Source organism: Hipposideros armiger, unplaced genomic scaffold, assembly GCF_001890085.2.
Source record: "Hipposideros armiger isolate ML-2016 unplaced genomic scaffold, ASM189008v1 scaffold_458, whole genome shotgun sequence".
Classification (NCBI taxonomy): domain Eukaryota; kingdom Metazoa; phylum Chordata; class Mammalia; order Chiroptera; family Hipposideridae; genus Hipposideros; species Hipposideros armiger.
In genome coordinates this window covers 1363530-1433240 of record NW_017731808.1, presented here as the reverse complement: position 1 = coordinate 1433240, position 69711 = coordinate 1363530, and the positions used below count along the sequence as shown (strand labels likewise).

Genomic DNA, 69711 nt, shown 5'->3' with positions numbered 1-69711 from the left:
CTGCTTCTATGAGTTCCAGTATTTTAGATTCCACATAGAAGTGAGGTCGTGCAGTATTTGTCTCTCTGTGACGGACTTATGTCACTTAGCATGGTGTCTTCAAGGTCCATCCATGGTGTCACAAATGGCAGAATTTCCTTCTTTTTTAAGGCTGAATAGTATTTCAGTGTGTGTGTGTGTGTGTGTGTGTGTGTGTGTGTGTGTGTGTGTGTGTGTATACCATGTTATTATCTATTCATCCTTCAGTGGACATTTAGGTTGTTTCCATATCTTGACTATTGTGAATAATGCTGAACTGAACATGAAGGTGCAGATAGCTCTTTGAGATCCTGGTTTTATTTCCTTTGGATAAGTATCCAGAAGTGGAATTGCTGGGTCATGTGGTGGTGCTATTTTTAATTTTTGAGGAACCTCCATGCTGTTTTCCATAGCAGCAGCACCAATTTACATTCCCTCCAACAGTGGAAGGGTTATCTTCTCCACTTCCTCAATGACACTTGTTATCTATCTTTTGTCTTTCTAATAATAGCCATTCTGACAGGTGTGTGCTGACATCTCATTGTGGTTTCAACTTGCATTTCCCTGATGATTAGTGAGGCTGAGCACCTTTTCATGTGCCTCCTGGCTATCTGTATGTCTTCTCTGGAGAAATGTTTATTCAGGTCTTTTGCCCAGTTTAAAATCAGGCTATTTGTTTATTTACTTTTTGCTATTCCATGGTATGAGTTCCTTATGTATGTAGGCTATTAACCCTTTACCAGGTACGTGACTTACAGATGTTTTTCCCATGCCTTAGGTTGCATTTTCACTCTGTTGATGGTTTCCTTTGCCGTGAGAATTGGTTTAGTTTGCTGTAATCTCATGTGTTTGTTTTTGCTTTTGTTGCCTACATTTTTAGTGTCACATTAAAAAAATCGTTATTCAGACCATTGTCAAGATGCTTTTTTTCCTGTTTCGTTCTACTAGTTTTACAATTTCAGGTCTTACATTTGTCTCTAATCCATTTGAGTTGGGTTTTGTATATGATGTGAGATAAGGGTCCAATTTCGTTCTTCTGCACGTGGATATCCAATTTTCTGAGCACCATTTATTGAACAGACTCTTCCTCCCCCATTGTGTGTTCTTAGCCCCCTTGTTGAAGATCAGTGGACTTTATATGCCTGGATTTATTTCTGGGCTCTCTATTCTGTTCCATTGGCTTATGTGTCTGTTTTTATGCCAGTTTCAGACTGTTTTGGTTACTTTAGATTTGTAATAAATTTTGAAATCAGAAAGTGTGTTGTCTCCAGCTTTGTTCTTTTTGCTCAAGGTTGCTTTGGCTATGTTGTGTCTTTTGTGTTTCCATATGAATTTTAGAATTGTTATTTGCATTTCTGTAAAGAATGCCATTGAGGTTTTGATAGGGATGGTATCGAATGTGATCACTTGGGGTAATATGGACATTTTAACAACATTAATTCTTCCAGTCCATGAGCACATGATGTCTTCCCCGTTTGCCTGTATCTTCTCAAATTTCCTTCATCAATGGTTTATAATTTTCATTGTACAAATATTTCACCTCTTTGGTAAAGTTTATTCCTAAGCATTTCATTTTTTTTGTTGTTGTTGCTATTGTGAATGGCGTTGTCTTAATTTCCTTTTTGGCTGGTTCATTGTGTATAAAAATAGGATTGGTTTTTGCATGTAGATTTTGTATCCTGCAGCTTGACTGAATTCATTTATTTGTTCTCACAGATTCTGTTGCTGCTATTGTCTATGGTTTTCTACATGTATGATTTTGTCATTTGTAAATAGAGATAATTTTACTTCTTTTTTGATATGGGTGCCTTATATTTCTTTTTCTTGCATAATTGCTCTGGCTAGGACTTCCAGTACTAGATTGAAAAGAAGTGGCAAGAGTGTGTATCCTTGCCTTGTACTATATGCAGCGGTTCTCAACCTTCCTAATGCCGTGACTCCTTAATACAGTTCCTCATGTTGTGGTGACCCCCAACCATAAAATTATTTTTGTTGCTGCTCTATAACTGTAATTTTGCTACTGTTATGAATCGTAATGTAAATATCTTTTTGTTTTCCGATGGTCTTAGGCGACCCCTGTGAAAGGGTCGTTCGACCCCCAAAGGGGTCGCAACCCACAGGTTGAGAACCGCTGTCTTAGAGGGAAAACTTTCTTTTTTCCCCTACTGATTATAGCATTTGCTTTGGGCTTTTCATAGAGGGCCTTTATTGTATTAAGATCCTTCTGTACCTATTTTGTTGAGTGTTTTGATCATAAAAGGGTGTTGAATTTTGTCAAATGTTTTTTCTGCATCTATTGAGATGAACATGTAGTTTTTGGGGTTTTTTCCCCTTTTATTTTATTAGTGTGGTGTATCACATTGATTGATTTGTGTATGTTGAACCATCCTTGACTACTTGGGAAAAATCCCACTTGGTCATGGTGTATGATCCTTTCAATATGCTGCTGAATTTGGTTTTCTAGCATTTTAATGAGGGTTTTTGGATCTGTGTTCATTGGGGATATTGGCCTATTGTTTTCTTTTCTTGTAGTGTCTTTGTCTGGTTTTGGGATCAGGATGATGCTGGCCTCATAAGATGAGTTTGAAAGTGTTCTGTCTTCATTTTTTTGGCAGAGTTTTAGAAGAATTGGTATTAATTCTTTGAATGTTTAATAGAATTCACCTGTGAGCCATCAGGTCCTGGACTTTTCTTTGTTGGGGGATTTCTGATTCCTGGTTCAATCTCCTTATCTGTCATTAGCCTGTTCAGGCTTCCCATTTTATCCTGATTAAGCTTTGGTAGGTTGTATGTTTCTAGGAATTTATCCAGTTCCTCTAGGCTCTTCAGTTTGCTGACATATGATTGCTCATAATAGGCCGTTATGGTCCTTTTTATTTCTGAGGCATCTGTTATAATGTTTCCTCTTTCATTTCAGAGTTTACCTATTTGAGCCCTCTTCCTCTCTTTCTTAGTTAATCTAGCTAAGAGTTTATTGAATTTATCTTTAAAAAAAAAACACCAACTCTTAGTTTTTAAATTTTTTTCTATTTTTTTGGTTACTTATTTATTTCTGCTCTACTCTCTATTATTTCCTTCCTTCTGCTAACATTTGGGCTTAGTTTGTTCTTTTTTTAGTCCCCTGAGGTCTAATCAAGTTAGGTCATACATTTGAGATCTTTCTTCTTCTTTTTCTTAAAGTATATGTTCATCTCTATAAATTCCTCTCTTATTATTGCCGTCACTGCATACCCATACATTTGGGTATGCTGCGTTTGCGTTTGCGTTTGCATTTGTCTTAAGATGATTGTAAAATTCCTTTGGATTCCCTCTCTGACCCAGTTGTTATTCAAGAGTGCGTGTGTAATTCTCATATATTCGTGAGTTTCCCCGTTTTCTTGCTATTATTGATTTCTAGTGTCATCCCCTGTGGTCAGGAAAGATACCTGGATGATTTCAATTTTCTTAAATTTGTTAAGACTTGTTTCATGACCTAACGTATGATCTATCCTGGAGGATGTTCTGCGTGTGCTTGAAAAGATTGTGTATTCTGCTGCTGATGGATAGAAAACTGTGTTTCAGTCATATCCGCTTGGTCCATCGTGCTGTCAAGTCGGCTGTTTCTTTATTGATTTTCTGTCTGGATATTCTATCCAGTATTGTAGCTGGGATATTGAAGTCTCTTATTATTATAGCATTGCTGTCTGTTCCTGCTTTCAGATCTGTTAATGTCTGTTTTATGTATTTAGGTATTCTGATGTTGGATGCATATATATTTATAATTGTTAGATCTTCCTGGTGAGTTGACTTTTTTTTATCATTACATAATGACATTCTTTGTCTCTAAAGAGAGTTTTAGACTTAAAGTCTAGTTTGTCTGATATAAGTATAGCGACACCTGCTTTCTTTCGGTTACCATTTACTTGAAATATCTTTTCCATCCCTTCACTTCCAGCTTATGTGTGTCTTTAACTCTAAAGTGAGTCTCTCATAGACAGACTATCACTAGACCTGGTTTTACAGAGCTATATACAGCCACTACATACTTTTTATACTGGTGAGTTTAATCAATTTATATTTAGGTAATTATTTAAAGTGAGGACTTCCTACCGCCATTTTGTTAATTATTTTCTGTTTGTCTTTTAGTAGCTTTGTCTCTCTCTTCCTCTCTTGTTGTCCTCCTTTGTAATATGATAATTTTTGTAGTGATTTGCTTTGGCTTTGTTTCCTTTATCTTTTGTGTATCTATTATAGGTTTTTTTTTCTTTGTGGCTAGCACAAGGCTTGTATCAAATCTTGTAGTTGTAATCTTTATTTTAATATTCCATTGATAACAACTTTGCTTCAATCACATACAAAACGACTTCCCATCTGCTCCCCCCTCACATGCGCTTTGTGTTCTTGTAAACACAGTTTGCTCCTTTTCATATCCTGTGTCCATTAACACAGCTTCCTATCCTGACCCATATTAGGGTAAAAGTAAGTGCACCTTTACAGTGACACATTAATCTATATATGTCTGTGTATTTACCTTTACCTGTGAGTCTTATGTTTTCCTATGCTTTCCTGTTGCTGTTTAGTGCATTTTAATTTCAATTTGAAGAGCTTCCTTAAGCATTTCTTGTAAGGCAGGTCTAGTGGTGATGAATATGCTCAGTTTTTGTTTGTCTTGGAAAGATTTTATCTCTCCTTCATGTTTAAAGAATAATATTTCTGGGTATTATATTTTTGGTTAGCAGGTTTTTGTCCCTCAGTATTTTGATAATATTGTTCCACTCTGTCCTGGTCTGCTTAGAAACCTGCTGCTAGTCATATGGGGGTTCCTTTGTATGTGACGAGTTGCTTTCTCTTGCTGCTTTCAAAATTCTCTTTATTCTTGACTTTTGACAATTTGATTATAATGTCTCTTTGTGTGGTCTTCTTTGGGTTGATTCTTTTTGGGGACTTTTGAGCTTCATAAAGCTAGATGTTCATTTTTCTCCCAAGATTTGGGGAATTTTCAGCCATTATTTCTTTAACTAAACTTTCTGCCCTTTTCTCTCTTTTTTCCTTCTGGGACTCCCATAATGTGTATATTGGTCCTCTTACTGTGTCACATAAATCCCATAGGCTTTCTTCACCCTTTTTCATTCCTTTTTCTATTTTCTCCTCTGACTGGATAATTTCAAATGGCCTGTCTTCAAGTTTGCAGATTTTTGCTTTTACTTAACGGAGCCTGCTGTTGAAGCTCTCTATTTCACTTTTTATTTTAGTCATTGCATTCTTCAGCCCCAGAGTTTCTTTTTTTTTTTTTTAAATGATTTCTCCGTGTTGAACTTATTTTGTTTATGTACTGTTGTCCTGAGTTCATGGGATTTTGTTCTTTGTAGCTCACTCAGCTTCCTTAAAACAAGTATTTTAAATTCTTTGTCAAGCAGTTCTTAGGTCTCCATTGCTCTGGGGTTGGTTACTGGAGAATCAGTGTGTTCCTTTGGCGGTTTCACGTTTTCTTGATTTTTCATGCGTCTTGTAGACTTGCCTTGATGTCTGTGCACTTGAGGACTGAGTTACGTCCTCCAGATGTTACAGACTGACTTCAGTGGGGAAAGACCCTCACCTACAGATGAGTGTGAGTGCACCTCCTGAGCAAGGTGAGGCGAATCCAGCACTCGCAGATGGGGGAGGGGAGAAGGGGGTTGCAAACAGAGATTCTGGCGTCATAAAAGGCACAGCAGTGTCGTTTCCATGGAACTATGTTATCTGAGGTCAGTGTCTGCCGCGGCTGCAGGTACCCATGGAAGCAGCAGGGTCCCCAGTGGTGAATGCCGTCGGGGTCCTCCTGTTCTTCTTTTACCCACAGGGGTAGGTTGTGGCTAAAGGGCTCTCTCTTTGTGCTGGTCCAGCACACGGGTGCACACTTGGTGACGGCAATGCCTGACTCTGAGGCACGAGAGCATGTGAAGCAGCTGTGGGGCAGGGTTCCAGGGTATGTGCACAGTTGCTGGAGCTGGGCGGTGACCACAGCCCCAGGCGGGGGGCAGGGCACAGTGGTGGTTCTTTTTCTGGGATGGTGCAGTGCAGCTTGTTCTCTCTGGGGAGGTGGGTGGGTTGCAGCAGCATAGACTCCAGGTGGCTCTGCCAGCTGGTTCAGCACGGGCAAAGACTGTGGCGTCCTTGGTATTGAAAGCTGCAGGTGTCCACAGCCATGGGAGGGTTGGAGGTCATGTGAAGGAGATCCCTTTTGGCGCTGAGGTGTGGCAGATGGGGAGATGCAGGTGAAACGTTTGTTATATTTTTCGATGCCGTCGTCCTTGGTGTTTGTGCTCATCTGGGTTTCTGAAGCTTCTTTATTATACTCTGGAGGTCTCCCAGAGTTATTTTCTTCAGTACATAGTTGTTTAGTCATTGTGGGTCTTTTTTGTTTTGTTTTGTTTTTTAGGGGGGATGAGCATTAGGACCTTCTCGCCTGCCATCTGCTGATGTCACCTCACTGATTTCCTCTTAAGTGGGTTATTTTTTACATTAGTCAGTTGTCTGTGTGTGTGTTTAATTAATCGTGATTAGTGTTGCAACTTATTTATTTGGGGACAAACTCCTATTTGTGTGCAGGATGCCCAGGATGCTACTTTTGTTACTTGGGCCAGGAAAGACATACGTAACCGTGGAACTGCTGGAAAATGGATTTTAGTGAAGATTTGCTGTGTTTGTTCCTGTGTTTAAAGTGCAGAGTCTAAGAGTTTGCTGGGAGTTTGTTTGCTTAGAGACTAGCACTACTGAGCTAGAGCCAGATTTCCAGACTCCAATGCAGTTGATAAATTTCTAGAAGTGACATCAACCCAGGCTGCCCCTTTGAAGTGTGTGCCCAGGGACCAGAGAAAGCTGGACCACCGGCACCCACAGTCAGCCGTGGGATCTGTGTGCCCCTAGTGGAGGAGGCCATGTGACCAGTGTCAGAAAGGACCTAGGAAGAAGGGCCTCCCTGCCCCGCTGTGCCAGCCATGCAAGCAATGGGCACAGAGCTGATGCGGAGGGAAGGAGAGACGTTTGAGCAGAGAGGCATCTCCGGAGGGGCTTTCATGACCTGCCCTCAACAAAGTTCATCTAAAGTTTTCAACAAAGAAACATTAAACTCAGATTCCAACCGATAATCCTGTCAAGGTCACACGTTTTTGAAATAAAAACTATAAAACATCATCTTCCGTTAAGGCCCCGTGGTCAGTCTACGGGCCGTGGACCTCAGCCTGGAGCCCACGGCAGCCTGTCCTTCTTCTCGTCTGGCGCCCACGGCTGCTCAAGGCCCCAGCAGCTCGTCCTCTCTGCTGGTGATTGATGGCATGGGTAAGTCAGCTTCCCGGCTGCCGTGTGGCCTGGCCCCTCGGAGGCTAGGACATCAGGGCCTCCTGCACACTGCACTGAGGGGTCCCTGCTGGAACCCTATGGCTGGCTGGGGTGGGGTGGCATAAACACAGGAGCAGCCCGATCACCAGTGTCCCCCGCTGCCAATGTGCAGCTTTGAAGTGGGTCCCGACGGCCGTCTCTGCAGGGCAGCCCTGGCGGCCTGTCATTAGACACATCCGCTCTTGGCAGCACCTACTCATTACAGCCTTATAAATAAGCAGGCACACTCGCCAGCCCCCAGACAACCTTCCCGGGGCCTCCGGTCTTTTCTAAAATCATTTTCCTCAAATTTCATTCTTTGAACAAAGAGCACATTGTTGTGCATATTTGTGTCGTGGCACACATTTGAAAGGTCTAAAGAAGAATGGAGTACATGTTCAGTGAGGTCCCCCTTCCTCTCAGTTCCCCTCCCAGAGACAAGAGTGTGGCCGTCGGGTGTGTATCCCCCACACACAGGCTCCTGCATTGTCTGACCCCCTTTATTCGGAGATGGTGGCACGTGGCATGCTTGCTTACACTTTGGTTTCTCAGGTAATCCAGCATGTCAGGGCCCCATCTCCACTACGAATGGCTGGTAGCAATTGTGGGCAGGTAGGTTGAGTCCAGGAGATTGCTGTTAAAAACGAGCCTGTGGGCTGGCCGAGTGGCTCAGTTGCTTAAGAGTTAGCTTGGGAGTGCGAGCTCTGAGCAACAAGGCCGCTGGTTCGATTCCCACATGGGCCAGTGACGCTGCCACTGGGCTGCCAGCAGATGGTGGGATGAGAGCGCATGCTCCAGACAGCAAGACTGCCTGTTCAGGGCTGGCTGAGTGGCGTGTTGGTTAAGAGCTGGCTTGGGACACCAGCTCTGAGCAGCAGGGGCCCGGTTCGGATCCCACATGAGGGCCAGTGATACTGCGCCCTCTACAGCTAAGATGGTGAACAACAGCTCAACCTGGAGCTGGGCTGCCTTGAGTTGCTGGTGACGGTGTAGGCTGCAGCCCCTGCTGCAATGGGCTGCCATAAGCTACTGTGAGTGGCTGGTAGCCAGCGTGAGTGGCCAGCAGCCGGTGTGAGCTGCCAAGAACCGGAATGAGCAGCTGTCTAGAGGCCAGTGACCGATCTGCCTCAGCCGGGAAGAGCACAATGATAATACCAACATGGGCCAGTGAAGCGACGTCCTCCACAACTAAACTGAAGAACAAAGGACAGCAACTTGTCTGTTCCCCTCCCCCAATTCCCCAATGAAATCTTTAAAAAAAAGACTGTCTGTTTGATAATGGGCTTCACCTGCCTGCAATTAAGACTGAGCTCAGCACCTTGAGCTGAGCTGCCGCCCAGGTGGCTCAGTGGATAGGGCAGCGCTCTTAACAGTGGAGCTGCTGGTTTGACTCCCACATGGGATGGTGGCTGCGCCCACCCACAACTAAGATTGTAACACAGCACCTTGAGCTTAGAGGCCATGAGCTGCCGACAGGCAGCTGGATGGTGGTTGGCGCCCTCCATAACTAAGATGGAAGAAGAACAGCTTGGCTGGTCCCCTTCCCCAATTCCCCAACACTGTTCCCCTCCCCCAATTCCCCATTTAAGAAAAAAATAATAACAAAAACATAAAAATAAATAAATAAATAAATAAATACGAGGCCATAACACAACCCTCGGCCTAATGTCACTGCACGTGTGCGCCCATGGGTCTGCAGGGCCCAGGTGCCTATGCGGGGCATGGCGCTCATGTCTGTATTTGCAGGACGGTGGGGTGGTGGCCTGCAGGTGTGACCACAAGGACTTGCCCTGGCTGCACCTCAGCTGGGCGCTCCCTCACTCAAGGGCGTGTGGCTGCACTGAGGGCCGCAGGTTCGGCAGTCAGGGTCTTGTCAGGAAAACCCGCGGAGGGACTTTAACACCAGAAACCGGCTACCTGGGCGCTGGAAGAGAGAATGGAGCAGGTGGGGCTTCAAGGGAGAGAGATGGGGGGGCGGGGTGCATTCCTGGGGGTCAGGGGCCGCTCCGGGGCCCTGAGCCTGTGCTTCTGGCTGTGACAGCTGCACTGCTACTGGTCCTGGGTGCGCTGACAAGGCGCCGCCTTGAGCAGTGTGGGGATAAGGTCCCAGTGGCCACTGATGCAAACTCGAAGCGGGAAGTGGGTCCTTTCGCCACGTCTTCACTGGCTGTCCCATGGGCAGGGCCGACCGAGAAGCCGTGGCACCAGTTTTTGGGAAGGGAGTTTGCAGTCCCCTGGCTCCTGGGAAGCAGAGCCCAGGCAGTGGGAGAGCAGAGGAGAGCAGAGAGGTGCTGGATGTGCGGCCCAGCGCGGGTAGAACCACTTCTGTCTGGCCACACTGTTGACCTCGGCGTGACTGTGGATGGTCCCATTGGCTCTGGTCCAGCAGGTCAGAGGCCCTGAGGCCACCTGGGTCTGCCCAGTCTGAGCACCCTGCGTCCCCATGCTCCAGTCTCCGTACCCCACCATTCTCATCTCAGATCACCTGTGCTGAGTTGGCCATTCCTTGTTCTGGGACCCTTAGTCAATATCCAGTGAATTTGCCCAAACTGGGCTCTTCTCCAAGATTTGTTTCTGAGAACGGCATGACCATCAAACGCTGTAGCCGGAACCCTCCCAGGCGGCCCCCCTGCAGTCACCGGGATCTCAGAGTCCAAGCTCCTTCATCAGAATACTGTCCCAGAGCAGCCACCTCCCATGACGTCCCCAGAGTTCCACTTTTGGCTCGGTGATCAACTGTCCTGGTTTGCTAGGGACTTTCCTGGTTTCAGCATTAAAAGTCCTGTGTCCCCTCCATCCTGGACAAACAGGAATGGCTGGTCACCTACTGCCAACAGTCCAATTCTCCCCTCAGGACCCCGAGCCACCGAGGCCCCCACGTCTCCGTGCCCCAGCTCAGAGCCTGGCCTGAGGGTGTCTGTCCCATAGCCCCGGAGGCCTCGGACAATCCTGATTTAATGGGATCTATATTCTGGCACCTCCAGGATTGGCATGGATGCTGGGTGGGATGTCAGAAGGCTTATCTGCATGACCACCTGTAATGCGGGTGGGTGGCACTGTTGGCTCTGTCTGGAAAAGGGAGTGTGTGTGTGTGTGTGTGTGTGTGTGTGTGTGTGAGAGAGAGAGAGAGAGAGAGAGAGAGAGAGAGAGAGAGAGAGACAGACAGACAGTGAAACAGAGAAAGAGAGGGGAAGATGGGGGGAAGGGGGAGGGGAAGGGTCGAGAAGTGAGTTTAGCTGTGAAGAGAATCAGCTGGGATTACATCCTGAGGTGACCCAGGTACCTCTAGTATCCAGGACACACCTCGATTCAGCCGTGGCATTCAAGAGGCCAGTTAAAGGACCAGAGAACGCAAATCCTTATTACCATTTGTTCAGGTATTTAAAATCACAGTCATTATGTATGGGACCTTGTTTAGAAATTAGGGCCAGGCACACTTGTGTTCGTCATATCTGACTCATCACATATACACATATTCGTATATGTAATAAAAACAACGGTGCTGGAAATTTTCACGTACAATCAAAAGATACGAGGGTCGGAAGGACCCCCTTGCTCTGAGTCCCCTCAGGACGGCTCAGGGCAGGCTGGTGGCCCTCAGCACACACAGGCTCAGCTGCTGCTTCCGCCTGACCCATTGCTCTCCAGAATATTCTACAGGTCAAGCAGAGGCGTGGAGGAAGGAGCCAGCCGTCCAGGTCTGCATTGGATGAGTCCCAGGAGCTGCTCCAAGCTCTCCTCCCAGCCCCGCCTCAGGGGTCTGTCCTTCAGGACTTGCCCTGTGTGTGTGTGTGACAGCAGGGGCCACACAGCTCACATTCCAAAATAAAGGCGTGTCCGGCCCTCCCCAGGAAGGCCAGAGCGAGTCAGCTGTGCTATGTGGCGCCTGGGGACTTGTCCCAGGCCTTGGTTTTCCCGAGAAGGTCGTGGAGGTCACCCTCTCACCCCTGCTGCATTGGCACACCACATCTGCTTTCATCACGGCCACTGGGTCCTATCGATAGATAGGACAGGCACGGCCAGGTCCTGGCTCAGTCAGCCTTTCCCCAGGGGAGCCCTGTACCCCAGGGGCCCTGGTGGGCGGGGCAGAGGCCCGGGAGCTCCCACAGCCTCTGGGCTCCAGTCAGTGGACATCAGAAGAGGCTGCAGCGTCCGGCTTTGCCAACTGACCCTCCTTGATCTGAAGACGCCAGGCAGCTTCCCCTCAAGCCTTTGCCCAATTCCCTTTAGGGACCAGAAAAAGCTCTGTCTTAGAGAAGGATGCTTTCATCGAAGAAATTGAGCTTTTATTCACGTGTCTGCCAACTGCGTTCTTGCCGAAAGATGTTTCAGACCCCTGTCAGGTTAGCTGGTGGCTCCCAGCAGGTTGTGGCTGAGAGGTGACGGGCTGAAGGAGCCATCAGCAGGGGAAACACTAGGTTAAATGGGTTTCCTGTCCTGGAACATTTGGGGATTTTGCCACACGTCATAGTCTCTGACGGCCTCCTGGACCTTTGGAATGTCCCGGCTGGCTGCCAGCTCCTTGGGCTCATCTGGGAACAGCGACAGGCGGCCCTTGTGGCTTCGGCACCCTCTAGAGGGGTGAGGGCGGATCAGGGCCGCGAATCCCAGCTGCCCCGAGACGAGGGCTTTGGGCGTGAGTGGAAACACGCTGGCAGGGCCCTGAGCACACGCAGGAGACGAGGCCATCCCAGGTCTGGCATGTTCTGGGGCCGCTGTGTTTGGTTCAGCCCCTGGAAACAGCCGGGCACTGCAGCACCGCCGTGTGCTACACGGAGCTGCTTTACAGCGAGCCGTGGCCACCATGTCCTCCGTGTGGTCCTCCTCCAGGCAGCAGGAGCGCAGCTCAAGGATTTGGGAGGCTGCAGAAAACAAAGTCCCCACTCAAGGTAACATAACAAAGGAAGTTTGTTGGGAGCCCTGGGCAGGCGGTCTCACCACCTCCCTGCTCCGCGCCCCCTACTCCTCTCCGGGTGGAGCCGCTGTCTCTCCTCCTGCAGACGGGACTCCTTCAGGGGCCTGGGGAGGGAGGTCCTGCCACAGCACCCTAAGGCCTGTGTGGTGGTCCATCTTAGAGACCCCAGGGGAACAAAGGGAACGACACCCCCTTCTTCCCACATCCAGGGCTGATCCTGGCCGTGCTCCTGGGCGTCCACTCCTGGGCCAGTCCTATTAGCCCTGGGGCGGGTTGTACACAAGACCCTGGAGTCCACGTGGACTGGGTTCTGAGATTGGCAGCTCCCAGAACCACTCAGGGTCGGGCTATGCCTGCGCCCCCAAAGGGACAGGATGCTGCTGGGGTCAGGGGCTGTTAAATGGGGCTGACACACGGGGCTGACAGCAATCAGCCCCAATCCAGGCTCTGCGGCCACATGCCCCGTGCGTTTCAGCAAGTCCTTTCCCGCCTCTGGGTCTGTCACCTCACCTATAAATAGGATCAGAGTGGCCAACGATGGCCCAAATCTGGTCTGTTTCTGTCTGACCCACTGTCTGAGAACGGTTTGAACGTTTTTTGTGGTTTTTTTTTTAAGATTTTTATTGGGGAATTGCGGGGATGGGAACAGTGCTGGGGAATTGGGGGAAGGGGAACAGACAAGTTGCTGTCATTTTGTTCTTCAGTCTAGTTGTGGAGGATGTTGCTTCACTGGCCCAAGTTGGCACCATCATTGCACTCTTCCCGGGCGAGGCAGATCAGTCGCCGGCTTCTGCACGGCCACTCATGGCAGCTGCTGGCCGCTCACGCTGGCTGCTGGCTACACACGGTAGCCCATGGCAACCCACTGCAGCAGGGGCTGCAGCCTACGCCATCGCTGGCGACTCACAGCAGCCCAGCTCCAGGTTGAGCTGTTGTTCAGCATCTTAGCTGTGGAGGGCAGTGTCACTGGCCCTCATATGTGGGATCTGAACCGGGGCCCTCTGGCGTCCCAAGCCAGTTCTTAACCATTGCGCCACTCGGCCGGCCCTGGTTTGAACATTTTTAACTGGCTGGAAAAAGAAGATATGACATGTGGAAATTATGTAAAATTCACATTTCAGGGTCCATAAGTAAAGTTTTATTGACACACGGCCACGACCGCTCATTTATGTGTCGTCTGTGGTAGATGTGAGATACAATGGCAGAGCGAGTGGCTGCAGCACAGGCCGTGTGGCCGTGGAGCCTGAAACAGTTACCCCCGGGCCCCTCTCCAGAAACCGCGCAGGCCCTGGGAGAGGTCGACGCTCCCGCCTTCACCCTCCTCAGCAAGGTTTCAGCCAGGTCCGGGACGTGCTCAGTCCCTTTCATTCTGTCAGCTGGAGACTGAACGGCCAATGAGTCTGTCTTGGCTATAAGCAATAAAGTCCCTCAATCATGGTTTTGAGGCTCTGCATTTTTTCTAAAATGCAAGAAAATTGGTACATGACTTTTAAAAAGCAGACATTACATCCTGCCCCCCACCCAAAGGGTCTTGTGACTTGGTGTTTGAGGTCTCTTCCCACTGGGCCCTGGGCTTCTTTGGCCCTGTGGCCCCCTCCCTGCCTGTGCCAGGTCAGCCACCAGCTTAGCAGGCCTTCAGCCTCATGGGGCCAGGGCAGAGGCTGGCGCCTGAGGACTCGGAAGGAGTCTGCCGACCCTGTGTGCTTCCCGTCAGCGTCTTCCCTAAGTCAGTCCCCAACAGCAAGGAGTCCAAAAGGAGCGAAACCCTCCTGTGTTCTTCATACAGAGAGAAGACAGGCCTCACCCCCTGAGGGTTCCGCTGGTGGGAATGTGAGCAGCTTGGTGCCCAAGTGTGGGGACAGGAAGTCTGCTTCTCTGACGAGTCACTTGTGCACTGGGGACACTGAGAGAAGACTGGGGTATCTGGGGTCATGTGTTTTGTTGGTGTGGGGCTGGCCCTGCCCAGTTGGGGGGACTGGTAGGATTGCGGTCCCAGCCATAGAGGCTGGGCTGGCGATGCCGTGGGCTCCTGGTGGGAGATGGTGGGGGTGGGGGAATCAGGAGATGACCTTCAATGCCCGCGGGAACGTCCAGGCTCGGACCACCAGAGGCCCTTGTCTTGCTCCTCCTGCGTGTCTGTTGTAAGGTCCCACCAAAAACAGACAGAAGGGGCAATGCTGCTGCCAGTCCCTGAGGGGAGGGAGACGTGACCCGGAGAGGAGAAAGCCGTCCAACCCCTCCATGTGGTCTGGGAGCCACTGGACCGTGGGACAAGGAGATCCCATCTCAGGAATGTTCACTCAGTTTCTGTCTTGGCCCAGAGTGCAGAGTGCAGACGTCAGAGCGTCGAGGACAGAGCCAAGTGTCACCGTTGTTCCTGGCGGGGGAACCCCACCCACAGCAGGCCAGGAAGCAGACACTAACAGAGGCCCTGCATCAGGAGCAGATGGGGACCAATGTGCCCCCCCCTTCTGAAACCGTCTGCCTCGGGGTTTGGTTTCACGGATGGAGTGTTCTTCAGCATGGCCTTGGACAAACAGCCTCCCAAGGGCCCCGCGGCAGTGACTGCTCACTCTCTGTCCCTCGCAGTTCCACCTAGGACATTCCCCGGGCCACCCACTCCGCTGTCCTCCAGCCCCATCCCCACTCCACTCCAGGGCAAGGACGGGTGACCGCCTGCCCATCGGAGGAGATAGGGGGACCACATTCTCCCACCGCAGCCTAGGCCAGGGGCTCCTGCAGTCCTCCCTTCCCCAGGTGCCCTGGCTTCCAGAGCGTTCAGACAGGTGGAGGCAGAGGGCGGGGGTGGTTTCCCTCCCCGGAGCCACCCAGCCAGACTTTTCCTTCCACCATTTAGAAAGAACAGCGTTTGCTTTTGAAGGGCACCAGTGTGTACACTGCACTTAAAGGATAACTTCTGATTATTTTCTTAATGGAAGAGCAAATATTTACGTCTTATAAACGAAAGGGCAGGTTGGAACATGTGGGAATACTGACTCTGGGCTCTGCCACGGAGGTTCGACAGGGAGTGGGCAGGAAAACAGAAACTGTTGGCAGCGCGGGGCCTTGCTCAGCTAGAAGGAACAGGAGAAACAGCCCCCCTCTGTCAGGGGGCGCACGGGCGGGCGGCCGGGTCCCTGCCTGCAGAGAGGGGGCATGGGGTTGCTCAGTGCCTCCCGACGGCCTTTCCTGTCTGGAAAACTATTCTCGGGGTGGAAGGGAGGGGGTCCTTATACCTCTGGATGACTTTGCAACACTCTTTCCCCCACTCAGCCCCGACCCCACTTGCACATGTCGGCCACCAGCCCAGCCACGTGGATGGCGTGACCACTGGCCGACTGCCATGGGCTGATGTAGCCTCTGCCAATTGTTTAGGTTATCAAAACAAAACAAAGCAAAAGCCAGCTTCAACCCAGAGAGCAAAAAGGGGATGCAGAAGGGGGGAGGGAGTGGACGCTGCGCCTGCCGAGAACAGCCCCTCTCTAAGGAGCCCCAGGTGCCCGCTGCCCAGGTGGGTTGCTGTGCAGTGAGGCCAGGCTGGCCCCACCTGGGGACTCTGCTCTGGTGGCCTGAGGACACAGGGCTGGCAGGAGTTCCAGTCCAGGGGCCTCCACCTATACTCAGAGAAACACCAGCCAGTATGGGGTCTCCCACGAGGCCCACCTGCCCTCGGTGTGTCTGTCTGCTTGTCCTCTTTCCTAACTCCCACTGCCATCCGCTGTCCGGGGTGTTTCCACCAGTGTCCCCCTCAGCTCTGGGCCTGCACCTCGACCATCCGAACGGAAAAGGGCCCACAGTTGCCTAGGCGTCATTGTCCTCAGCTCCTGTCCTGTTCCACCTGCCTGAACCTGCCAACTGACCCTGAGTGACTGTCTCACTGTCACCCTCTCAGGTGGCCCTTCTCAGGCCCTGGACATCTTGCTCTCCTGCATTCATTGAGCCCTAGGCAGGGGGTCGTGGTCTTGACTGTGCAGTGTGTGTGTATGTTGTGGTGGTGATGGGGGCGGGGCAGAAAGAGAGGAGAGGAGGGTCCTTGCGTTGTGCAGGAAGTGGTCAAAATCCTGAAAAGTGCCCTGTCGATTACAGCAAGTGTTGATCTGCAAATGGAGAGCAGCTGAACCCACCGTGTGTGTATGTGTTTGCACATGTGCATTTGTGTGCACATGAGCCATGTGTGCATGCGTGTACATGTGTGCACGTGTGCTGTGTGTTTGCACACATATGCATTTGTGTGCACATAAGCTATGTGTGCATGTGTGTACACACGTGTGCATGCACATGTGAGTGTATTTGTACACCTATGCATTCATGTGCGCATGAAGTTTGTGTGCACGCACATACACGTGTGCATGTGTGCTGTGTCTATGCACTTGTGTGCATGTGAGTTATGTGTGCATGCATGTGTATGTGTGCACATGTGTTTCAGGAAGAACAGAACACTGGCAGGCTGGCAGGGTGTGCCTATGGGGGCCGGGGTGGCCTTTTCCAGGGCAGTCCTGGTTCCCGAGATGGCTCCTGTCTGGAGGTGCCTGGGAGAGCACTCCCGGTCCTCATGACCACCGTACCCAGCTGCCCCGCCTTCCTCCGACCAGCACATGATGTGTGCCACGTGTCTGTGAGCCGCTCCAATCTGTGAGGATCTGTGAAAGGTGAGACTCCATCAGCCCATTGGAGGCCAAGGGAGGCCCAGCTGCAGCCACTCTGGATGGCTGCTGTTCAAGCCCAGGGTGTAAGGAGACCCAGAGGAAACAGAGCCCGACCCTGCAGGATAGCACACAGCGGCTGCCCTGCCCCCTGCCCCTCCCGCCCTAGGGGGTCCGCCTGGCCTGATCTCCTCCATGCATCCAGTGCCACTCCAGTAAATAGCCATGAGCAGGACGAAGGGCCTCAGGCACCCTCTGGGTGGGGAGATGAGGCAGGCCATGGCCTGGTAGACAAACCTGGGGCTCCACAAGGCGGCTGACTTGCCAGGAACTGCGAGAATGGCTGGCTGTACTTGACCTCCAAGGAGCCCCACACACCACGCTGGCCGCCCTTTAAAGAACAGCTGATTATCTCAAATGCCAGGCCCCACACTGGAGCCCGCTGCTGCCCCCACCCCTCTCCCTGTGGCCCGCAGGGCCACTGGCTCAGCGGCTGAGCGGGTGGCAGCTGCTTGGGGAGCTGGAAGCTTTTGATTTGCGTCAGTGCTGAGCTGGCCAGGAGGGGCCTTCTCGCTGGGCGCCTGGCAGCCACATGAAGCCACAATGACGTCACAGCTCTGGGGCACTGGCCCTACCGGCCCAGGGGGTCTCGGGGGAGAGGCTCTGCACAGTTACCTGTGTGCTGCCTGCTAAGCTGAGCCGTGTCTCTCTGTGAGCTGGGCAGTTCAGGCAACGGGTTTCTGGAAGCAGTTTCCATGATGTCAGCATCCAGGGTCAGGCCGGGAGCAGGGAGCTGGAGCCAGTTGTCTGCCCCCAGGGGGCTCGGGACGCTCCCAGGAGCGGTGACTTGCACCCTGTGTTCACGGGAGGACGCCAGCTGAGGGACTTGGCAGGGACACCGGCCACCATGACAAACCTGCAATTTCACTGAGATGAAAGGATCCTCAGAGCACCCGAGTGAAAAACACAGCTGCTAGAGGAGCGTGGAAACCACACTTGTTTCATGGTATCTTTTCCTTGGTGCTCTGTGGAGGCCCAGCTGTGGGCCGAGCATCCCCGGGTGGACAGAGCCCCGTCCGAGTGGAGCCGTGGAACCCGCTGCTTGTATTTCTCCTTCTGTGACCCTCCCAGCCCTGCCCTCCACACTGACCCTTCCTACTCCGGCCAGAAGCAAGGGTGCGTCACCTCAGGGCCGCGACACTTTACCCTGGCACAGGCCTTCTGAGAAGGTGTCCCGCGGCCCCCCTCAGCCCACTCTGAGCTGAAGCAAGCTGCGGTGTTCTCCTGCCACTCAGCCCAGCCACGCTCCCGGATGCCCCCTGACAGCAGAGACCCCCAACTCCTGGCAGAGACCACCGTTGATAGCCTGAACCCCACCTCCATTTGCTCTTGTCTGCACACACCCTCTGCTCCTCAGCCCGACGCCCCATGCGTGTCAGCGGTGCCTCAGTTTACCTACTCAGAGTGCTTCCTTCCTCCAAGCAGAAGGCCCGTGTAACCTCCTGCCACCACTGGCTCCCCAGCACATGGTGTCCTGCGCCCTCTGCCCTGGGGTGGGAGGTCTTGTCTCCGCAGCCACACCCTGCTGCCTGCAAGTCGGCCCCCTGCGCCGTCGTCACTGTGGAGTGGCGGCTGGAGACACGGCCCCGCGGCCTCACACATCTTGCTCCTGAGGCTCGCTCTTTGCTCTGCAGCTTACTGTACCCTTGTTCACGGTGAGGCTACAAGACTCGGGTCACAGGGGTGCTCGGGGACCCCACCCCACCCAGGCCCATCACAGAAGCAGTTAGGGGACCTTATACCCCAATGAAACATTAAGACTCCTCACACGGGGGTTCACTGGCCTCGGGGTGCCATTGTCCGGGCTTCCCTGGGGCCCAGCACCACAGCCGGAACTCGAGGTCCGGGGCTTCCCTGGTTGCCCCACTGGCACCCTCAGGCCAGGGGGCTGCCTATCCCCGGGCACTGGTGTTTATGCCCCGTGAGGACGGGAGGTGGGGGAGGGAAGCCCCGATTACTGTCTGCCATGTTACTGAAAAACTTGAGGCGGGCGGACGCGTCCCAGACAGGGTTTGAGCTCTGGCTTTGGGGATGGAGGGGCCACGCTCTGCTCCCGCCCTCTGTGCGTCCCTTTTGCGGGCTGCGCATCTGGGCCTTCCCGCTCCACCCCCCGCACCCAACCCGGATTGCTGATGGGGCGCTGCGTCGAGTCACCAGTGTGTCCCTAACTCTGCGCATCCTGGGTGTATCCTGGGTGTTCCTGGGGCGGCAGCCACAAATCGCTACAAATTGGGTGGGTTAAACCCAGACACTCATTCTCTCACTGTTCCGGAGGCCAGAAGTCTGAACTCAAGGTGTCGGCAGGGCTGGTTCCATCTGGGGCTCCAGGGGAGGGTCTGCCCAGGTCTCTGTCCTAGAGTCTGGGGGAGGCCAGCAGCCCTCGGCCTGTACACGAATCACCAGGTCTCTGCGTCCATCTTCACGTGGCCTGCCCCTGTGTGCCTGGGGCTTCCCTCCCGTCAGTGGATCTGGGGTCCGCGCTGACCCAGGACGGCCTTGCCTCCTTCCTGACCTCCATCGGATCTGCAAAGGCCCTTGTTCCGCATCAGGTCACATTCACGGGTCTGGGTTGACACCTTTCAGGGGCCACCATTCAGCCCACTGTACCCGGCTAGCAGGGAGAACTATCCCGTCTTAAATATGAGCTCATCTAACTCCCAACGCGGGGACCAGATCAGGAAACAGGCCAGAGGTCGGAGGCTGGCACAGGCCAAGCTCGGCAGGGGCCGGGCCAGGGCGGCACATGGGCACCTCCCCCCAACACCCCGGTCCCTGTGTGTGACTTCAGGAGGCTCCCCGCCTCTGCTGTCCCCCCAGCTCTGCTGCCTGTGACCTGTGGGAAGGCCTGGCTTACTAAGGGCCAGAGGCTGTCCTGGCCAGCAGGGACATGGGCCTGGAAGCTGACCTCTGAGCCACTTAGTTAGGGCAGAGCCACACCTCAGGATGACAAGGGGGCCTTGCCAGATGCCACACCATCACGGCGACCTGCCCTGGGCCAGCAGGGCTGGCTGAGCGAGGGTCTCCCACTGGTCAGCCACGTGAGGGCAGTGGCCTGAAGGACTTGGAGCAGGGCAGCCTCCCCTCTCCCACTGCAGACCACCTGCCGGGTTGGCGCCCCACTTCTCGAGGGTATAGGCTCCGAATCTGAACAGGCGAGACTGCTTCTGCCTGGCTGATGGTCAAGGCCTCCCGGGAGGGCGGATGTGACCCGGCTGAGAGGGGGTGGGGAGGGCATCTGGCCACAAGCAGTTGCACCCGTGCTAAGCTGCCAGCCCCTGCAATGCAGTGGGTGGGGAGGGCCTTGGCGTCCACGCCCTGGAAACAGTGGGAGGTCGTGCCTGCTGGGCAGGGGGGAGCCCAGGCTGTCTGTGGGAGAGTAGGTGGGGATACTCACCACCGGGGAGACACCAGGATGTGGCTGCCTGGGGGTTCCCCCCCTCCTCCTTGTAAGGCAGTGTGGGGCAGGAGGCCTCCCACCCCAGCCTTGGTGTGGTTGGGCCACCCCTGGGGCTCCGGGTAAGGGGGTGGACAGACACACACTCACCCCCGGGCCTGGGCACCTAGGGAGTGGCTCTCAGCCACAAGGGCTCCCAGGCCCCCCTGGGGGAGGAGGAGAGAGACCGGCGTGGCCTGAGGGATGAGAGAGGACGCGGCAGGTCAGAGTGGGACAGGGGCCTGGGCCTGGGCCTGGGGTGGGGAGGGGGTACCTGACCTACGGTGGGGGGCTGGGGATTGCAGAGGGACAGGGCTCTGGCCCAGCAGGTCTGGGTGTGGAACCCCTGGGCCTGGCCTCCCGGGGCCAAAGCTCATGTTTCAAATCCCCCATGTGGGGTGCACTTAGCAGGCCTCGGGGCTCCTGCCACCCGTGGTTTCCTGTCCCTTGGCCAGGCTCAGCAGAGCTGGGGGCCGGGCCCACAGGTAGCCAGGGCACTGGTGACCAGGCCTTTGCCCAGTGGCAGACGTGATCTTTGCAGTTTGAGGGGGGTTGGAGGAGGCAGGAGTGGGGTAATGACCTCGAGCCCACTTCCTGGCACCTTGGCATGAGGGTGGACCCAGCACTTTCACCTCTCTGATAAGGACACGTAGGTTTACAGCCCTACATGGGCTCCGTGCTTTACCTGTGATCCACTCCTGGCCGTGGTGTTTGTATCCCCCGTCCTGTCCTGTAGGTGAGGGGACTTCGGCCCAGAGGAGTCCTTCCCTTGTCTCCCCATCATGGTCTGGTGTGTCCCCGTGGGCTCCCTGTGCCCCTCCCCCGTCCATGTCCCTGGCTGTGTGAAGGCCTGAGCTCAGCAGGACTCAGCCCCTCTTCCCTTAGGCTCAGGCTCCCCGGGCCCAGGAAGGGCTGGCTGGGTCCTCTCATGGGTCTGTCCTTGCCCTGCTGGTTGGGGTAGTAGACTATGAGCTGGCCCGGCCCCGAAGGTGGGAGGAGGCGGGAGATTTTCAAGGCCACCTCAGTCTGCAGAGGAGGACGTCGGCTCACAGGTCTGGACCTTCCCGGTCCCCCGCCCTGTGTGGGGACCCTGGCTGGCTCTCAGCTGCTCAGTGCCCTTGGGCCATCCTTGATGCCTATTTTGTGGTGTGGACAATGTTGTGGATTCATTGTGTCTCTCAAAGACATGTGTCTACAGCCTCGCCTTGGCACCTGTAGATGTGACCTTATCTGGGAATAGGGTCTTTCAGATGCCACCAAGTTAAGATGAAGTCAGACCGGAGTAGGTTGGGCCCTGAATCCATTGAGAGTGTCCTTATAAGAGAGAAAGACTCAGTCACACGGGAAAGGCCATGAAAGGACAGATGCAGAGATCAGGGTGATGCCTCTACAGACCGAGAAGCCCCAGGAGCTGCCGGGAACACCAGAACCCGAGGAGAGAGGCCTGCGATGGTCCCTCCCCTGGAGCTCTCCGTGGGAGCAGGGTCCTGCCCACGACCTTGATTCCAGACTTCAGGCCTCCAGAGACACGAGGATGAATTTCTGTGGCTTAAGCCACCCAGTGTGTGGTGCTTTGTGTGGCAGCCCAGGACGCTGACACAGCCGGACGGGTCTGAGGAGGCAGCTGCCTCCACGTGGGGCTCGCCTGCTTCCTGGATGGGGTGGGCCTGGCAGGACGTGAGAGGGCACCGACGTGGGTCCAGCTGCAGACTAACTACCAGCCCGGCCCTGCTGGCCCCGACCACTCGCCGCGTCCCTCCACGTCCTCCTCCGCTGCAGAGGGGCCCTCAGCAGGCGCCTTCCCTCTGGGCCTGAGTCCAGCCCTCCGCTCCCGCCGTCCACAGTGACCGCTGTCAGCACTCTGTTCCCTCTCTCTTGCACCTGCCTCCCCAAACTCTTCCCCATCCTGATCTCCGGAAAACGCTCATCTTTGCAGGGTGCCCTGGTGACCAGGAACGGCTGGACATCCTAGGGCTCCTCGCTGGGGGGTCTGTCCAGCCCATGCCTCGTGCACAGCCCGGGCCAGGTTCAATCAATGTCTCCGTTCACCTGTAACCCATTTGGGCTGCACAAGCAGGAAGCTCTGGTTTGCGTCATAAGCCCACGTCTTGGGTCATCTTGGGGGGGACAAGGCTCCCTTCTCCCGGGTCCACGGCCTGTCCCCTCCTCCCCTCCTGATGCCAGCAGCTCAACCCCCACTGCCCACCCCACAGGCTTCCCTGCTCCCTGTTGCCCCAGCAACAAGCTCTAACCCACATGAATGGACAAACCAGTGTCCTGAGCACACGTCCGGGGAAGGAGCCGGCCCTGACCACGGGGATGCTGTCCTGTGCACAGCAGCTGCACTGAGGGCCCTGCATTGCGTTCTCTTGCTTAACCGTCCCAGCCTATCACAAAGGGTATTCATCTCCTCGAGACTCAGGTGGGGAGTCCCAGGCTCAGCCAGGTTGTGACTGCGTCCTGGTCACACACCCCCGAGGGCAGATTCCAGACGACGCCCACGCGGCTGGTTGCTCAGTGTGGGAGTTCCTGTGGCTGCTGTAGTCAACACCCACGAGCTCAGTGGCTTCACACACAGATGTATTCTCTTGCAGTCAGTCTCTGGGGTCAGAGGTCCTACCCGGGTCCTACAGGGCTCATGTCAAGGTATGTGCAGGCTGGTTCCTTCTGGCAGTTCCCTGGTTTTCCCATTTCCTGGAGGCGCCCACACTCCTTCGCTCGTGGCGGCTCCTGCATTCAAAGCAGCAATGGGCAGGTGTGTTTTTCAGGTGTTGCTTCTTTCTGACATTGATGCTTCTCCAGTTAAGGGCCCCTGAGCACTCTGGGTTAGAGAAGCAAGGGATTCTTCCTATTTGAGAGGCAGGGGCTGGGTCACCTGAATTCCCCTTTGCCATTAAGGTAACATATTCAGTTTCTGGGATTAGGATGTGGGCAGCTTTTCCGCCCACCACACTTGGTCGCTCTGTCACTCTGCCCACGCCATCTTGGCTGACCTCTAAGGCCTCATGCACGTGTGTCTGGCCTCGCCAAGGACACAGGCTGCTCACCACACCTTCTCCCCTCCACTCACCTTGTCCACGGCGCCAGGCCCAGGGCGGCCCCAGAGGATCGGATGGCCGAGGCACAGGCTGCCCATTGTGAGTCAGAGGGTGGGTCCCTCGGAGCCTGGCAGGCTTGCTGCTGGCACCCTCCTGCCCTGGTAAACAGGCCTTTGTTTGGGCGGCTGGGCCCCCGCCCTGCCCTCCGCTGGCCAAGACCAGGCAGGCTCCACTGCCTGTTGGCTGGGTGAGTGCACTGTCATCTAGTCGCCCTGACGGTCAGGGCCATGAGCCGTTACGAGCGCCCGATAGATAGCACAATACTTGGATCCGAAGGTTCTGGGGAGAGGTGAGCACAGCTGCAGGCTGGAGACGGCCCACCTCCAGGGAGCATCCCTTGCGAAGCATCGATTGGTGTGGAGGAGAAAGCGAGCAGTGAACGGATTCTGTTTTAAATGAAAACATGAGACGCCAAAGAAATGGTGGCTTTATCATGGGTACGTGGGGCCTCTCCCAGATCTCTGGGAGCAGAGCTCGTGGCTTCTGAGGTGAGGGGTGTGCATAAGGAAAGGGGGAGGCCCCCGCCAATGGAATTCATAGGCCTGGCGGCCAGCAGGTGCAGGGCACGGTGGCTGTTATTGTCACTATCACCAAGAAAAGAGGAAGGATGGAGGGAGACCCTGTGGTGGGGGTCATGGGGTGAGTAAGAGTGAAGGAAGATGCGGTTACACCAAGGGTCGGATCTGGAGCGAAACGAGGACCCGCAGGCCTGGGAAGAGGCCAGGAGCCCAGAGGAAGTGAAACAACGTCTCCACTCCTGGGCCAGACCCCTCCCCGCTCTCCCCCCCACACACACACACACCGGGTGGGCTCTGCACCAGAAACCTCTATCCTGTTCCAGCAGCACCTGTCCAACGGAGCCGGTTTCCACCTTGCCCTGGGAAAGTACCCCCTCCAGGAGCCAGTGGCCCCACTCTGATGAGTCCGGTGTCCCTGAGGCTCAGGAAGGGGGGACCAAAGGAGCCGAGCCCTGAAACCTGATGTGGACACAGCCTGTCCTGCTCTGAAGACCCTCTGGGTGGGCTGGGCACCCTCCTCTGGGCTCCTCCAGGGTCCAGGGGTTGGACAAGGCTGAGGAACGGGCTCGGTGGCCCCGCATGGAGGGCTTGCTGTCTTTGAGAGATCATGAGTTCTGAGTGGAGGCTTTAACATGGGACTCGGGAAGGGGGCAGGGGTGGGGGGGCCAGGCAGGGGAGCTGCTTTGTAAACACAGAGCTGGGCAGGGCAGGGGGCAGCAGAGGTGGCCAGGGAGGGATGGAGGCAAGAGGGGAGGGGCCAGCAGAGACCAAGGGGCTTTAAACCAGAAGACAGAAGAACAGCCGTCCCTGAGCTCAGCCTCAGGCCCCAGGATCAGGCGCTGCAGGAAGCTGTGGTGGGGCTAGCCTTGTACAGGTGCTGCTGGGACTCCCCGCGTGTGCGCACCGTGCCTGGCACACCGCAGACTGACATCTCTCGGAGTCGGGCAGGAAACAAATGGCTCTCTCATGGGGTGAGGGTCCTGAAAAGGCTTGTTAACGAAAAGAGCATTTTCAGGAGTGAAGAAAACAAGCGGAGCTGCTGGGGACTTGCGAGCAGGAGCTGTGACCACTCTGGGCCGGAGGGCAGTGAAGAGAAGTTGTCACCAGAGCGAAGGCCAGGGCCCAGGAAGGGCCCCCTGGCAGGACCCGTGCTCCTGGAGAGACAGGCCAGGCCGCTGCGGGAATGTGGCAGAGCAAGGCTGGTGAAGAACGGCGCCCCTCCCACCTGCCTTCCTCCAGGTAATGCCCCGCCTCTGCCTCCCATTGGCTAAGCCCCAGCTGGAAATCAGAGGGTGAGGGAGCCAGGTGGGTGAAGTCATCCACCTGGTGGGCAGCTTCCTGGAGCACAGTGTAGGCAGGGCAGAGAGGGATGGAGCAAGTAATGTGGGGCAAACAAATATCCAGTCATCACCCCCCAACTAGTAGTGACTAGATGAAGGTGAGAATAATGAGGGTGCTGATGGTGGTGATGGTGAAGTTGGTGATGGTGATGATGGCGGTGGGAGTGGTGGTGATGGTGGTAAGATGATGTCCCCAGTGACAGAGAAGGGGCAAGCCCTTTTCTGGAACTCTCTCGTAGCGTTTTGCTATCTGCTTTCAGGTCAGCATCCTAAGCTCCAATTTTCCTATTGAAACACTGTGTACGTCATCCCCACCCGCCCCACCCCCATCCAAGCTGGCTGCCTGTGGACCAAGAAGGCCACCTGACCACAGGAAATGACCGCTGGCCTAAAGAGTCCTGTCAGCTCTGAACCCAGCACCCAGCCGCTATTCCCGCTGACCATCAATGCTTCTTTGTCCCTCCCTGAACCACTAAGCACAGGTCACACTTCCTGTGGCCAGTGCCCGCAGCTGACCCCTGCGCATCTGGGTTACTTATTTCCCCAGGTCCCAACGGGCTAGTCACAAGAAGTGGCCTCCGGAGACAGGAGCTCTGCCCTTCACCCAGGCCCCTCCCGCCCCCGCCTGTCCAGGTGCCCACCCACCCAGGGGATGTTTACTGCCTTTTCCTGCCCTCCACCCTTCTTGGGTCTCCCTCTCCACCCCCCCTCTTGGTCAATGGGTACATTTTCTGCCGACGGCAGGGGATGTGGGGGCATGGCAATGTGAGACCCAGGAAGGAACGTGCCAGCTGCCGTGCCCACCCCTGCGGCCGTGCGCCCTCTCCCCCCTTCCCTCTGAGGGCCTGGGTGCACACATTCCAAGTCTACACGGCAGAGCCCTTTCTGACCCCACATTCTTTCTGCATGAGTTCAGTTGGTCACTTTTTAAACCAGACTTAAATAAAAACACACACACACAAATACTCATATATATGTGGAACACGCTCATATGCACATACACACAGCACGCTCACACACTCATATAACACTCACAGGCGCACGCACACATGAGCGCGCATGCGCACACACAGACACACACACACATTCACACAGACACACACTCATATAACACATGCACACACACACACACGGTCATATAACACACACACACACGCACGCATGCACAGACACACACACACACACACACACACACACTCAGCAGCCCCTTTTACCACCCTGAGGTCTATGTGCGGCCCCCACTGGAATGTGGAAGGAAAGGGGAAACTCACTTGGTCATTTCTTACTGCATTACAGGACCTCGGCCACAGCAACAGCGTCACTTTTAGGCACAGTCCCCACATGGTGATCGGGGCTTTTGGAGGGGCTTGGAGAGGCAGAGCCCAGCCTTCAGTAGGCATTGGGTGACACACACTACCCCTCACCTAAGGGCTAGTGCCCACCCTCAGGAGTTCCCCACATCCTGACCCTATACCATGAGAATAATCCTCTAAGGGCATCGTGCAGATGCCCCATAAATGTTTGCATGGCGTGGGTCTCCAAATTAAAGATATTTTTCACAACAGCAAACAGTTTCTGTGACTCCTGGATGCCTCCCTCCAGCCCAGCACCATGTCCTGAACTCCAGACTAGTAGGTCTGCTTTCTACACTCGGACACCTGGTAGACCAAGTGACAGCTCTCCCCCGCTCCCAGGGCTACAGCAGCCCTCCGCCCACTTCACCACCTTGCCCTGGTTTCCCTGACACCATTGCCCCCCACCTGTCCTCTACTCGGCAGCCAAGAGAGCCTGGAAAAACACGTGAGAGGTGTGTCTACTCTACTCCAACTGCCTCACCCACGAAAACGTGACTAAAAGTGTGACCCCCCCCCCCGCAGTCCCCATTCTGCCTGCCCTGCGTTTTCATAGCACGTAGCACTTCCTGATCTATACTAATTCGCTTCTCTTTGTGCGGCTTTTCTGACTTTGCACAGGAGGCACAAGCTCCGTGCAGGCACGGGGTTGTCTGTTTTGCTCACGGCCACGCGATGATGAGAAGGACGATGCAGAGCCTCGCCCAGGCCAAGCCCATAGGAGGTGCTTAGTAAATATTTGCTAAGCGAACGCATGCACGAATGCATTTCTATTTCCAGCCCCAGCCAGGCGCCTGGACCCAGAAACAGGCAGGTCTGCCGAGGAGAAGAAAGGCCTGACTTGGAAGTCTGAAGAAGGGTTTCCATTTGAAGTGCTGGCTAAGAAACATTCATTTTCCCCCCTTAAATCTCTCTGTAACCTCCCGCATGCCAGGTTTTATGAGCAGCTGATCTGACAGGCTTGGTTAGGGACTGGTTTCTGAGGTGGGGGTGGAGGGCTGAGGCCCCAGCCTGGGCCTGCAGCTGCTCCATTTCCAAATGCCTGGAATTCTGGAATTGACCAGCTGACGGCTGTCCCCCTTTAAGCTGGCCGCCCGGTGGGGGTGGGGGGCTCCTGAGAGCTGGAGAGCCCTGAGTCCTGGCCCTGGATCCCAGAGGCCGACCTTGTAGGCGTGGTGGCCCCCGAGCGTGCCTCCTCCCTGTGGAGAGACAGCTCGGCCTGGCCACCCTCACTGTCACACGTCTGCTCACTCAGGCCACTCCATGCGTCACGAGGCGAATTTTCCATTAGCGTCACACGCCTGTGGATCCTGACCTGCAGCTGATGGGGGCAGAGGGAGAAGGAGCTGGTTTTAGATAACTTGCATGCCCGGCGGGGTGGGGGTGGGGGTGGTCACACTGGGGCCAGACCCCTGAAGACACCACATTCCCTCTCAGCAAGGGGGGGTGGGAATGGACCTTTGGGGGTAGGCCCTGCACTTGTGCACACCCCTCTGTCATCTGTCTGCCTGTCACACACGTGGACCCCCTCTCCCCATGGAGGCGAGCAGTCCAGCCAGAACGGTACAAGTCAGGAGGAAGTACCGGTTACGCTTTTCCACAACACAAACATTTACGGAGTGCCTACTGTATTCCTAGCACTGTGTGCTGGGGAACCTCCCAGGCCGCAGGGAGTAGGACACGCGGTGGCAGGGGCCTGAGAAGCAGCAACGTTCTTCTAGGAATGATGTCAGAAACCACTCACGGGATGTCAGCTGCTGGTGGCTCTCACCTCCTGAGACACAGCTCTTCTTCATCTGGGAACAAAGCCCCTCTCTGCTTTCCCGCAGTGGGACCCCCTCGCCCACTCTTACCGAGCACAGTGGCTTTTGTTGTTTTGACAGCCTTGCCATCCCCAGGGTAATCACATGATCTGGCTGAGGTCACGTGGCCCAAGGCTAGCGAAGGAGAGGGCTGTCTTTCCCCAGCCACGGAAATCAGTTTGGGAATGCGAACGTGACCTCAGTCCAAACAGAGTCCTGTCCAGCATTTTGCTGGACCCTCCAAATTGAGAGTCTCAAGGATGCCCTAAGCCTAGTGTTTCCAGGTCGTTTGCCTAAGAACAAAGCGAACACAAGAGAAATAAGTTTAGTCTGATTAAGACGGTGCCCAGTGCTGTCTTTTTTGAGCTCCTGGGTCCAGCTGGGCCTGAAGCCGGCACACCCTACACACTCTGGTTCAGTCAACCAGCAAACTCCCTTCTTTTCCGAAACGAGCTCTGTCACCTGCAACCAAAAGGAACCCTGAGCAAAGCAATCCCGTATTGAAATGGGGTTCTCTGGACGTTTACAGGGGAGCAAACTAACAATAGGGTGCTGGTAAGACAAAGTCTTCCTGGGCCGGCCGAGCGGCTCAGTTGGTTAAGAGTTGGCTTAAGAGCATGAGCTCTGAGCAACAGGGCTGCCGGTTCGATTCCCACATGGGCCAGTGACACTGCGCCTGAGCTGAGCTGCCACTGAGCTGCCAACAGGTGGCAGGATGGTTCAGCGGGTGAGAGTACATGGTCCTAACAACAAGACTGCCTGTTCAATGGGGGGCTATGCCCACCCCGCAACTAAGACTGAACTCGGCACCTTGAGCTGAGCTGTCGCCCAGATGGCTCAGTGGATAGAGCGTGCGCTCTTAACAACAAGGCTGCTGGTTCAACTCCCACATGGGATGGTGGCTACGCCCACCCACAACTATAGACTGAACACAGCACCTTGAGCTTGGAGGCCACAAGCTGCTGACGGGCAGCCAGATGGCAACTGGCGCCCTCCACAACGAAGACTGAAGAACAACAACTTGGCTGTTCCCCTCCCCCAATTCCCCAATTTAAAATAAATAAATAAATAAATAAATAAATAAAGCCTTCCTGACCCTTAGTAGTGGAACAAGGGGCCTCAGGATGGGACCGATTCATGCTCAGACGCACCGTGTCCCTGGGCTGCTCTGTGCAGCTGCCCACACAGCCTGGGCTCCCACCAGACAGCTGTGTTTACAGCATCGTGGGCCCGCTTTCCTCCGTGGCTGCCCACCCCCATCACAGAAGTGGGGAGACAGTGTTCTGTGAATGCTGTGGCCGTAGGGCAGGCTCAGTCTGAGGCCCAGGTCCCTCTCCCCGTCCTGCCCCCACATACCACCCCTCCCCGAGGGTCAGCCTGGCAGGGGTGCCCACAGCATATATAGCAGGTCTTGCTGACCTTGGTGGTGACAGACAGAAATCAGGCTTCGGCTGCGAAGAGATGAGCTGCCAGCCACCTCACCACTTCTTCACCTCACCAGAGGTAAACACGTGACTCCTTTGGAGCCTCAGGCCCAGGAGAGGGTGGGAGGACCAGTGCCAGGTCTGCTGCGCCAGCCGTCTGCCCACAGTGCCCGGTGTAGGAGTCCTGCCTTGACGTGGTGTGGGGCCTGTGATGCAAGTGGCACACCCTCCTGCGCTCGGTCACCTCACTGCCTGGGGGAGGTTGCGAGGCAAAGACCTTGGGAGGGCAGTGGCAGGACCTCCCTGAAAAGAAGGGTCTGGCTTCATGGCCGAGAGGGGGGGGGTCACAATGGACACAGTTCGAACAAGACCCCTAAGGGGACTGTTTACATGACAGTATGTCAGCGACTGCCGTCCTGCGCAGTCACAGTGAGCCTGACCACGGGGGCAACGCAGGGGCTTGGGGGCTCCCCTGAATGTCCTGGCCTGACTGTGAAGTGGAGAGGCAGAGGCAGCAAGTCTGTCCTGGTGATCTGAGAGCCAAGCAGAGCGCAGGGAGGCTGCCAGGAGGGTGGGGGGGGGCTCTGAGGAGGGGCTCCCGGGAGGCTTGTGCAACCCTGGGGGTGGGGGCAGCCCTTCAGCAAAGTAGCCCCCTTCCACCCGTGCCTGCAGCCTGGAGGGAGAAAGGGGGGTTCTGGGCAGCACCCTTGCTCTGCCGCTTTCTTCGCCATACCCAGGGCCTCCCTGCAGTCCACCTCCCCCAGCAAAACATCCTTGCAAGGAACTAGAAAGGACAATTATCAAAGAATTAATTACTGAACCTACGGGCGGCAGGGAAACAGCTATTTCCAAACCATGGGTGCCTACTCCCAAGAGTTCCCGTGAAAGTGGTGACAACTTGTGTCAGTCTGTGGGGCGTCACGTGGAGTGGCCCGCACACCCCTTAGATGTACATCCTTGCCTGCCTCCCCCACACCCCACCACCACGCACATCCAGGACATCTGGGATGGACCCAGCCACAAGGGAGCAGATTCCACCTGGGTGGGTAAAGGGCACAGGTGCCCCTCAGGCTGGGTGGGGCGCAGCAGACCCCCGGCGACTGATGGGAGGCAGAGCTGCTGGGTGTCAGCACCTGAGGGGCCCGGGGAATGGCTGGCGGCTGGCGGTGCTTCTTGTCTCACAGGAACTGGAATGTGTATGGCGGTGACCAGGGTGCCGGGTACAAGCTGCTCGCCTCTCTCTGGCTCCTCTGTGAACAGAGATTAGACGGGCTGCTCAGGCAGCTGACACTGACTTTATCCATCCTAATCTGGTGGCTTCCCGTGGACAGACTTGGACAGGTACAGCACCTGTTACCTATCCCGCAGGCCTAGGGCTGACCGACTGGGTGTGTCCAAAGACAGCTGACAAACAGTGTGACAGGTGGGAGCAGGGGGCGACAGTGGACGGGGCTGCTGGTGACCAGGTGAGCAGGGGAAGGCAGCAGACAGGTGGGGAGGTGGGGTGTGCAAATCGGGAGATGGGTGTGAGCACCGGGGCAGAAGGTGAGCCCGGCTTTGGACATGCTGAGTCTGGGGTGTCGGAGCCCCCAGGAGAGAGTGTCCCACAAGACCAGTGGTGAATCTAGAATCTGGGAGGCGCCAGAGGCTCACAGGACGGGCCCGAGTCAGTGGGTGCTGAGGAGACCTTCCACCTTCACACTGGTTACCAGGCTGGCCCATTGATCAAATTCTCCACACCGTTTCTGCAATGTTTATGAAAATATAATTTTGCCCGGGAGATTCACGTGCAATTGAGAATCTTTTAATGTCTGTTTACAGTCGCTGTTCTGCTTGAATGATTACAAGCTTCCTGGACGTTGATTGCAGCTGGGCAGTCTCTGTCGGCTCAGGGCTCTGGGTGCCTGTTTCTGTGATTCAAATGCCACTTAATTTGGGATAGCCCTCTGGGTCCAGAGCAGAAGGTGACCTCAGAGATTAGCCCATCTCTATCAGTGTCCTGAGGTGGCCGTAACAAAGTGCCAGAAAGTGGGCAACTTAAATAATTGAGATTCATTCTCGCATTGTGGTCCAGAGGCCAGGAGTCCGAGATGAGGTGTCAGCAGGGCTGGCCTCCCTGAAGTTTCTGGGGGACCCTTCCTCGTCTATTCTAGCTGCGGGTGGTTAATGGCAGTCCTTGGCTTTGCCTGCTCTGTGGAAGCTCCTCCCCAGTCTGCTTTCTCATCGTCAAACGGCCTTCTCCCTGGTCTGCGTGCTTCCCCTCCTATCAGGACACCAGTCCCTGGTTTGGGACACACACGACTCCATCCCGACCTTATCTTAAGTTGATTACACATGCGAAGAATCTATTTCCAAATAAGGTCACCGTTTCCCGTAGTGGCTGCACCGATCTGCAATCCCACCAACAGAGCACAAGGGGTCCCTTGTCCCTGCAATCTCCCCAGCACTTGTCATCTCTGTGTTTTTTATAACAGCCACTCTGACAGGTGTGAGGTGACATCTCATTACGGTTTTGACAGCATTTCCCTGATGGTGAGTGACACTGAGCACCTTTTCGTGCATCTGTTGACCACCTGTGCGTCCTCTTGGAAAAAAACGTCTATTCAGATCTTCTGCTTATTTTTTAATTAGATTGTTTGGGTTTTTTGCTATTGAGTTGTGTGAGTTCTATATGTATTTCAGATATCAGCCTCTTATCAGGTATATAATTTGCAAATATCTTCTCACATTCAGTAGGTTGCCTTTTTATTTTGTATTTTGTTGATGGTTTCTTTGCTGTGAGGAGCTTTTTAGTCTCATAGTCCCTCTATTTTCCTTTTGTTGCTTTTGCTTTTGGTGTCAGATTCAACCAATCATTGTCAAGGAGCTCACCGCCTATGTTTTCTCCTAAGAGTTTTATGGTTTCAGGTCTTACATTCAAGTCTTGAACCCATGCTGAGTGAATGTTTGTGTGTGGCGTAAGACAAGGGCCCAGTTTCATTCCTTTGCACGTGGCTGTTCGGTTTTCCCAACACCATTTACTGAAGCGATGCCCCCCCACCCAGTGCATATTCTTGACTGCTTTGTCGTAAATCAACTGGCCACATAGGTGTGGGTTCATTTCTGGGCTCTCTATTCTGGTCCATTGGTCTACGTCGGGGTCGGCAAACTGCAGCTCGCGAGCCACGTGCAGTTCTTTGGGTACGTACATGTGACGCTGAAGTAAAATTGAAAATGAAAATAGAACTTTCATAGTTTCATGTATAAAATTTTTAAAGGATATTATTCACGTAATGGTGATTTCATTTGTTTTATGGCTCTCGAATAATTTTTAAATTGTTGTGAGGGACAGGAGTGGCTCGTCCATCTCAAAAGTGTGCCGACCCCTGGTCTGTGAGTCTGTTTTTATGCCCATACCACACTGTTCTAATTACTAATAGTTCTGTAATGTAGTTTGAAATCAGGAAGCAGGATGCCTTCAACATTTTTCTTCTTTCTCAAGATTGCTTTCACTATTTGGGGTATTTTATGGTTCCACAGAAATTTTAGTCCTGGCCCCAACTAAAAGCAGCGCCATGTGTCCCTGTGCTGAGGGGTGAGCCTGAAACCTAAACCGAGTGCCCAGGAGGCTGCAGTCAGACCAGGGGTGTTGGGGCCTGCAGGACGCTGCTTGTGGATGGGCCTCAACCACAAGCCGCCCTTGTCTCTGCGGGGTTGGGGAGCAGGTTGCTGGGGGGCCTTCCCTAAGAGGCAGGAGGAGCTAGAGGTTGGAGGGGCCAGAGCCCTGGCATGCTCACACCTCAGCAGGTTATTCTGAGGGGGCTGCTGAACCCTTGTGTGTGTTTCCTCAGCCTAAAGCTGAGCCAACAGCAGGGCCTTCTCCTGCCGGGGTGTGAGAGGTTGCCAAGCAGCGTGTGGGAAGCCCCAAGATATGTCCACACCCCGACACCTGTGAATGTGGACTTACAATAAATGTCATTAAGTTAAGGACTTGGAGAGGGCAGGAGGCGCTTATCCTGGGTTCCCCGTGAGGGCTCTGTATGCCATCACATGTGTCTCCATAGAAGGTGGCAGAGGGAGGTTTAACTGCCCCCCAGGAAGGGGCCAGGGGCCGCAGGGTCCAAGACAGAGTGCTGCGGCACAAGCCAGGGAAGGCTGGGGCGGTACGGAGGGACCCTCCCCAGCCTCTGGAGGGAGTGTGGCCTGCCCACACCTTGATCTCAGACTTCTGGCCTCCAGAACTGAGGGAAAATACGTTTTTGTTGTTCTCAGCCATCCAGTTTGTGGCATTTTGTTGCGGGAGCCCCACGACACTCATAAAAGCTTGTGGCTGGAGGCTCAGTGGCTCAGATGACTCATATGCAAATACAAGAGGAAGGGACACTAGTCATTCTGAGAGCAGCGGGCAACAGGAGCTTGTTCTGTTTTATTTTGGTGTTTCAGCGGGAGCCATCCGCCCTCTCAGTGTGCAGAGGTCCTGGGGGAGGGCTGATCTGTTGTTAGGGGAGGGGCCTGGGACGTCTGCTCTGAACCTGAGACAAAACAATGCAGCCCCACAAGACCCAGGGCCAGGGACGGCCAACAAGGGATGCAATCAAAGTGTCCTTGGGAACGGGACAGCTAGCATGGAGCTCCTGGCTCAGCTCATGTCACAGGGCTTGTCTCAGGACAATCTCCTGGGATGCACCGTCCCAGGACCAACCATTGCCCCACGTGGTGCGACCCCAGGCCCAGTGGCCGCTTGTGTGGGAGCAGATGTCTCCACTCTCTTCTAGCTCAGACCAGCTGGGGGTCTTTCATGGACCCGGACCCCTGTTGACCTGAAGTCTGTCTAGCACTCACTCACAGGACATGGCCAGGGGGCTTTACCCTCTGTCCACATCCTTCTTGAGTGTCACCCTCTCCGGGCAGTCCTCTCTGACCATCCTATCTGAAGCTGCACCAATCACTGCCCTTCATGTCACACCCTGAGACGCCCTGCCCAGTGCATGCAGGGAGGGCAGTGTGCGGAGTGGTCAGGATGTCCATGCAGGGTCCAGGGTACCCAGCTTCAAATCTGGCCTCTGTGTGACCTTGGCAGAGCCGCTGACTTCTCTGTGCCTCTGTCTTACGTCTGTAACTGAGGACTGTGGTTGTCCCTGCCGCACGGGGTGGTTTAGGGAGGTAAGGCGCTTGGAACAGCACAGGCGAAGGCAATGCGGCAGGCGCCGTCACAGCCAGGCCTGCCCTAGGCCGTGAACTTGATGAGAGGAAGGACCACTGCACCCCAGCACCCCGCCCCAAGTGCCTGTGCTGGAGAAGTGGGTGAATGGACGAAGGATCTGGTCCCTGCACCCCAGCCCTGCTACACGCCCATCCCCCCAGGGGTACAAAGAACAACTTGGAAAATGCAGACTTCCAGGCCCTGAAGGGTCTTGGGACAGGGCTCTGGAGTCTGTGTGTATAGCAGCTCATGCCCTACTCGAATGTTTGGGCAGACCCACTGCTCACCCCAAGTGGGCCAGTGTTTTAGGGCACTGTCCCAGTACGACGTCAGTAGCTGCAGAGGACAGGCCTGGCCTCCAGCTCTGGGGCACGTGCTTACCCATTAGATGTCTGGAGGGTGACTGCGTGGTCAAGAAGCCTGTGAATGGGGGCAGGCACCTGAGCGGGCGAGGAGCCCACGTCCCAGCCTTCCCTCCCCCTGTTCGGGTCCAGGTCTAGGTTCCCAACACAGCAGCACCGTGGGGGTTCCTTTTGAGCCCAGGAGACCCCAGCCCGCCTGGGCAGTGGTATGGTTGGTTTGGGTTAGCAGCCAGGAAAATAGAGGGGCATCACAGAAAACAAAGGAGGTCCCGCTCCTGTGCTCCCAGCCATCTGTCTCAGGCCATCTCCCCCAGGGCAGCAGGGAGACTGTCCAACTCCACGGGCGACTTGCTGTCTTAATGAATGACATGTGGCCGCCAGGCAGCCAAGCGGGCTGGCTGCAGTACAAAGCCAGAGAACAAAGCAGACCATTAAAAAGCAATCCAGAAGCATTTCCCTGCAGCCCTAAGCGGGGAGCTGGAGCCGAGGCGGGCAGGGCGCGCTCTGGGCAGCCCACCAGGTCTGTGTCCTGGTTCCTGGGCTGCCCCAGGGACTGGACTTGGAGGGCCTGATGCGGGGCACAGGACCAGACCGAGTCACAGCAGTGAGAGGTCACAGCCCAAGGAGGAAGTGACTCATATTGTCCTCAGGGTCCCTCGCTTGGTAGAAGGCTCCGAGGACCCTTCCCACACTCAGCTCTCCCCACTTTCCTCAACCACCTCATTCATTCATTCATCCATCCATTCATTCATTCGTTCGTTCATTTATCAGAGCTCAGTGAGCTGTCTGAGATTCTGGGGACACAGCAGAGAATGAGCCATAGTCCCCGTCCCCACACAGCTGACAGGCCAGGACAAGGACTGGAAACCCAGATAGTCTCAGGGGCCTGTCAGTGATGCAAGTCAGTGACGGGGATAATGTATGAGAAAGACAACAGAGGAGGCAAGACAGTGTGTGGTGTGACCCTCAACTTCAGGGCGGGCCATCCGTTCTGGTGTCTGCCTCCCGGATGGCCCAGACCAGGGGTCAGCAAACTTTTGAGACGGAAGAGCCAATCTTGTCCCTCACAACAATTTAAACATTATTCGAGAGCCATAAAACAAATGAAATCACCATTATGTGAATAATATCCTTTAAAAATGTTATAGATGAAACTATGATAGTTTTATTTTCATTTTCAGTTTTACTTCAGAGCCGCACGTACGTACCCAAAGAGCCGCATGTGGCTCGCGAGCCGCAGTTTGCCGAACCCCTGGCCCAGACCAACGCACCCCCAGCATCATAGGCAGGTCTGTCTGCAGATCAGTCTGCTGTTCTCTCCTGGGGCGATGGGGTGGATTGAAACGGTCACTGGATTAGGCAGAGGAGAACCTGGGCTCGGCCAGCCCTTCCACTGACCAGCCCCGTGTCCCTGGACAAACTCGGACGCATCTCTGGGCCTTGTCTTCTGGACAAAAGGAGGAAACTGGACCAGTATTCTCCAAGAACCTTCCGGCTGCCAGCACCACTCCACCTCTGCTGCTCTGGTCTCTGGGCTCGGGCCTGGCTCAGCCTGCAACCCTGAGCCACACACGGCACTGGTCACCTGCCCGCCCACCCCCTGCTATCACCCCCACTCCTGTGGGCCTCACCAAGCTGCAGCACCTTGAATGTCTGGAGGGCCTTCATGTGGCGCCTGTCAGGGGAAAGCGGGCAGAGGCAGCTGAGTCTGGCAATGAAAGACACTGGGGGGGTCTCTGAGCCCTGAGACTTGGAGACCCTGCCAGCCTGCCCTTCTCTTGGAAAACTTGCTTGTATTTTTTTACTCCTGTGAAGGAGTGAAGGTAAGACTGACTCTGACATGTGTGAGGGTCTCCCCGAGCAAAGCCGATGAAGTAGAGCCACGTCCTATTGGGTTTCCATGGACATCAAAAAGAAATGTTCTCTGCTGCAGTTAAGGTGGAGAGGGGGCTGCAATAGCTTAAACAAAAAGGTGTTTAAAAAAACAATCACATCATGAGACTACAGAGACAGAACTGCTGTCTGCAGTTCAATAGGCGAATGTCATCACCGCCGAGATCTCGCCACAGTCTTGACCTTTACCTCACTGATGCAAGATGGCTGCTGTGACGCCAGCCATCCCACCTGGTTTCTGGGGAGGGCTGGTGTGTGGAGGAAACAGGAAAGGAGGCCCGTGTCAGAGAAGCCAAAGCTCACCCAGGGACCTCCTCATAGACCTTCGAGTCTCACTGGCCAGGGTCACAGTGGGGGTGGGGGGGTGGGGGTGGGCACTGTGAATGACGCAGCTCCCGGGTGCATACCACCGACACACCAAGGCTCTCCCCTCCTCCCTCGGTGCATCCCTACCCACGTCTCTTTTTGACACAAATTAAGTCCGTGACACTGAGCCTCATGCAGCTTTGAGCGCTGACTCATCTCTGGTGCCATCACCACCCAGGACACGTGCCCTGCCCGGCCCAGAGCTGGGTCAGGGGAAACCAGTGACACGGGCCTATCCCTCAACCTGCCGTGCGACTTTGGGCAATTTCTCAGCTCCCCACCCTCAGCTCCCAACTGCAGAGTGAGGGTGACTAGACCTGCAAATAGTATTTCCTTGGTTCTGAGATGCTGTCACTGTTACATGCACCATCCATTTAAAAACAGCTATTGGGGCGGAAACTGTTGTAAGAAACCTCCCAACTTTAGTAATGTCAGAATGTAAAAAATATCTGAAAATTAAGGCAACCGCAGGCCCCTAGCAGCAACTACTACCTGAGAGAGAGTGCCTGAGGCACACAGGGGTCTGTGGGGCTGGGCCCACTCAGCCACTCCCTGACTGGTGATCTGTGCCTCAGTTTCCCCATCTATTAAAGGGGGTGGCAGCACTGCCTCATGTCCAGCTGCGAGGACCACACACCAGCCCTAGGCCCGATCCTCTGCCATCATGTCCCAGGGGTCATGCTGGGGCTCCCCGAGTGTCGGCCATTAACTTTCCCCTAGGTCTTTCCGGGGAAGTGTGCCACGGCCCATCTCAGAGACAAGAAGCTTGGTTCCTGGGAGGAGTCCTTCTGGGGTGCTGGGCTCTCGAACACCTGCTACTTGTAACCACCCAGGCCAGGGCCCCACGCACCAGCTCTGGGGGTGGGACTGCTGTGACAGTTCTGGGGGGCGTCAAGGTCTGGCGGTCTGCATCCTCTATCAGAGGGAGTCCCTGGAGGGCTGATGTCACAGCTGCAAACCTGGCCTCTCTCCACTTCCCCTCAGAGAAGTGAGCTCAGCAAACAAGGCCAGGATGGTTGCAGCCGGGAGCAGGGCGCTGAGGAAAGTGGGCCTTGGTTGAGTGGGGTGCTGGGTGCTCCGGAGGACCCAAAGCTCCCCGTCCTTGATGGGGGTGTTTCCAAAGTCAGAAATGTTAGAGAACAAAGTGCGACCCAAGCAGCAGGGCTGCCAGGGGCAGGAGGACTAGGAGAGGCCTAACAGGGGCGGTGGGGGCAGTGGGGACACTGAATTGTCACCCAACCCCAGGGGTGGGCTGAGGGGGCGACCACACCTCACAGAGGTGGCCCAGGAGCCTGAGGCCTGAGCAAGACCCTGGGGTGGCCTCTCTTGGGACCAGGTGGCGGGGTCACAGGCAATGGAGCTGGTAACACTGCCTTCCATCAGCTGGGGTGTGTGAGGGTCCTGGGGCAGCTGTGACAAATCCCACAGGCCAGGAGGCATAAACAACAGACACCTGTTGCCTCACAGGTCTGAGGCCAGAAGTCCGGGATCCAGGTGTGGGCAGGGCGGGCACCTTCTGAGGCTGTGAGAATCTGTTCCCCTTCTCTCCACGATTCTGGTGGCCCAGGGCTTCCTTACAGATAGCTGTCTTCTCCCTGTGTCTTCACATTGTCTCCCCTCTGTGTGTGCCTGTCTGTGTCCAAATGTCCCCTTTTTATAAGGACACAGTCCTATTGGATTAGGACGCACCCCCATGGCCTCATCTTAACTTGGTCATCTGCAAAGACCCTCTTTCCAAATGAGGTCACATCACAGGTCCTGGGGGTGGGTTAGGACTTCAGCACCTTTTGGGGACACAATTCAACCCACGTGCTGTGGCTTCTCCTGAACTCCCCCCACACACACACACACGCCTGTCCCTCCCCCCGAGGCCGCGTGTGAGCATAAACTGGCATTTAGTTTTACGAGCTGGAAACTTAACAGCAAATCCTTCCTGCTACTTAAATTTCTACATGAGGGCCTGGAAGGATGAGCACATTTTCCCCTGTTTTACGCTGAGCTGATTCAAGCGGGCGTGTTGCCAGGGTGAGCATTAACCGCGAGACTTCTCCCCGCCTCAGGAAAGTGCATAATAATTTTACATCCTTCTCCATCTGGCCAAGCGCAGCCCCGAATGTTCTGATGAGGCGCCAAGAGGCACATTTTCTGGGCTTCCTCCAGGGGGGTAGAGATTTCTGGAAATGCGTAGAGGAGACTCTGAAAGCATTAGGGGCTAGCACTCCCCTGGATGTATTTTATTGTTTTAATATATAAATTGGTTCTTTTATGGAACGAGCCACAAATCTCATGATGCTTCCTGTTCCGTGCAGAAGCGCTAATTACTTGGTATTTTGTAAGCTCCTGAAGAATTACATGTCTAATTCCTCCCGAGGCCCCGTCATGAAAGAGCTTCTTATAACCGCAGGGCTTTCCCTCCAGGATTCGGGCACTGTGATGCTGGGGGCGGTGACGACACGCCTGGCTCCTAACAAAAATCGGACCTCGCAGCCGGCAGCATTTACAGCTCAAATGGAATGTGTCTGCTGATGACGTCTGCCCATATTTGCATAGTTCATACATTTGTAGCATTTTCAGGCCCTGGAGAGCAGGGATAGTCTCACCACCCATCATACTGGGACAATGACGTCATTGCACGATTGCGTCACGTCGCCTGGCCCAGCGCAGGTAAAGGGCCTGCACCCACCAGCTTTGGTGTGCAGAGAGAGTCTCAGAGGTATTGGCAGGGGGCCACAGAGCCATCTGGGAGCCCCTGGCCATAGAGAAATAGCTGAGGGGTGTGGTCCCGCTCTGCTCCCCATTTCCGGTCACCTCCTAAGGCCGTGTGTCTGTCCTTTATGGCCTTCTGCCACCCCTGGATAGTCCTTGGATGTTAAACATCTCAAGAATGCCAGGGACTGAATCTCGCCGCCGGGCAAGACACCCTCCATCTGGGTCTTATTAGAAAGAGCTCTGAGGCCTGGCAGAGGGGTGTGGAGAGGTGTCTCTGCTGAGGGGAGCCAGGCTCATAAAACACTGGAATTGGAGGAGACATGGGGAGGGGCAGGAGTTAGCATGGGTGACAGGTCACCCTGAGGCCAGCCAGCAACCACCAGCCCCTGCCCCCCCCCCCCCCCCCCCCACCCCAGACAACTCAACTTCAGCTCAGCAAACAAATGCTAAGCGAGTGTTGCCTGTGGTTTCCTGGCTGGCAGTCGCCTGCCTCCGGGAGGGACCAGGAGAGGGAAAGTTGTGACTCATGCACTTGGGAATCTCATGCAGTAGACTCAGCAAGTGATGCGAGAACAGGTGGGAGCCATGATTCCTCAGCTCTCCCTAAGAGCCTTGAGGTCAGCACGAGATGTAGAAAAGACTTCGCATTGCCCCCAACAGCCCTTCCAGCCTCTCCCTCAGTGATAAGAACCCCAACTTGTCAGTGGCTCGGGGGCTGCTAGATACCCTAGGATGGTCTCATGTCAAGATCCTCAATTCCATCTGCAAAGACCGGTTTCCCAGGTAAGGTCACATTAAAGGATTCCAGGATGTGACGTGGGCATAGCTTTGGGGAGAGCTCTGGCCTGTCCCTGGTGGTGATCACAAACAACACACACGCCTTTGCAGGAGAACTTTGGGACTCTGCAGAGCCTCCCGCTAGCCTGTGGCGGCCCAGGAGGTTCCCTCGCTCCTTCCTTCACTCTGAAGCCTCTTGGTCTTGTGTGCCCAGGTGCCCCTAGGGCTGCACACCTGGGTCCTGCCTCCTGGCCTGGCCACGTGGGGTCAGCCACCCACCTGTGCTAGCTGCCCGCACTGAAATACAGATGTCCTTGTGGGCATTTCCTCAACACCCCAGCTCCATTCTGCCACCCCTGCCCTGAGCTCTGCACGGCTGCTGGGGACCCTGCTGGTCTCAGAGTCCTAGCTCTCCTTTGCCCGGGAGGGACTTCTGGCCCCCCGGGAACCTCTGGAGTCCTGGACCCACTCCCACCTGCGTGCTCGCCCGCTGATGCTCGCCCTCATCCCCTGTGCAGCGCTGTTCTCCCTCCCTCATCTTCCCACCCCTCTGGGGTCTGCTCGTGACCCCACAGCCCTCCCCCTGGGGGCAGATGAGTAAAGGAGTAAGAACCCCGAATTGAATCCAGCCAGCCTGGATTCCTGCCCCCACTGACCAGTGTGAGCAGATCCCGAGTGGGACTGCTGAGCTCTGGTTCCTGACATGGAGAGGAGGGAGCTAAGCCCACGTCCCTGGGTGGCTGTGCAGATGGACGAAATAACCGCTCAGGAGGCACTCGGCTGGCCGCCAGCCAGTGTCCCCTGTGGTGGCTGGGCCATTGTTAGTGGACACCCAGCAGCTTCCCAGCCTCTAAGGCGAAAGGTCCCATGGACCCACACACCCCAAACTCACTGTCCGAGTGGGAGGTGGCATTATGATCCAAACCAGATGCCTCGGGTCCCCTAATAAGTCACCCCTGGAGAAACGCTGGATGTGTTCTCAGTGTCCCCTTTCTATCACCATCCTGCCCCATTTTCTCCCTGTCCCCTCAGCCCCCCTGTTGCAGCTTCGTACCCGTTGCCAACCATTCCCCCTGCAATTGTGCAAAGGGGACATTGCCACCGAAACCACTGCCAGACTCTCCCTCTCTTCCCGACCCGGTCTCCCTCCTCCTCGCTGCCAGCCCAAGGTGCCTTGTGACGGACACTCAGGACCACCTGTGGGGACCACTGCTCAGGAGGGAGCCCCGCGTGAGGTCCATGCCCTCGGGTCACACGACCCTCTCGTCCCAGGCTGCAGCCACCCACCCTGCCTGTCACTTCCTGGACACACTTCAGCCATCTGAAAAGCCTGCCTCGCTCCCTCGCTGCTTCTGTGACCAGATGACTCCCACCTGACCTCAAAACTCAGTTCCATTTTATAATCAGCAAAGAAAAATTGTACGTATTTTTAAAACAGCAGCTCAGTTCAAGATCTGCCTCTTTCTGGAAGCTTCTCCCTGGCACCTTTGCCATGGCCTGTGCACCCCGCTACCTGCAAGCCTGTTTCCACCCCACCCCCACCTAAGCTCCTAGGGTGGTAACCCAATTTTGCAGCCCACTGTGCCTTAGAAATCTTTGTGCCACCTGTGCCATGTCTCTGAAACAAGCAGAGTTTCATCCAGGTGTTTCACCTGAAGAGCTCTAAGGAGGGCAACTGGAGGGGAAGCACCCGAAGGTGGCAGCAGCAGAAACAATACCCCTCCCCCCCAGGGTCCCAGGGCAGAGCCCCAAGCCCAGGGATGACTGGGGACCATCACTGTGGCAGCCCTTCTCCCCCCTCTCACCCTCCGACCTCTTGCGGGTCCTCCCGGCAGCCAAAGCCCAAGGGGAGTCACCCTGCAAGGCACCTGGATGATGGGATCCTGGGAAGTGACCCCTGGGGATACAGAGCAGGCAGAAGGAAGGAGAACAGGAGCACACGCCCCGTTTCCTTCAGAGAAACATGAGGGCGGGAGGAAGCCGCCCCACTGATGAGGCTGTGCGTGCAGCTCCTGGCTTTCCAGACGGACGAGAACCCACTGGCCTTGGCCTCGGTGGGGGCAGACCTGCCACCAGGCTGAGGGAGGCTCTGCACCCCACCTCTCAGGGAGATGTGGGTTCCTCCAATTGCTCCCTACCCCCCGTTGCTGGGGTGCCACTGGGACAGGCTGAGGGAAACCTCTACTGCCATTGGAGGGGGCTTCTGTCCACGGGCAGATTAAGGCCTCAGGCTACCTGATTCCTACCTGTGTGCGCCCCCCCACCCCACGATACCCCAGGGGGTCACCTGCCCCAGCCAGGCCAGCACTCAGGGGCCCCTTTAGAGCAGGAGTCTGGCAGTGTGCTGTGACCCAGCCACACCGTGCCCGGTGATTCTATCCAGCTGACAAGGGCTCCCACCAGCCACCACCAAGATCAGCCCTCTCACCATTATAATTAATACTCGGCTCTGTCGGTTAGGGCGTCCTGCTAGTTGGTCTGTAAATCTTTGTGCAGGAAAGGGCACCTGCCCATTGCCAAGCAGAGACCGGACTGGGGGAAGGACATGGGGACAGGGTGACCCGTCACCTTCCTCGTGTCAGCCACACTCTTTCCCTTTCCGGAAAGAAGAGGACGGAACCACAGCAGGTGGGACACAGGCGCTGAGCTCAGAGAAGGATGAGGGGAACACAGACGGCCCCCCGGGTGAAGGGCTCTTGCGGGGGCAACGAGACCCTCCCTTGGGCAGCAGCTCCGACCCGGCTGTCCTGTCCGTGTGCTGAAGGCAGAGGTCACGTAACCAGCCCCCAGGAGGACCACGGCACTCCAACACTCATCACGGTGAGACAGCCAGCCATCAAAAGAGACCAGGCTCTGTCTGGAGGGGGGTCCGCCCAGAAGGGCCCACGCTCCTCTGAGTCACAGAGCCCGGGGATTCCTCTGGAAGGGCGCGTCCTCAGGCTTTAAGCCTCCTCCCGTCTCTAACACCTGTCCTGACACTCAGGTGACCTGGTTTAGGTCAGGGCTTGTCAGCCACACTATTACCATTTGGGGCCGGGAGCTCCTCGGTTGGGGGCTGTCCTGTGTGTTGAGGACACTGAAGGCGCACCTTGGCCTCCCCGCACTGGATGCTCACAGCACAGCCCCCAACGTGTGACACCAAAGTGTCTGCAGACATTGCCATTGTCCCCTGAGTCCACGGCGCCAGCTGAGAACCTCTGGTACAGGGAGTCCTGGCTGAGGACAGAGGTGAAAGCCTTCCCGGCCCCTCCCACACCCCGAGTCTGTGGGTTCTGAGACATGTGCGGGGTGGGGGGGTTTGGGAGCAGCATGAGTGAGGAGGGAGAAGCCGGCGGGGGGCAGGGGCCGGGTTGTCCTCAGGGCACAGGACAGGTGGATGTGGGTCCCAGAGGCAGGGCTGCCCTGGAAAAGTCCCTCACAGAAGTGATTTGCATAGCGCTCAGAAGATTTGCATAGAACGGTCTGCATCCGAGTGACCCAAGCTTTTGGAACAGGCAGACCCTTGGGGTCCTGCTGGTGAAAGAAACCAGTTGTGAGGCAAAACTGGGGTGGGGGAGTTGAAGCCCCAGGCCAGGAAAGGACCAGGCTGCTCCCGGAACCCCCATGGGAGGGAGCAGGGTGCCAGCTGCCCCACTCACCTCGTCCCCCACCCCACCCCCATCGTGCACACGGCCCCCCTCCCTCAGAGTCCAAGCTGGCGAGCTCCCAGGAGCCTCCCAGCTGTGCTCTGGCCCTGTGTGGTCTGCAGTGCCGCCCAGCAGGTCGCTCTTCCATTCAGCCAGCTGCTAAGCTGAACTGCTTCTGGGCCTTTCCACCGACGCCATCTTATCAGAGGCTCCATCTTTGATCTTACTTCATAAACTCATGAGTTCTGGGGTTACACTAATGTAGGAAGCCCTGCGAAATGGGGTGCTTTCTGCGCGAGGTCCGAGGCTCCTAGGGAATGTCCTTCCAGGCTGGGGTGCCCCCGAACAGCCCCTGGAAGGGCCCATGAGCCTGCGGGCAGCTGCCCACCCTTAGGCCAGTGCTCCCACCTGCATGGAGAGGCCCGTCTCATCCCCAAGGGGGTGGGTCTGGATGGAGGGAGGTCAGCACAGCCTCCGCGCACAACCCACGCAGCAGGCCCCGAGGCCGCGGACGCAATTGTCGTCTCCCACGTACCCAGGGAGTAGATGGATGGTCTCTGTGCAGCGCTGTCTGAAGAAGCCAGACACTGTTCCCCAATCCAACCTGCTTAATTTCATCCTTCATTTCATAAACAGAGTCCCCAAAACGGCTGTTCTCCCAGCTCAGGGCTGAGAGAGAAAGGCCTGGGGGAGACGACACCATTTACAGAAACTGTAAGACCATTCCATGAGCCGACATGCTGTGAAGAGAACCAGCATGTGCGATGTAAACACCTACCGCTGGGTGTTCCTCTGTAGAGCGTCCTTACGTCAGGCGGGCAGGAGGGTGCAGCCTGTGGGGACTTGTGCCGACCACAACAAGGGTGGCTTCATGGTTCAGTGGCCTTCCTTTCAAAGCACCTCTTAAAGGTCTCCTTTAAATATCGCCACCAATACATCAGGGGTGGAAATAAAGGCATGCTGGTGTCTCAAAATGTGTAGCGTTTTCATCTCCCGATTGGGACATGCGTGAGGATGTCTCTAAGCATCATGGATGGCCAGGGTGACTGGGGGAGAGGCGGGGTGGGGAGGGGAGCCCCGCTGAGTTAGGGAGCTCACGTCTCAGCTGGACCTGGAGCCTTGGAGACACATTCTGAACCCATTTCATGGCCACCTGTCCTCCTTTCGGCCAATATGTATGTATTGACAAGTGGAGCAGTGATGGGCCGGCTCCTGGGCCCGCTCCTGGGCCCGCGTTAATTACCACTGTGCGCTGTCAGCATGATCAGAATTTCGTCGCCAGCCGTGGGCAGAGGCCCATCCCTCTTACCAACACTCAGCTCCCTGTAAGGCGAGGGGCAAGCTTGCCAGGCTCCGGCTACAGCTGCTCCACTCAAAGGCGGCTTCCTGGGAGGGCCTCTGCCCACAGCTGCCCAGCGGCCACTGTGCAACTTGCACCTGGGCAGGGCCTCTGGATTTCCAGGTCCAAATGCAGGGTCTTGGGTGGCACCGAGCTTGACCCAGGGCTCCCCCTCCCTATCGGTCGGCCCGGAAACGCCGCAGGCCTCCCCCTCCTGCACTGAGCAGGGCCTTTACAGGGCAGACGTCAGGCTTCCTCTGAAGGAGGCGCGTGTGCCCTGAGGGCGGGGCTGGACAGAGTGCTGCTGCTCCTTTGGGGACGTCCCCTCTCTCCCACTGTCCTGCGCTCCCCTCCCCCAGCCCTGCCCTGGCTGCCCGAGGCCTCAGATCCCTGCACATCAGTGTCGGATCCATGAGGTCCCTGGCGGAGTCGCTGGCATGGCCCTCTGTGGTCTGGCTTGTCCATGTGCGGATCCCGAATTTGGGGGTGTAAAACAGCATCACCGTGGTGGGGGCTCCCCACTGCGTCATGGCTGGATGGTCAAGAGAGATCTGCCTGGTTGGGGGTGGACGGAGCAGCTGTCCTGTGGGTCCCATTCATCAGGGACACCCCCTCCCTACCCCCCTCCAAAAATAAGACAAGAAGACCCACGCCAGCTGAGTTGGCGTGCCGGGGCTGCCAGTTACGGGCCGTGGCCGTGCCCGCCCCTCTTCTCGGGCAGGGTCATTTGCATTCCTGAGTACAGCGTGTTCAGTTTCTGTCCTGCCTGGCCCTGTACTCAGCAGAACCAGTTTTGGAGGGTGCGGTTCTGGTCTGCGACAGCCAGTCTCAGGGAGCCCCAGGAGGCCCGGGCCAAGGAGAGCATCAGGAACCGGGGCCCCCAAGCCCGGGGGGAGCTGGCCACAGGGCTCAGCAGACGCCCCGACCTCCCCAGCTGGGAGAGGAGGCATCGGATGGGCAGTTTCCTACAGAGCCGTGGTTCACAGTCACCTTGGATGTCACCTGCAGCCCTGCACACCCAGCTGGCACAACGCTTTTATTAATGATAATATGCATTCATGAGGCCCCTCCCTTCTCTGTGCCAGGCAGTTTGCAGGGAAGCAGGTGCCCTTGCATTCATTTTAAAGATGAGAACGCACTTTACACCCCCACCCCCACCTGGGAGCATCTCCCACTTGCCTTTGGTGTCCCAGGGGTACATTTGCATGGGGCGACCCCTTTGGGTGATGCTGGAGCTGACCTCTGTGTTGGGAGCGCCCCAGGATGCCATCAGGGCTTCTCAGGGCCTAGAGATTCTTCTGGAAGACTGAGCTGTGGCCTCTGAAGCTATGGTGTCGAGCTTGTCCTGGGTGCCTGTCTGAGCCTGCCTTCGGGGGGCTTCACTGTGGCACTGCTGGGAGGCAGGAGGGAGGTGCCCTCAACACCTCCCCCAACACACACACACACACACACACAAACACACACACACACACACACACACACACACACACAAACACACACACACACACACACACACACACACACACACAAACACACACGTCAGCGATGCAGCACTCCCTGGGAAGTGAGCTTGCTTCAACCCCCTAGGTCTGTCCATCCACGAACCTGACCCCCCAAGCCCATGAAAATGCACTCAGGACATGGCCGGTGGGCAGCAGAGACCTGGCTCCAACCTTCTCTGTTGGGGGCCGGGAAGAGGCTCCTTAATGAATGGGCTGTGAAAGCGTGGGCAGAGCGGGCAGAGCCCCCACAGAGAACAGCGCCTGACCCCACTCACACTCACGCGGGCAGTGCCGTCCATGAGCTGGCGGAGGGCGCCGGCGCCTGCCCCCACCCCACCCACACCTCCCCTTCCTCTTCCGCTGTGAGGAAGGCCCGAGCTCGGCCCTCAGGAGCTCCGACTGGCTTCCCCAAGGCGGCGGCTGATGCCAGACTCACACAGGCGCATTTGGACGGCGTCCCTGGACGCTCTGCGCAGGCCCCACCCCAGCTGGACCACAGCATTGTCTGGGCTTAAAGAAGTTGGGGAACAGCACCCGCCTCCCTATGTCTGTATGAGCTGCTTTCCTTTCCTGCCAACTCTGGGATCCCAGGTGAAGTCCCAGGTGCCAACACCAGCACTTGGGACCCGGAGTAAAACTGCGCCTCTCAGAGCTCAGAGGAGATACCTAGGAGGTACTGGTCCTCAGGAAGGACTGGCAAAGCTGCAAAGCCACATGGTGAGCCCTGCACAGCCACGGAGAGGTGGGGGGCTCCTGTTGTCCCCAGGGTGACCGGTGGGAACAGCTCACGGCACAGTGAACCCCACAGCTCTGGGTGCCGCCCAAGTGGACATCCCAGCTGGGGCTGCAGGGTTCGTGCTGAAATGAACTTTAAATTTCTTTTCTTGTAAATGGAGGTGAGGGACTGTGCTTTGTCAGTGTCCCATGCCCCCCACGGCATGAAAAGGGGACAGGACCCCTGGGAGGAAAACGTGACAGGGGCTGGCCAGGAAGAGCTTGGGCCTCCCCAGGAGCTCAGCATGGAGACAATGACAAGGGATATGAGTCCTGAGGTGGCTGCTGCCTGCGTGCGTCATCAGAGCAGGCAGAAGAAGGCAGGAGAGTAAGCAGACCCACTCAGGAGACAGGAGGGAGAGGCCAGAGGGGGGAGGCGTTCTCTGCCAGCTGCCTGGGGAGAGCCACCACCTGACCGGGCACAGGAAGTTCTTGGGGCTCGCTGGAGGAAGGGGCAGGAGGGTCCCTGGGAGAGTGTCCCATGCCCCCCATGGGGAGAGTGAGGTTGGAGAGCCAGCCCCCAGGACACCCAGGGACGCCTCCTGCTGGGGCAGGCCCTTCCCTACGCACGTGCCAGGCCCCCATCCTGCCTCATGCCCACAGCAGGCTCCAGGGGGTGTGAGTCCTGTCCCCCACCCTAGCTGAGCACCCTCCAGTCCTCTGTGCACCCTCCAAGCCGTTCAGGATCTGCCCCCCCACCCTCCCCCCACACACACACACATACACACACCATCCATCCCCTGTCTGTCCCCTCACACCCCTACGACCACGCTGATTCAACCCATGCCCAGCTGGGCACCTGCTCTGCCCTCTGCTCAGAGGGTGTCCAGGTGCCAGTTCACTGCATTTGTCTCAGATCCTCCCGGGACCATCCTGACCACCCCACCCCGTCTCTCACTGTCCCCAACCCTGCGCTTGTCTCCCCTCTTGTTACTTGACTATTTGCACATGGCTGATGGTCCCCCTCCCTGGGATCTAAGCCCCATGAGTTTGGAGATGGTTGCGGTGCCTGGTGTGGCTTCAGGACCGGGCACATGGAGGGCCCCAATCAAAGCTTGTTGAGTGGACAAACGAATGGATGAGTGGATGAATGGGCACATCCGCCTCCATTGAAAACTGCGATCACAGGAAACCCGTCAACCAGCAGGCGGTGGCAGGCGGTGGCAGGCGGAGCCCTCCTCTCCTCTCCTGGGAGAGGCCTGGATGATAGAAGAACCCCCCCAGGCCTCTGAGCCCTGGAAGAGCCCGGGGAGGCTCCGAGGGGTCACTCACCTGGAACGCCGGCCATTGCTCCCTGCTCACCAAACTAAGGTGGCCGGGGGACGCTGGCCACCCGACGAATAATGAGATGTGCCCCATTCCTGAGCGTGTTTTCTGCAGCAACCTGGGAACAGGTGATGACAGCTCTGTGCCGATTATAAACCCTGGGTGTGTAACCCCCATACCTCTGCCGGGCGAAGACAGTGTGCCAGAGTGGCTTATTGGACACCCTCCAAGTCCTTCAACTGGCTTTGCTTTTAACTTTCCACAATTTGAACTTTTGCTCATTCTAACTGTCCTTTCCCTCCGCCAAGCCCAAATCCCAAACTGGCCTCGGCCCCAGAATGTGTACGGATGGCCTTGGTTTCACGTCATCCCTCCATTTCCCATTGTTTACCCTTCCTGAGCCTCCCGGCAGGAACGCAGTCCATCAGCGTTGGTCTGAACCACTCTCCAGCGTCATCTGGCTTCCAATGTGCTGAAGGCAGAGCAGGTCGAGCTTGTGAGCTCCAGCTGAGGTTTGGGCTGGCTTCTTCGGGGACCCGGCTATTTCTGTCTTTCTGATGTGGTTTCTCTTCCTCCTCTTAGCTGCAGGTCTTGTTCCTGGTCTCTGGCCCCCATCTGGCCACAGTGCATGTGACAGGGGACACGGCGAGGCCCTGTGAGCAGCCAGACTTGGGAACCAGAGAAGCACCCACCTTTCCCGTTCTCCTGAACACAGTGGGGGCTCCCACAGAGGGTGGGGCCCAGCTCCCGAGCACTCAGTGCCACTGTCAGACTGTCACCTCTCGGCCCCCAGCCGGAGCCTCCCCTCACTGCTCAGGGAACAGGCACCCCTGGTCCATTCAGCAACTGATGGAGACCACACGGCTTCTTGGGGCCCCCAGGCCAGGACAGCTAAGTGACCAGGCCACATGGCATCGAAGCCTCACAGGCAAGGGGCCCCACACACTGACAGGAACCAACAAGCCCTTCTGTCTGCCCTTTGGCACCTAAGGCCCCAAAACATGTGCCATCGATGTTGCCACTCAGTAGCCGATTCCTAGAAAAAGCCAAGTAAAACCCAGTAACAAAGACACTGAGTTCATTCTGTCCCGGCACAAACTAACCAGCGGCGCAAGGCGGCAAGAGGGAGGGAGGCAGGACCCCACGGCCGCCGGACGCTGAACCTCTGAGCGTGGGACTACTCACCAGGGCTCTGCTGACCCCTCCCTCCGGGCGATGGCAGGACCTGCGATGCCCAGTGCCCCTGGAGCAGAACCACACACGTGTTTTCGAAACAGATGCCACGATACTTCTAACAGCAGCAAGACCCGCTAATATTTATCTTTCTAAAATGCATTTTCAAATATGCACAGGAAAAGTTCTAAGCACGTAGAAATGTGGCTCAGGCGTCCTTCAGAAATGGAGTACCACACTTCAAGCTCCAGAGAGTCCCATGAGAGGTGACACTGGTGGCGGCCTTCGCTCTTGAGCACCGACTGTCTTAGTCTGCTGCGGCCACCATAACAAAGTGCCCCAGGCTGGGGGCTCAAAACCTCAGAGTCATGCTGTCACCACCTAGAGGACAGAAGTCCGAGACCCAGGTATCCCAGGGCTGGTTCCTCCTGCGGCCTCTCCTCCCTGTGTCCTCACGGGGTCGTCCCTCTGTGTGTCTGTGTCCTCATCTCCTCTACTTATAAGGACACCAGTCCTACTGGATTAGAAACCATCCTAACGACCTCATATAACCTTAATTGCCTCTGTAAAGGCCCCATCTCCAAATCCAGTCACTTTCTGAAGACTGGGAGTGGGGTGGGGTAAGGACTTCAACACAGGAATGGGGGGTGTGTGTGCAAAATTCAGCCCCTGACCCCTCCTGTGCTCTCCTGTGCCAAAGCTTTGCACTTGTCAGCCTGTGGGATCCTCTCCACTATCAGACCCCCATTTACCGAGGAGGACACTGAGGCCAGGGCACTGACACAGCTTTTCCAGTGCAGGTCGTGTTACCACAAGCCTCTGTCCCAGTCACTGCCCGTGAGAAGACTCTCCCCTCTGCTGCTGCTCTCCTGACAGCATCCATGACGACCGCCTGTTAGATAGACATTGATGGTGCTCAGACACGCCCCATGAGTCAGGGGAAGGACGGACGTTTTGACGCAAAGCAGACATGGCCTGTCCCACGCATCTGATGCGAACAGGGACCGCGTGTGCACGGGACGCCCCGACAGGTTGCTCTGCCCCACTCCCTTGTCCCTTGCTCTGTCCCAGGGTCTTCCAGCCTCGTTTCTGGGACCTTTCACCCCAACCTCAAGGAGAGTTTCAGACTTCTCCAAATGAAATGCTCTCTTGTTTGGGGAGAGTGTGGGCGTCAGGGGTGATGGGTTCTTTGGCAAAATCATAAAGAGTTTGAGCAACGCAACATTTGGTCTATGCCAATGTTTCCCAAACTTACCAGCAGCAGCTCAGGAAATGTCACACATGCACAAATTATAGTTAATGGCCCAAAACAATGGTGTCCACAAAAAACATTGCTGAAAGAAATGATGAAAATCAGATTAAACACAAAAATGTGTATTTGGAGGTTCATAAAGGCTGAAATGCAGACACACACATGTGCACATATATGCACGTGCATGCATACACATGCACACACACATACACACACACACACACCCTGCACACGCACCCCCTTGGATACCTGGTTTGAGTGTGAGCCACAGACGTTGGGCAGGACCTGTCACCACTGCAGAGATGATGGGTTCTCGGGGACCCCATGGCCGGTAGGTAAAGTCAGCGGGGCCTAGGAAGAGGCTCCCAGTGACAGGGCATTGCGGGGTGGGCTCAGAGGTGGCTCAGCTGCGACGGCAGGCATGTCAGGGAGAGACCACGCTTCAACGTCAGCACGGGGCTGCAGGGGGGAGTGGCCCTGGCAGGTGCGTGAAAGGGAAAGCGATGACATCAAGGGGCATTCATTCCCACTGACCCGAGGGAGCAGCCGAGGGTGTGCCGTCCTCCCCGGTCCGCAGGGCCAAGTGCCAAGCTGTGTTTGCACAGGAAAGCTCCCGGAGGCGAGGCTGCGGCATCAAGGGACTTTCTGGTGGGAGGGAAGTCTGGGCGTGGCCCAGTCTCCAAATCCATCACGCAAATGACTCACCTCATCCATTTCTCCGAGTCCAAACCAGAGCCAGGTGAGAGACCCGCCTCCCACCCACAGCAGCCACCTGATGGAAGGTTCTTCCTGCTGACACAAAGCCATCTCCCCCTGAATGGGATGTGGGAGTCGGGCCAAGCCACGGAGCAGAGCTCAGCTCTGGCCCAGCACAGCTTCGGGCGCTCCCAGGACGAGCTGCCCCTGCAGCAATCCCCAGTGTACACTGCTCTGCAGCATGATGGTGGCAATAGCTGACTCACAAGGCCTGTGTCCACATCTCGCACCGCTGCCCACCGGATCCCGCCTTATAGCCCCATGTCCACCTCAGGGGCTGGAAGGCTCTGACGGCCCCCGGCCCGGGTGAAGCCTTGTGCCTTTCATGGTTCTCCTTGTTCGGTTTTTATTTCCCCAGGGACAAGGCCCTACTCAAGTCCTACTGAGCCATCCTAGGCAAGAAAATTCAGGCAGACCCCCCCCCATGTCATGTGACTTTGCCTTAAGGCACCTCAAGTCCTAAAGCTTTCCAACGCCAGCAGTTGTCATTGAAACCCCGAGTTTGAAAACAGTCCAAGCCACTGAGAATCAGGTGGCTGAGTGCCAGGCTCTCTGGGGCGGCTCCCCTCCCCCGCCCGGGGACCCCTAATCCACAGGCCAGGCTCCGAGGCAGGCGTCACGTGCTGCAGATGTCGGCAGGCTCTGCTCAGTGCCCCTACCCCCTCCGCCGCCGGGCGGGGGACAGCACCTGTGTTGCCTCCACTGGCTCTTGCTGTTCACAGGTTGTGAGGCTAAAAAAAGCAGCATGCTCTCCCCACGCGGGCGGCACTGCCACCAGCTTTGACATCTCTGCCTGCTGGTTTGTTTCAGATGACAAGTCCATGAAGCGGTGCTCCTGCACTCTGGGCCCCCAGGCGCACAGCCACACACGGCCAGGCATGAGCACACACGGGCCGTCACGTAGCGAGAGAAGGCCGCCAAGCCCTCGTGGGAAGGCCGCCAGGCCTGCAGATCCGGGGCAGCCTCCCCAGGGGCCTCTGGAATGCACCGTCCGCAGGGCAATGACGGAGCCTGGCTTCCTATGGGACAGCCAGGCCTCCGAATTGGAATTTAGAAACCGCAGGAGCCCCCGAGGGGCCCCAGATACGTGAGGAGGCTCAGGCAGCTGGGTCAGGAGGGGACCCGGTCCTAGGCCCTCTCTGCCCTCAAGAAAGGGTCCCCCCTGTCACCTACACTCTCCTGCCCCTTTCCGTCCCTTACCAGCCACAGGACTCCACAGGCTGTCAGGGTCTCAGTTTCTGCACCAGCAGAATGGGAGGACTCCAACACCCCTCAGAGACACCAGGAAAGGAAGTGACACAAACTGTGCAAGCGCCAGGCAGGTAGCAGGTTGTCCATGGCCAACCCCCTTCCCTCGGGGGTTTTATGTGCATGTCTCTCTCTCATCCTAGCACCAAATGCTTCCTCCCACTAACCACCAGCTGCCTGTGGGTGGCAGTGATGGAGGGAGGCAACCCCTCAGGCCCTGGGATGTCACTCCAGGATGCTGCACATCCACAGGCCCTGAATGATCAGGTCCGCAGGCCAAGCTTATGGAAAAGGTGAAGAAAACACAGCCATCAGGTGAGGAGGGTGCCGTGGCTGCCGGCTCCAGCACCCCCAAAGGGCCCAGCCATGTGTGCTGACTTCTGATGGCTGGAGCCCCAGAGCCGTGTTGGACCTGAAGGTGACCTCCTCCTCGTGAACTAGGATGGAGGTACAGCAGGGGATAAGAAGCCAGGCCCCCGTGTCAATGCACACCCTCCGGCTGGGACTTCCTGCTTCCACATTTCTTTCATGCGCGAGAAGAGCAGACTGTCTCGTCCGTTCAGAAGACAGCTTTTCCAGCTGTCCGCCTGTGGCGGTTCAGCGTGAACATCTCATCGCCACGCACCAGTGGCCCAGCACAACCAGGTCTGCGGGCATGCCTGTTGGCTCACAGACGCTTCTCCAGGCAGTGGGGCGGTGGGCTGCAGCTCGCCCGCCAGGCGGTCACCCCGCGTGCCCGGAGGTGTGTGCACAAACACTGCAAAAGGCCCGTTTCCCCCAGACGCCAGGGCCTCACTTTCAATATGAAACCACCATCCACCTGACCTTGGGCCAAAAGTAAATATAGTTCAAGAGTTTAAATAAAAACTCCTTCCAGTGCAGTAGAACTGTTGGAAAGAAGTGCTTTCTAAAACAACAATAAACAGACGTTAAGTGGGTCCAGCGTGGGGGAGGGGTCGAGCCCGAGGAAGAGGAAGGGGTCTGCACGCTGACCTGAGGGGTGGCGGCCAGGACGTCTTCCAGCACCCTGGGGAGGTGACAAGACTTCTGGGGTGAGCTGGCCGAGGGTCCCAGGGTCCTTTCACCAGGCTCTGGGGCCTAAAGCCACAGAATGAGGGAACTACGGGGAGCCCAGGGCTGTGTGAATGTCTGACATACTGCCCCCAAGCCTGTGAGTGAACGTGAGGCCCGCCCCTCCTCACCGCGGCTCTGGGGACACCAGGAGAGGCAGGAGGCCACGGCCAAAGCTGGTGGTAGAAGAAGACCGGCTTACAGACATCACAGGTGCCCTCCCCGTGGGTGCCAGCCTCAGTGCACGAAGCTCAGGCCAGAAGCGGGGACAAGCGCACGGACTGAAGAACCCGCCCCCCACGGGCGCTCCTGAGAGCTGTCGCCCAGAGACGGCTGCTTTCCCAGTGCTGGTGGCTGCAGCCTGAGCGGCTGGGAGCAGGTCTGCGGGACCCTCGCCTGGAAGGGTGGGGGTGTATTGGTGAGTCCGGTGGCTGTGTGCGCGTGTGTGTGGGAGGGGTGTAACTGTGTTTGTGTCAGCGTGTGCAGGTGTGCACAGGGGCCAGAGCATGTGAGGGCCTCTGTGAGCGTGTGTTGGTACGTGTGTGAGCAGCAGTGTATATCGTATGTGTGTAAATGTGAGGGGGGGGGTGTCTGTGCTTCTCCCCAGAGAGAAAGAGACTGTCCTCAGCTCGGCCTGACCCCCTTGGCTGGCCCTGTGGACAGCAGCCTGCACCCCCAACACCAAGGGCTGAGGGCCCCCCACAGCCCCTGGACTCCACAGCCCATCACCAGCGCTGCCATTGAACAGAATGCTCCCATGCCATCTCCACCGATGGGCATTTCTCCTGCTTTTTCAAGAGGAGTTGTCTGTGTCCCCACGTCTCCCACTGGGAGGATTTCTAGCCCCTTGGTGGCTGGCCGGTCGGGCCCAGGTTCCTGAGAAGCAGCAAGCCCAGCCCATAGCACCAAGCGGGACCCCGGCCCCTGTGGCCAGGGCTCCCTCCTGCCTCTGCTGGTCCCCACGCAGGGCCTCCTCCCCATGTCTGACCACTGTGCACCGTCTTCACCAGAGAGCAGGCATGTGGTGGGAGCCCTGCCAGCTTCTCCCGGGTACTCCTGGAGCCATCAGTTCTGTCCCCTCAGCCGCAGGGTCACCTGAGAGTGTCTGTCATGAGGTGAATGGAAGCAGGGGCCATATAAGGAAGGAGGTGTCCTGCCCACGCCTCTGCTAGGGCCCTAAGCCCAGGTCCAGGGGTACAGCCCTTTCTCCCAGCCCCACCCCAAAGTGTCTGAGGGCTTCTACCTCCTGGAAGTTGAGATCCAGGCCGGAGGCCCAGGGCAGAATACGTGTGAGCGTCCAGACCCCCAGGAAAGGCAGCAGGGCGGTGGGGGCAGCCGAGTGGCAGGAGGGGTGGCTGTGGCCTGTGATGGCAGGGTTGCGGAGGGACGCCTATGTCTGCAGGAAATCCGCGTGCAGACCAGGTAGCAGTCTCTCCACCGGTGTGCTTGGCAGGGAAGTGAGTGTCTATGTCACTGACAGGGGGAGGGGAGGAGCTTTTAGGATTAATGGGGCTGGCTCCAGCACACCATACCCTTTTAACCCCCACCCCCGCTCCCAAATACATAGTGACTCAACTCGGGGACAGAAAGCACAGGACGAGGGGGCGTTCCCACCGCAGGCCCCTGCCTGTGTCCCCCACCCCATGGCTGATGTGTTCCTGACCTCGGATCGGGCTGGAGTGGGGAGGACGTTGGAGCTTCTGGGTGCAGAGGAGAGGCTGAGAGGGCCCACTAGCTGGGGTCCAGGGGTCCTGCAGAGCTGGGTACTGACCATATCTGATCATTTGTGTGAACAAGGTGACTCAGGAAAGACCAAACATGCGATTAGAGCCGGTGCTATCAGCCTGACCTCTGGAGAGTGGAAGGGGGGGCATTGAGTTTAACCACCTGGGCGATGATTTGATCACATCTGCGTAAGGAAACCTGATAAAAACTCTGGACCCTGAAGCTCCCTGAGCGCCCTGATTGGAGGCCTCACAGGATTGTCACACGTGGATGATGTGCCTGGGGGGTGGTCCTGCATCCCTGGGGACACTCCCAGGCCTCGCCTTAGTGTCATTAATTTTTTGCTTTCTTTCTTTCTTTTTTTTTTTTTTTTAAAGATTTTTATTGGGGAATTGGAGGAGGGAACAGGAACAGCTTTGGGGAATTGGGGGAGGGGAACAGACAAGTTGCTGTCCTTTTGTTCTTCAGTCTAGTTGTGGAGGACGTTGCTTCACTGGCCCATGTTGGTATTATCATTGTGCTCTTCCCGGGTGAGGCAGTCGCTCGCCGGCCACTGGACGGCAGCTCATAGTAGCTCATGGCAGCCCACTGCAGCCTATGCTGTCACCGGCGACTCACGGCAGCCCAGCTCCAGGTCGAGCTGTTGTTCACCAGCTTAGCTGTAGAGGGTGCAGCATCACTGGCCCCCATGTGGGATCTGAACCGGGGCCCTGCTGCTCAGAGCTGGCACTCCCAAGCCAACTCCTAACCAACACACCACTCATCTGGCCCTCTACTTTCTTTTTTAATAAATACATTCAAACTCATAAATTTTCTACTAAATACTGACTTAGATGCATTTAACCATTTTTACATGGAATGATTGTATTTCTCAGTTCAAAATATCTGATTTCTATTATGATTTCTTCTGTTACTCATGAGTTAATTTCTACATGTGGGATTTTACCAATTCTTTTTTTGTTACTAATTTCCAGCTTCACTGTATTGTGGTTAAAGAAGGTGATTCTGATTGTCTGAAATCTTTTGAGACTTTAGCCCAGAAACTGTCTCTCTCTTTGGCAGGCTCTCATATCCAACCTTTTGCTGTGACAGCTTTCTGCTATAATCATAACGATAGCTCTTCCCTTACTTCTGTGAATTACAAAACCGGAGAGAGTCATGGTGACTCCCGAATTTGTAGCAGCCAGCTGGTCAGAAGTGGGGGTGGCCCTGGAAACCCTGAACTGATGTCTGATGCAGGGGCAGTCTCATAGAAGATAGCGTCCTTAACCTTGAATTTGGCCAACTTCAGGTCATACCAGCAAAAGATTTGTACCCAGAATAACAAACGCTCAGAAACCAATAAGAAAAACAAAAACAAAACCCTGACAACCTAATTTTCTATAAATAAAGGAAAGACTTGAAAAGGCACCTCCCCCAAAAGGCTACCCAAATGGCCAATAAGCACATGAAAGAGTGCCCAGGGCCAGCAGCCATTCAGGGCCGTGCCAATTAAGACCACATGAGCTGGCACTACACGCCCGCCCCACCAGAACGGCTGAAATTTCAAGGCTGTGGGGACATGCAGCTCCATCACATTGCTGAGTATAAAATGGTGCAATTACTTTAGAAAATCACTAGCCAGTATATCTCGCAGTTACACATACAAACATCCTATGACCCAGGAACCCCCTCCTGGGTAAATACCCGACAGAACTTTGTCCCATTGTCCGTGCAGAGTAGAAGGGACAAACTGCATATTCTTACAGGAAACCAGGGCACCGCAGTGGAAGGGCAGGCCCTTGGGCTCTGTCTGCTCAGGCTCACGTGATAGGATGCTGAGCACAGACCCCCAAGACACACGCTGTGTGGTTACACGTACATGCCCGTGGACATTCCAGAGTAGGTGGGACTAACCAATGTCACGGAGCTCACGGGAGTCACTACCTCAGGGGCTGGTGTGGAAGGGGCCCAGGGAGCTGCCGGGTCACCGGGGATATTTTGCACCTTGATGTGGGGGTGCTGCCCAGATGTGCCAGGCTGTAGTTTACAAACACAGCTGCATCCGTTCCTCCCATCCCACAAGGCTTTTACAAGGTGACCTTGAGACGCCCCCTACCCAGTGGCGGGGCCTACATCCCTTCCCTTTGAATGTGAGCACATCTTGTGAGTCCTCCATCAACAGGGTAGCGTGGGTCCTTCCTAAAGACATGCGGGCAGGCTGCAATGGAGCACCCCAGCCACTGGCCCCTCCAGCCTCCAGCTCCTGGCAGGCGTTAGGAAGCTGAGACAAGCTGCTCCGGGATGCCAGCCGGCCTCGGGGAGCCCAGAGCCCTGAGCACTTGAAGGCTTGAAGAGATTTGTGGCGCAGACTGGTGGCTGGCCCAGGGCACACATTTATAATAACTAATTGAAATGTACACTGAGGCCTGGGCACTTTGCTACGTGCACGTTACGCTTCAGTTTAAATTAAAAAGAAAGTCCAAACCCTTCTGAAGAAGAAAAAGCAGGCGGTGGGGGAGCCCTGCCGGTTGAAAAGGCTACTTGTAAAGCTGTAATCAAGTGTGAGCGTGGGACTGGCCAGGAACAGTCAAACTGTCCAGAAACACACCCACGCATCACGGACTTTGATACATAGGGAGGGGGTGCGACGGGCCCCTGGGGAAAGTCATTCTATAAATGCGGCAGGAGCGGCACAGGACAGAGAACCAGGTCCTTTCTTCACACCACACCCACAGAGCATGTCCAAATGGAGTAAGAAAAGAAACGTCAAAAGCAAAAGTTTAAAACTTTCAAAGGAGATGCAGGTGGATATCTCCGGGACCTCAGGATGGAAAAGGATTTCCTAAACAAGACCAATCAAAACCTTCACAGCATAAAAGGACTCCATGAAAACCACCCAGCTAGGCCTTCCTGAAGGTGAAAGGACAAGCTGCAGACTGGGAGATAAAGCTCACTGCGCACAAAACCAACAAAAGCCTAGTGCCGAGAAGTGACAAAGGACCCTGAGGACTCCACAAAGTGAACAGCCCAACAGAAAAACGGGCAGACGACACGAGCGAGCATTCCCAGAAGAGCGAACACAGCCCATGACCACATAGCGACCTCATTCTCACTGTCACCAGGGGACACGACTCAGGACGATATACAATTTTGCACATATTAGATGGACCAAAAAATTTTTTTTAATAATCCCAAACGTTGGAGAGGATGTGGGTCAACAGAACTCTTACACTTTGTACGTCCATGCGACCCTTTTGCAAAACAGCCATTTCGTCAAGTTAAAATTTTGATTCCTGTGATCCAAATGCCACTCTTAGCCGTCCGTCCAAGAGGGACCCCCGAAGGTTGTGCCAGGGGACCTGCTACTGTGAGGGTTGGGTCACGGGGACAGGTGCCATGGCATTTTGCAACTCCCATGCACGCTTCCTCTAAAATGGAGACAGCAGCACTGGCCTCAGGTGGCTGTGGTCAAGGGGACAGGGAGGGGAAAGCCCACTACGCAATGAGGACACTGGGCAGAAGCGGGGCCAGTGTCTGACTCCAAGCGGACGGACGGATGGGCAGAGGATTAAGCTGGGAAAATGGACCTTGGGGAAGCAGCCAGCAGGAAGCCAGATGGCTCTGTCTTGCACCAGCAGGTGGAATCGCCTCCCTCCACTTCCTTTCTCGCCTTTGCAGATCAAAGGCGGGCTCGCCCAGTCTTGCTGCTGGGAGTGGGCGGGTGGGCAGGAGGGGGAACCCGCTCTGAGATGTGTCTTTAATGGATGGGCAACTCACATTTGGGAAGCACTCTCTGCAGAGAATAGAACCCCTCAGCGAGCTGGACACTGGGGTGGAGATGAAAGTCTTTTTGTGTGAATGCCGCGCTCCCAGCCTGGGTGTCTGTTCCACCACCACCACCCCCAGCCCCCCACAGAGCCCTGGAAACTGCAAAGGGAAGGACAGGACCCACCAGGAAGACACTGCCCTCCTCCAGACCAGGGCCCGCGAGGAAGTCCCCACTTCTGGCCCGCTGCAGGCGGGGACACCTCACCAGGAAACAGAAGATGTTCCCAAGCTCGAAGGTTCAGGCCAGCACACCAGGAACTCGCGCGCGCGTGTCTGGGTCAGGGAGGAGCTTCCCAGGAGAGCAGCAGGGAAGCTGGCAGAAACCTGCCGGACCCCAGGCAGAGGTGCCGGGGCCACTGTGTCTTCTCCAGACATGAATTCTATGAACATCGCTCAGAGTCAAGGAAAGAAATGCTGGTTCAAAAGTGAGGGGACCTGGCCTGTCAGCGCCCACGCTCCAACTCTGGTTGAGTCATGTCTGAAAACTGGGCAAATGCCCCCTATACACGGGCCTACACCTGGAATCCTGCATTTAGTCACATCTTTAAAGAGCCTCGCCTGTTTCCGTTATCTGTTGCTGAGTCGACAATGAACGACCCCAAAACTCAGTGACTTAGAATAAAAATCAACCATTTATTGTCCTTCACAATTCTGTGGGCTCATTTGGGGGCCCTCCTTTCTACGGTGCCACTGGGGTGCAGAGATGGTTGGAAGGTCCGAAATAGCCTCGCTAAGCATGGCTGCAGGTTGGGGCTGGCTGGTAGTGGCCTGAGTTGAGCAGGGCTGTTTGCTGGGGTCCCTGGCTCTGCCCTGGGGGGCCTCTCCGCGTGGTGCTTGCACTGCCTCACAGGCTGGCAGCCTGGTTCCGAGAAGCTGGAGGGGAAGCCCGGCTTGTGTCTGCTGCATCCAGTATTCGAAGCCAGTCGCTGGGGCTGCTGGAATTCAAGAGGGGAAACCGGCTCCAGCCCTTGGTGTGACAGCAGCAGGTGTGCACGGGAATGGGGGGACTGTGAGGACGCCTTGGCCCACTAGCACTGCGGTCTCATCAGCCAGTGTCCCCGTCTGTCCAGTGCCAACTTGCCCTTTTAAGGAACTTTGTTCTTTTGTGTTTTTTTAGTTGAGGTGTAGTTTTCATACCAGTAACGGCACCCACGTAAACTGTACAAATTGGTGTGTCTGACAGATGTCTGCACCTATAAAGCCACCACCACAGTCAAGATACAGGGCATTTCTGTCACTGCCAGTTTCCTTGTGTCCCTTTGCAGCCTATACCCTCCCACCACCACTGCCCCAGGCAACCACGGCTCTGTTTTTGGTTGGTGGGGGTGTGCATGGTGTAAACGTGTTGGAGGCAGTAAGCCCATCGCTGCCAGAGCCTCCAGACCACCTCTCTGCTCCAGCTCCCTGGCCTGCCCGTCCTGAAACACCCAAGCAGGCGCCTGCCCCGGGGCCTTTGCATGCGCTGCCCCCTTTGCCTGAGTGGCTCTTCCTCCAGGTGGCTGCCTCCTCCCTTCCCTCAGGTCTGTGCCCAAATGTCACACTGTCAGGGAGGCCTCCCCCATCCTGTGACACATGGTCACTGCCCTCTGGGCACCATCTCCCTGCGCGTCGCCTCATGCAACCCTGGTTTCACACTTTTGCTTGTCCTCGTGGGAAGCTCCGGGACAGCCAGCCTCACCTGCCGGGCTTACTGCTCTGAAACAGCAGCCCTGCTCCCCGCCTCCATCCCACAGGCAGGTGGGGGTCTGTGAATGCTTTAGGCAGCCAATCCACATAGATCCCAGCTCCTGCCACGTGCATCAGAACAAAAACGCCACAGCGGGAGAGGCACAGACAGAGCAGAGCGCCTGGAGGAGAGCTGCGGAGGCGGGTTGGCGTTTCAGCGTCGCGGCCAGCAGCGTCACGGCCGGCCTGGAGCCAGGGCTCCTGAGTCCTGGTCGCCCCCCAGACACACGCACACTTCCCCAGTGAGGGGCAGGGGCCAGGCTCTGCACCCAGGCTGCCTGGGCTCAAATCCAGGTCCGTGTGATGCGGGGTGACATGCTCAGCCTCTCTGTGCCTCAGTGTCCCCTCCCACAAAATGGAAATAGTAACGATGGCTGCCTCATGGAGTTGTGTGAGGGTCCAGGGGTCATAGCTGTGAAGGCTAGAAAGCGCCTGGATGTGTTATCAGTGTCGGTGGGGGCTGGGGTGGGACAAAGACGGAAGGTGGCAGGACGCTCGTCACCCAAAGGGGTGAATGAGGGCTGGAGCCCCACAGACCCAGCCTCCGGTGGCCCTGGGGCCTGAACTGGAATCAACTGTTGACCACCGTCTTGTCAGCCTGTTCACCCTCCACCTCCCTACCCTGTATCCCCCAAAAGGGGACACGGAGGCATGGGTGCATGGTGGGCGCCTAGATCAGTAGACAGACAATATACAAAACACCCCACACGGCCGAGAGCAATCAGCAGCCAGGCAGCGAGGCTGTAACAGAACAACTGGGTCGTAAGAGTGACTCTCCTTCAGGAAAGGGTTCCGGTTGTCGCCATGCTCAGTCACGCTGCTAACTGCCACCCTCTGTGGCCAGAATTAAAGGAGCTGGGCCGCAGCTGTCCCGAATGGCCCCTAGGATCCCAGGAGACGGAAGCCCATCTATTTCATAAGGACTTTAGAGATTTCTCCTCCAACCCTTCACAGACGTTAAGTCTATTTTTACATGAGTTACAGAGCTGTCTCCCCTTGTTCATTGATGGCAAACATTTCCCTACGAATGGTATTTCTATTTAGGGCAGAGTCAAGTCCCATCCTGCCTGGAAAAAAGGGCTCTCGCTGAAGCCATAAGCTGAGGCTTTGGGGTGTCCCTGGGGTAAAGCCAGACAAGCGTGACGTGGGCTCGGTCACTTCCACAGGCCCACACCCCCGTCTCGGAGGGGCCTCTTCCTGCTGCTGGCGGGACAGCGATGAGGACGGAGGCAGAACCTCTGCGTGCCGCACACCCAGCCCGGTGCGGGGTCAGGGCCCTTGTGCCCCGCGGCCAGCATCGCCACCCACCGTGCTGGGGTCAGGAAGGACGGCCCTGGCTGGCTAGGCCTGGGGGCACGTTTTCATATCTGCCTTATTTATAGCATCCTGAACACAAACATGAGGCTTCTGGGTCACGGCAAGCAGTGAGTACAGACACATTCAAGGGCTTTAGTCAGATTTTCCCAGCATTACGCACACTCAGTTGTGTGTGTGTGTGTGACTTTGGTTCCATGCAATTCCAGTACACGTGTAACTTCATGTGACCACACTGTCCTGTCACACGGATCGCTCGCGCTGCCCAACGGCAGCCACAGCACCCACTCCTAACTTCCGCACCCACTAACCTGTCCTCCGCCAGGTCATTTTCTCACTTCACAAGAGCGATAAAGATGGAATCAGCACGTGAGCTTTGAGAGGGGCCTGTTCCACTCAGCACGGTTCTCTGCAGACCCACGCACGTCGCTGCCTGGGTCATGGGTCGCTCCTGCTGTGTGTCCCACAGTGTGGTTTGGGCCACGCTTAGTTCAGCTGTTTGCCTATTGAAGGACATCTGAATTGCTTCCAATTCGGGGCAATGAAGAAGGAAGCTGCTAGAAACAGTCGTGTATGTGCCTTTGTGTGAACAAATGTCTTCATTTCCCGGGGACACACGCAGGTCTTTCATTTCGTAACAAACACCCAAACCCCTTCCCAGAGTGGCTGCGGCAGCCCCACCGGCCGTATGGGAGGGTCCAGCGTTTGGTGCGGTCACGATGGGGTCCTAGGCACTCCGCTTGTGTGTCGTGATCCCCTGTGTGGCCTGGGTTCGCGTCTCCCTGATGGCTAAGGGGGCAGCCCACTTTTCACGGGTTTGCTGGCCACCTGTGTCTCCTTGGTGAAACGTCTGCTCACATCTTTTGCCCGTTTCCTAACTGCACAGTCTGCGTTTTTACTGTCAAGTTTGAGAGCTCTTCCTATAGTCCAGACAACAGTCGTTTGCAGGGTTTGCACATATATTCTTCCCATCTGTCTTTCCATCCCCTTCGCAAGATCTTCCTCAAAGCATACGTTTTTCATTGTGATGAATCCGGTTTATCACTTTTTCCTTTTATGGATCACGCTTTTGGGGTCAAGTCTAAGAACTCTTCACCTAACCTCAGGTCCTGAAGGCTTTCCATTTTCTCCTGAAAGTTTTATCATTTTGTGTTTTATTGTTTAATCTGTGATCCTCGTAAAGTTATTTTTTGTTTAAGGTGTGAGATTTAGGTCAAGGTTCCTTTTCTTCCCAAGAATACAGCTGCTTGGCACCACTTGTTGAAAGGCTGTCCCGCATCCACTGAACTGCTTTGCACCTCTGCCTACAATCGGTGGGTGGGTTTCTGGGGTGTCTGTGCGGCAGGTCCGTCAATCTGCGTGTCTGTCCCTCCGCCAACACCACCCTGTCTTAATCACTGTCATTTCGCAGCAAGCCTTAACACAGGGTGGAGCGCCCTCTGGATTTTGAGCCCTATGTGTGTATGACCCTTCCAAATGGGAGAAAATAAACATTTCTGATTAATAAAATCAAGTAGTGGGGAATGTTCTCTTCTTATAGCTTTTGCCTTTTCCTTCGACAGCTGCCAGCTAGGAGGGTGTTCCCGTGGAGAGTAGTATTTGAGGATGACTTGAGCCCAACTGCAAAGGTGCTTCTTAGGTTTTCCTTTGGGAAGACGGGTCACAGAGGAAGAAGGGAAGAGGCCGTGTTCCACCGAGCTGACCCAGCAGATGGCAGCTCAGGAACCTGAAGCTGCCTGGGGACTCCGCCCCTTCTGAATGAGATGCACTGGGGGACAGGAGCAGCTCAAGCTGATGTGTGGATGATGCTGGCTTCTCTGCCAGGCAGGGCAGCTGTTCCAGCCACAAGGGGTAGCCTTGGGGCACAGAGGGCTATTCTGGGGTTCATGGTCTACCTGGCTGCCCAGTTCACAGCCTCTGTGGCGAGAGGGGCAGGCCCCCGAGTGAGCTGAGGTCTGGGGCTGACCGCTCCACTTATAAGTCAACACGGGACACCAGCTGGTTGCTAAGCTACAGCTTTGGTCCTGGATCCATTCACTATTAGGGGACCTCAGCCATTATCTGTCCTTTTCCATCAAACAATCACGCAAATGAGAATCCTTAAGTAAACGCAGATAGAGAAGATGGGGCCTTTGGTATCTGCGAGTTGTCAGGCTGGCTCAGCTGCATTTCAGAAAGTCCAGGAAAATGAAGAAGCAGGTGCTGAAAGCTTTGCTCATCACGGGGTGCTCAGTCTCCCTGCCTGAGCTTGCTGTCTGCAGAGTTACGGACACTGTGCTAAACCCCAGCCAAGGTGGGTCAGCACCCCTGCTCCCGGCTAAAGGGCTGCTCACCTCGGATACACGGCTCCCACCAGCATGGAACCAGCCTGGGCTTGAACCACCCAGGTAGGATCTGCAGGGGAGCTTTCAAAAGCCCAGGGCCCGGGCTGCACCCCAGAAAAGTCCATCAGAACTCCTGAGAGCCACTGTGCTGGGGTTCCAGGGAGAGAAAGGCCACCGGGAAGGCTTGAAGACAGTCTCGACTCAGCCTTAGAGACGGCGCTGGGCCAGGTGGGGACGGATCGGGTCAACTCCACGTGTGAGAATGACAAGAACAAATGTACAAGGACGAGTATAGCTGTATTCATTTCCTAGGACTTCCGAAACAAGTTACCGCAACCTTGGCGGCTCAGGACAACAGGAATTTATTCTCTTCCAGCTCATGAGGCCAGAAGCCTGAGGTCAAGGTGTCAGCAGGACCACACTCCCTCAGAAGCCCTGGCGGGGAGCCTTCCTGCCTCTCCCAGCTTCTGACGGCTCCAGTGTCCCTGGCTCGTGGCCCCATCTGTCCCTGCCCTGTCTTCAGATGGCCTTCTACCCCGTGAGGCTGTCTGATCTCCCTCTGCTTCTCTCTTAGAAGGCACATGGGGTGGCATTTGGGGCCACCTGCTAATCCAGGATAAATTCCCCCTCTCTAGACCCTTAACTCAATCACTCCTTTGCCACATAAGCTGACAATTGTAGGGATTAGGAAATGGACACACCTTTTGGGGCCCCTGCCCAGCCCACTATAAGCCTCAGATTGCCCTGGGGAGCACGGCTGGCCAGCTCGCCAGGGGCGAGATTGTAGAGGCCTTGAATTCTGAGCTAAGGGGCCTGGGCTACCTTCCAGGTCAGTGACGGGAAGACAGAGGGTCAGGCCCAAGACCTGCCCAGGGGTGAGCAGGGGTTCCAGGGGGCCTGGGGTTGTTCAGAGCCCAAGAGCTGGCCATCGGGACTGGGGGCAGATGCACCATAAAGTAATACTTTTAATAAATCCTGACATTATATATGGAATAGCAATAATTAGCTGGTATTTGAGTTTTATGGGCTAACAGTTAATTCATTAAATAGAAACATTATATGCCACAATTCCTGAAACCTTGTTTTGGAATTTATTTAATAGAGACTCATGAAATGGAAGCGTCAACTCTGCGAGGCCGCGCCAGACCCCTCTCAAAGGGCTTGTTTCCATCACTGAAGGACCGACAAGACCCCACGGACGACAGCCATCTACAGAGATGACGAAGCCCAACCATCTCATTTCCTGACCGTCAGGGAACTTGAGACCTCGGCACTGTTTTAGCTGGAATGATCTTCCTGCCCTGGGACATGACAGGACTTCGTTGCTCCGTAATTGACTACTGACGGAGAGGAGCAGGAAAGCCGTGCTCTCCCACTTACCGACTGATTGCACAGCGGAGTGAACATAACGTGGAAAGTGTTTGTTGAAGAGTCGCGGCCATGTGCGTAAAGGGCCCCATGGGACAGTCAGCATCTCCATGAATTTCCGTTTGCAGCAAAAAGCTGAGCCGCTACCTGTCCTGGCGATCGCCCCGGCTTCCCACACGAACCACCACAGAGCCAGGTGAGTTTTCTGCAGCCGGTGAGGGGTGGGGAACTGCACAGAGAAAGGGAGGAGAGCAGCTGCCTGCTTCCCCGGTGAGGGGACCCCGCCATCCACCTCGTCCACCGCCACCCTCATCACACGACATGTACAGGAAGGGTGTGGCCGAGGGGAGGGACGGCACGGTGAGGGCAGGGCTGTGCGGGAACATGTCTCCGTCCTTCTTTCTGGCCTCGTGCCGGACATCCCCGTGCCGGCCCGCCCCCAGCTGTCCGAAGCCCTCCCCTTGGCCCCTCTCCCCGCTGCACACCCTTCGCACCAGCCTGTCTTCTCCTTTACCTCATCACCAAAACCCTCTTTCCTTCACTGCTGATGACGGGGCTGAGGAACTCAACCTGCTCATGTGATGCGCACGGGCCCGTCCCCCTCTGCTTCCTGAGGACGCCCCTGCCAGCGTGGTGACGGCCCTGTGTGAAGTGTCAGGGGTGAGGTGTGGGGAGGAGCCGCGCTGAACCCTGACGTCACGCCACGCTGAGGCCCAAGGAGGGAGATTCTTTTAAAAGGGCCCATGTGTGAGAAGAAGGACAGGGCAGAAGGCTGTCGCCATAAATACCCAAACTGAACCGCCATCTCCAGGAACCACAGGCCTATGGGGCTTGGCAGGGCCTCCCTCTCGGAGGTGACACATCCATTGTATGAGTCTCTAGTTTACAAAAAAAAAAAAAAAATGCAGATCGGGACTCCGATCTGCCCTGAATAATGACAGCTACACTGACGGAGCACTCATTGTCAGCACCGTTCTGGGCGTCTTCATGGATTCTGCCACTTAACACAATGACAACCGAAGGCAGTCTTTTCTCCAAGTATTTATTGCACTCCTAGCAGGGTCTGATCACCGGCCCAGGTGTTGGGGTACCATTCTAATCAAAACCATAATGCCCGTAGCCTGTAGCCTGCATTCCAGGGCAGCCTGTCAAACAAGTGTAGCTGGCAGAGACCATGATGGGGCGGCCTCTTTTATGACCCATCAGGATCTCAGAGGGCACAGTCACACGTGAGGCCCTCGGGAGACGTTTGCAGTCTGAGGCTGGAACAGGTGAGGTGGGGCCCAAAACTGCACTTGGAGTCAACACACGTCCCTGAGCCTCAGTTTTCTCATCTGTGAAGTGAGGACTGCCACAGAACCTGATTTACGTGTTGTGGTGAGCGAGTCAATGAAATCGAGTAAACAAAACACTTTGCAGAGTGAAAACCAAAGCAGACGGTGCTGGGACTGGGACCCTCAGCTCCGTGCTGGGCAGGCTGGGGAAGAGATGGCCGGAGCCTCTGTATCCGGGGAGCAAAGCTTTTCCTGAAGCTGCTCCACCCCAGCAGACGTCAGCTCACGTCTGGCCAGACTGCGGCCTTGGGACCACCTCCAGCTGCCAAAGAGGCAGGAAAGTGAGTAGCTGGTTTCCAGCTTCTGTCGCTGGAGCTGGGGAGAAGGTGGTGATGGCTTTAGGGACTCACCTGACAGAAACGTCCCAAATGCAAAACCATCTCTGCTCCAAACGTTCACCTTCCAGCCCCCAACTCACGCATTCCAGAGTCCCGGACGGCAGATGGGGTTTTGCCTTCCCCCTGTGCTAACATTAGCTGACACACAGTCGAATCCATGGAGTTGCGGCAAACACTGAACCTTTGCTCCTGGGGGCAGTTCAGGGTTAGCTTCCCGAAAGCCTCTGGCCACAATATCTTCGTTAGTCAATCAATATGCGACCTTGTACGACATGTGCTTCTACTTAAAGACACCTTGTTTCACGTGTATGGTTGATGCATGAACTTGAACCCGGCCACCAGCTCTTTAACTCGTGCCCAAAGGAAGCTGGCCTAGGCCCGCGTTTCCTCTGGAAGGCAACCCCTGCCTTCTTGCCCTTAGGACTCGAGACAGCCCTTCCCCACTACACTTAGGGCCATTTAATACAGCAAAAGCAGGCAAAAAGCACAAAAATACTAGAGAAGAAAAAAAGAGAGAGAGAAACCACCGTGGCACTAAC

At 55.7% G+C, this 69711-nt stretch overlaps 5 long non-coding RNA genes across 6 annotated transcripts in view; 1 reads left to right on the top strand and 4 right to left on the bottom strand.

Moving 5' to 3' along the window:
- Positions 1-13246: 13246 nt before the first annotated feature.
- Positions 13247-20604, bottom strand: LOC109395205 (uncharacterized). The gene is made up of 4 exons (XR_002126590.1): positions 17587-20604; positions 17209-17302; positions 16834-16908; positions 13247-13727 (listed from the first exon to the last, which is right to left on the bottom strand). It is a non-coding gene; the product is annotated as an uncharacterized LOC109395205 (long non-coding RNA).
- A 3070-nt stretch (positions 20605-23674) lies between these two features.
- Positions 23675-26388, top strand: LOC109395204 (uncharacterized). Its single transcript, XR_002126589.1, has 3 exons — positions 23675-23939; positions 25036-25259; positions 25621-26388. It is a non-coding gene; the product is annotated as an uncharacterized LOC109395204 (long non-coding RNA).
- Positions 26389-47219: 20831 nt separating this feature from the next.
- On the bottom strand, positions 47220-50376 carry LOC109395200 (uncharacterized). Of its 2 annotated transcripts, none has more exons than XR_002126586.1 (3): positions 50126-50376; positions 49741-49852; positions 47220-47585 (listed from the first exon to the last, which is right to left on the bottom strand). It is a non-coding gene; the product is annotated as an uncharacterized LOC109395200 (long non-coding RNA). The 2 variants fall into 2 exon arrangements; XR_002126587.1 differs by having other exon boundaries at positions 47220-47582.
- Positions 50377-51004: 628 nt separating this feature from the next.
- Positions 51005-52965, bottom strand: LOC109395201 (uncharacterized). Its single transcript, XR_002126588.1, has 3 exons — positions 52409-52965; positions 52163-52241; positions 51005-51799 (listed from the first exon to the last, which is right to left on the bottom strand). It is a non-coding gene; the product is annotated as an uncharacterized LOC109395201 (long non-coding RNA).
- A 14254-nt stretch (positions 52966-67219) lies between these two features.
- The window catches only part of LOC109395169 (uncharacterized), a 2674-nt gene continuing 182 nt past the window's right edge, over positions 67220-69711 (bottom strand). Inside the window, exons 1-3 of the long non-coding RNA XR_002126580.1 lie at positions 69185-69711; positions 68015-68142; positions 67220-67729 (exon numbers count right to left, since the gene is read on the bottom strand). The exon at positions 69185-69711 is cut by the window's right edge and continues 182 nt beyond it. This is a non-coding gene — a long non-coding RNA (uncharacterized LOC109395169). The remainder of the gene's footprint in view (positions 67730-68014; positions 68143-69184) is intronic.